We start from the raw sequence: 72,089 nt of genomic DNA on the forward strand, positions 1-72,089 counted from the left end.
GCCGTAATCTAGTTGCAGAATATTTGAAGGTGAGTGAATGACGATTCACTAATTTCCACCATGAAAAACGAAAAAGAAATTTAAGTTTTAAATATATTGAAAATTCCTAGATCTTTTGAGATTCATTGAACTTTTCAATGGCATGTTTAAATCTCGATATGCCCCTCTAGTTTGTGACTGGGATACCGAGGATCACAAAGCGGGTATGAATAACCATGCAGACTTACATGGTGCCCCCACATGCTACAGTCACCTATTCGATGTGCCGGTTAACCACACACGCTACACTGAACTATGACAAACATTGAGTCACCCTTTGCTACCTTTGCTTAGAACCATTTAGTGTGCCGGTTAACCACACACGCTCCACTAACGTCTTCGCAAGGGCACAAGTGGAGTTGCACCAATTCACTTTTGCCTAAAGTAACTAAGATTGGGAATTTGTATAAGCATTTAGTTACTTTTGTACTTCATTATACTTATAATGGAAGGTTTTTGTCCTATCCTACCCGTTCAGCTAACGACCCTCCACTAGTCAAGAGTGCGGTGGGTAAGAGTGGATTCCCATTCAATTGCCATTTTATAGGCAATTTTCTTAAACACCCCTTATAGACCAGATTCGTGAATGAGGCCTGCTAACGGTAAGACTGACTTTTACTCATACATATATATAATATTAGACTTTTAAGGTTATATATAGTATAGGGTGTATTTTATACTTTTAAAATATCAGGTGGTCAAATTTAATAATTATACTTTTAATTTAATTAAATTGTAAACCAAAACTTTTTGGATTTATTAAATCTCCTTTAATTATACACCTTAATTAATTAATAAAACCATAAGGGTGTGATTTGAACCTTTTCAAAACAATACTAGGGTTTTAGAATTTAACATTTCTAAATTAAACTTTTAATGATCTTTTAAATTCCAAAACTTGAGGGCAAGTTTTGAAACATTTCAAAACATTAGGGTTTAACTTATTTAAATTTCAAAACCAAAAACTTTTAAGTTCTAATTTAAACTATAAAACCTACAGGGATTAATTTGAAACTTTTCCAAACTTTGTCAAGAATATTCTAGATCACATAATTCAAATAAGGCAATTAACTATTAATTGGTGGTTATCTAATTAGATCTAGTTCAATTCTTGCAAGATAATGATCAAATAATTCATATAATTTAACATTTATCAAATAAGGCAACAATTATCTAATTAGATGACCAAAATATTTTATTTTGACAAAGATAATCATAATGGATCAACAAAATTCAAATTTTATTAATTTTAAACAATTATGGCAATTATCCTAAGTCAAAATAGGAAAAAATCCCAAAAATCCGCCTGTCTGACAGCCAAACTCGATGGCCAAAAACTCGATCTTTCAACATGAATGAATGTACTAGGCATCAATACAATAGAAACCAATCAAGGCTCTGATACCACTAATGAGTTTTAGCCATAAGAACATCCTATGTGCTCATGCAACCCTAATGCTTGGATCTAGGTTTCTCTATTGTACATGCAATTCATCCAAGACTTTAAACCCTATATCTAGCATACTATTAATCATATTAACATAAGAATGGGGTTTAGATCTTACCTTGATTGTTATGTAGCAATAACAATCTCAAATCCTCCTTGTAATGGCTTTAGAAGGCTTAGAGTCACAATTGTCACTCCTCTAATGGCTCACAAACACCAAGAGCAAGAGGATGAAGAATAAGGAGAGAGGAGGCTGCCCAAAACGTCCAGAAACCCTAGTAGGACTCTTAGCCACGTTTTTTGAGGCTTAAGGGTACTATATATACATGTAGGCTATTAGGGTTTTCAGCTAGGAAACCCTAATTTGACTGCTTAAGTCCTAAGCAGCCCATGGACCCTTTTAGAATATCCCTTGGACGATTTCTAATGGGTTTCCCCATAGAATTCGTCCAACCTATTATTCCAAGGTGATCCATAGCCCAAATGCAATTATCTTATAATTACAATTACAGTCCCTTAAGTTTAGTTAATCTCTTTTAGTCACATAATTAATTATCAATTAATTCTTGACTAATATTAATTAAACAATATGATTTCTCCTTTAATATATTATTCTCATAATATATTAATAAATCATAATTAATCTTCTCTCTCCATAATTCATCCTATCAAGTTGCTTTGGTGAAGGCAACCCAAAAGGACCATGCACCATCGGGTCAAGTACATACCAAAAATAGTTCTGGACTTAGACACTAATCCAACAAATACCACATAGCACACATACTAAACATACAACGGGTCTTGCCCAATAACCATTGGGATCTGCCCGACATCAAACCCCGCTTGGAACAAATCTATCAATAGCATGAGAAGGGTCCCGCCTCATCATATTCATCAGGCCCTACTCGATATATATGCAATTACATACAAGACATACAAGAGTCACAAAGATAACTAGCAGACTATAACTCACTCATCAGGACCCGCCCGACATACACATATAACACATAAAACACATGCAAGAGTCAGAAAACAACTAGCATACAAATAAGCATAATCCATGGGCCGGAATTGGTGCCTTTGATCTGCCAAACACTGGGAGGATACTCACCTGAAACCGCTTAAGATCAGATAAACGCTCAAACTGTTTATCCGGATAATCCCCACGCTAAGCAATCAAATAAAACCCCAATTAATATTTGGGCCATAAACCATAATTAGGTATTTGATTCATTTGTCCAACTTCCGGGGTAAAAAGACCATTTTACCATTTTCTCACTTGGCCCAATAACCGAGGCCCAACCCAATGGCACCATATGCCTAATATGGCCCAATTCCTAAATGATACCCAAAGCCCGTTTTGTGTCCAAATCCAAGAAGGCCTAATGCCTAACAATAACCTAAAGTCAAAAGGACTAGTGGCCCAACAAGCCTTAAAACCCTAGTAGTCAAAATATGGCCCAAACCACAAAAGTCAACGAAAGTCAACATCTGCTGAGTACACCTAGCTTACTCAGATTTACGCCCGACATACGCCACCTTTGGCCAGTACATGTTGCGTACGAGCTGGGTACGCCCAATGTACTCTACAATAGCCCAACCTCACCATTAAGTGCTTAATTGGGTATGCCACTAAGTCTGCTTCTCATATCTTGATCCTAAATAATGTCTTAACACGTAAAGTTGGCAACTTTACTCCTTGGCATGTCTTAATGGGAACCAATACTTGGTTTTTTTTGTCAATAAAACCCATAATTAGAGCCCTAACTCATGCATGGTCCAATATAACACATCAAGTTTGCAGTTTTATCTATCCTAATAACTCTATAATGGATAAAGTTTCCAACTTTATCCATTAGAATGGTTCAACCAACGAAGATCTAGACTTTATGTCTTAAAAGGACCAAAAATGAATCTTTTCCAAATTTATCCATTAAGTCCATGTCTCAAGCTTTTAGACCTGAATCAATATGATGTTTAGATGGATAAAGTTTCCAACTTTATCCATAACAAGGTCACAAACTTTGAAGATCTAAACATTATGGACTAAAGTGACCAAAAGCTCTTAACACCCAAGAGTAGCTAGATCTATCAAATGTGTCATCAAGATTCAAACTTTATACCTCTAGAAGAAAGATCAAGGTGAACAAAGGCTGGATCTATAAGCTCCAATGCAACCAACACTTCTCCAATGAGCTCCTCCTTCTCCAAGATGCATGAATAACACTCCAAATCACTTAAAAACACCTTCCTTTTGCTTACAAGGATCAAACTAGGGTTAGGGATTCAAGGGAGGGTGTTAGAGATGTGGAGGATAAGAATAGAATGGGTTTGGGGAAGTTAAGGAGCTTAAATAAGGCTCAAACCACGAAAATAGGGTTTACGCACTGATTGCTACACCCAGCGTACTCCAGGTACACGCAACGTACTCCATGAATACCTTAATATGCCCATTGTACTCCATGTATGCCCAACCTACTCCATATATGCCTAGTATGCCCAACGTACTCTAGGTACGCCCATCGTACTAGACTAAGCCCCAAAACCTTCCTAACTTCAAACAATCATGTGTTCTTCGTTCCAACTCCGTATTTGACGATCTTTATATTCACAGAGAGGTAATAAGAAACTCTACAATCCTATCAACTCTCCTTTTCCTTTAAACTTTCCAAACATAAATCCAAAATTCATAAAAGTCCCTATCACTTTATGGTTACGCCTTTGGGCTCCAAAGCACTAATCGAACTCTCGAATCACCCACATACAAAGGGTCCTAAATCTTTCTCTCCTCCACGGCCCAAAGCCTTATCATAACTGATCTTTGGGTCATGGACCTGAATTGTGATACAATTTGAGACAGGGTGTTATAACTCTCCCCCACTTAAATTAGATTTCGTCCTTGAAATGATTCCTTACTACTTACTCTGCCATGCTAGTTGTAACGCCTGTGTTTCCGGGCTTGCCGTTTTTAGCAATATAATAGTCTAGGTTAACCTTTGTAACCCGTTTTGAAAGAATAAGATTTTATTATTTGAGTATTATGTGTTTTGTGCTTAATTGCTTAATTATGTGGTTTGATTAATTAAGAATAAAAATAAGCGTCAAAATTTAAGTGTAAAATAAACTTAATATCTTTGGTTAATGTTGTAGTAGTCGAAACGAGGTTTCCGAATATATATAGAACGCCCAAATCTGACTTCGTATGAGGAAGTTATGATTTATCGAAGTTCCGGCTTAGCGGTATACAGCCTGAAATACTCGAATTGAGATCGAGCGGTTTTTAGCCGAAGCAATCTAAATGAGAATCGAAGATCTCGTTGTTGGTATCGAAGCGATAAAAAGTTAGGCGAGAACGGACGCCAAACGAAGAAGTTATGAATTTATAACGAAAGTTTCTGTCGCGGCCTATTAAAAATAATTAATAAAAATAAAGTCAAAATTAGCCGACGGAGTCTAAACGAAAGTCGTAGAGCATGGTCTCACCTTCGCGTGGATATAAAGAACGTCGAAAACGGAGTTCGTATGAAGAAGTTATGAAATTCCGAAGTTTATTAATCATTTGGTAATTAAATTTAATTATAAATCGAAGGTATTATCCGAAGCTGAGTCACGCGTCTGATCCATGGACCGACTCGGCGAGTGGGTGTTCCCTACTCGGCGAGTATGGGCCAACTCGGCGAGTAGGTGTCCCCTACTCGGCGAGTCCATCAGATATTTTCACTATAAATAGGATGCGAGAGTTCAGGGTTAAATTGCTCATTTCTTCTCATCTTTGCGCCGAAGCTCTGCATTTTTACACCCCGAAGCCCCGGTATCATACTCTAGCCCCGAGGCAAGTCCCGAGATCCCGAAGATCCCGAGAAGCGCGGTTCCCGAGTCGAAGCTCTGCCCGCGAGAAGTTCGATTTTCGAAGAGATCTTCCAGATCTGCTGAGGAATACTACTTCTATAAGCCGTAGTGCTGTCGGATCGTCTTCTGATCAAGTGAGTGTGTAGTTATTTCTTCTAATACAATAATACGAAGTATTTTATATAAAAATACGTGCTATGTGTATATATTTGGTTGTGTTATGTGTGAATGAGTATTCACTCTCTTCTATCTTATAGATCTGCTTATTTCTTTATGAGATATGTGTTATGTGTGTGTGCCTCATCTGTTATGTGATATATGTGTTGATTAAAGCATGCTATACAGGTTTTCTTTAAACTACGTATGAAAATATATATTTTTATCTACTAATATGTTGGGTAGAACATGGGTAGATAGTTGGTGTGTAATAAACAGATGAGAGGCCTCGATGTTGTTGTTGTTGTTGATCTAGTTATTCAGCGGAGTATGGATAACGACCACGGACTCTTTCTAGACAGTCCAGTGGAACACTAGCAGGTTCATAACCTGTAGGTGTGTGAACGATGTGTTCACCGGTGTACTCTATCCCCCTCATGGTTGCCTTTAGGATATCTATTGTTGAGGAAACCCCTTCGCAGTGATGTCCGTCCCGATGAAAATCCTAGATTAGGTCCCTTGAGATAGTTGTTTTAGGGACGTAAAGTGAGGATAACGGGAATGGGTAATCGGGATAGTGATTGGTTGGTGAAATTAAATATAACTTATTTATTGTGGGTTGAAAACCCTATATGCTCACCAGGCTCCCAAGCCTGACCCACTCAGTTTTATTTGTATTACAGGAAGTGGCACAAGGGCGTAAGATGGATGGATCATCTTGTTGTTTTGTTTACAAGTCTGTATATGTATATATTTGTTGAATGACTTGTAATGTTTATCGTTTATGCTTTATGGTCTGTATCGGAACATGACATCCCGAGTTTGATTATATAATGAAATGCATCTCTTGATGAAATGCTTTGATAAATATTATTTTATCATGTTTTGTTTTGGGAACAAATTCCGCAACTCTTTCAAATCAAAAGGATTTACTCTGAAAATATTTAAAAGCATAAATGAAAATCGGTCTTTTCTGGCCGAGATTTTGGGGATGTCACAGTTGGTATCAGAGCATTAGTTTAAGCGAACTAGGAATTTGTAGGATTTCTAGACTTAAACTTAGAATGCTAAGTGGAATTTTGAGATGTGTGTCTGTTGGATTTTAGACACGAGCACTAGTTTATTTTAGGAAAGTTGCCTAAAATGCTTTTATGTGCTAAATGTTATATGTTGCCATATATGATATTATTTGTTCGGATCTACGGTTTGTTGCCAACCGGATCTGAAGGTTTATGTGTTTAGGATTCTAAGCGTATGTATACGATATTAGAACTAGCATGTAATCGTTTGGAGTAATAAGGTGAAATTATTCGGTGTGTAGATCAAAATGGTGAGAACAAGGAGTGGCGTTGGAAACGCAGATGAAAACAGGAATCAACCGCCAGTGATTGAGCAAATACCTGTTGTAGCAGCAGCACCAGAACCAATAACAATGGCTGCGGTGCAAGCCATGATTCGGGCTATGCTAGCCGAACAAAGGGAGGAGATGCGACAAATGTTGCATAATAATAGGGATGAACCTATCATACCTATTGAGGAACCGGAATTGATTCCCGAGCAATCGGAGGAAGGGAACAATAGTCGCATGGTGAGTCAAGTTGGGACTCAAGAGGAACGAAGGAACGATCCGGAAAGGAGAAACAACAAGGATGGGCGTATGTACAAGAATTTCTTGGGCGCCAAACCGCCAAGTCTTTCTGGGAGCCCAAAGCCTGTTGAGATAATGGATTGGATCTCCGAAATGGAGATGGTATTTGAAAGTTGCGACTGTAGCAACAAGCAGAAGACCGTCTTTGCAGTTAGACAACTGAAGACTGGGGTCTTGAGTTGGTGGAAGTTGTTGGCAGATACTATGCCACAAGGAGAAGCCCTGAAAATGTCATGGGAGGAGTTCTTGGAACAGTTAAGGGTGCAGTATTGTTCGGAGATAGATCTGATTGATCTGAACAATGAGTTCCAAAACTTGAAGAAAGGGAAGATGAGCATAGATGACTATGCTACTGCATTTACTGAGAAGATGAAGTTGTTTCCGTACCTAGTGCCAACGGAACTCTCCAAGATTGAGAGGTTTGCTAATGGACTGCCTGCTGACTTTGGTCCGACAGTCAAGATGGCAACCACTCTGAAAACCGCTGTACGTGCAGCTAAGAATGTGGAGGCCCAGCAGAAGGAAAAGGGTCTGGAAAGAATAGATGTTGGAGAAAAGAGGAAGTTCGATGGAACTTCAGGGTCCAACAAGAAAAACAAGTTCTCGAAGTCTGGTTCGAGGGGAGGTGGAGGTGAAGCGAAATGGTGCGACAAATGTAAGAAGAAGCATCATGGAAGATGTGAGGTGGCGAACACATGCTACAAGTGTGGAAAGCCAGGGCACTATGCCAATGAGTGTAACCTCACAAAGAAAGTTTGCTATGGTTGTGGTGAGGAGGGTCATATGTCGAGAGACTGCCCGAAAAAGAAGGAGGCAGCTAGACCTAACATTCCGCCAAAGCCAAAGGCGAGAGCATTCCAGATGACACTGGAAGCTGCTAAAGATGAAGCTGATGTCGCTTCAGGTACCTTTCTCGTTAACGAATTGCCTGCCCAAATTTTATTTGATTCTGGAGCCAACTACTCCTTTATATCGCATGAATTTGGTAGAAAGCTAGCTTTGCCTGTTGTTAGACTAGATAATGCTTTATTAGTCGAAGTTGCTAGTGGCAAGTTTGTACCTGTTAGCTATCGCATGAAAAACATCTTAATTGATCTGAATGGGAATAAGTTCCACGAGGAATTATTGCCTATCGAACTTAATGGTTTCGACATCGTATTGGGAATGGATTGGCTTAGCGCCAACGACGCCGAAATTTTATGCAAGAAGAAAATAGTCAAAGTAAACCCGCCTGGGAAAGATTCGTTTATGGTGTATGGAGATAAACGCAGAGTGAATTCTGGAATCATTTCATTGATGAAAGCCAGAAAATGTTTGACCAAGGGGTGTACATCGTTTTTAGCATTCGTGATTGATGCTAAGAAGGAAAAGAAGGTGATGCAGAATATTCCAGTGGTGTGTGATTATCCGGAAGTATTTCCCGAAGATCTTCCTGGATTACCACCTGATAGACAAGTGGAATTTCGTATTGACTTGTTGCCAGGAACAACGCCGATTGCGAAAGCACCTTATCGATTAGCACCGACGGAGATGAAGGAGCTAATGATGCAACTTCAGGAGTTATTGGACAACGGTTTCATTAGACCTAGTTCATCGCCCTGGGGAGCTCCGGTGTTATTTGTAAAGAAGAAAGATGGAAGTATGAGAATGTGCATCGATTACAGAGAGCTGAACAAGGCAACAATAAAGAATAGATATCCGTTGCCGAGGATTGATGACCTGTTTGATCAATTGCAAGGTTCGAGCTATTTCTCGAAGATCGATCTTAGGTCAGGATATCATCAGCTAAAAGTAAGAGAGCAAGATATCGAGAAGACTGCATTCAGAACTAGATATGGACACTACGAGTTCTTGGTTATGTCGTTTGGGCTAACCAATGCTCCAGCAGCGTTCATGGATTTGATGAATAGGGTTTGTAACCCGTTCCTTGATAAATCCGTGATAGTTTTCATAGACGACATTCTGATTTACTCGAAAAGCCAGGAGGAGCATGGCAGACACTTGCGAGAAGTGTTAGAAGTCTTGAAGAAGGAGAAGCTGTATGCTAAGTTCTCCAAATGTGATTTTTGGATTCGTGAAGTCCAATTCTTGGGTCACGTGGTCAACCAAGAAGGGATAATGGTTGATCCAGCGAAGATCGAAGCTGTGACGAAGTGGGAACAACCGAAAAGTCCCACGGAGATTCGAAGCTTTTTAGGATTAGCCGGATATTACCGAAGGTTTATCCAAGGCTTTTCTTCGATCGCTAGTCCATTGTCAGCTTTGACCCACAAAGGAGCTACTTATGCTTGGGGTGAGAAGCATCAGGAAGCATTTGAGAAGCTAAAGGAGAAGCTATGCGAGGCACCGATACTTTCTCTACCCGATGGAGTTGAAGACTTCGCTGTCTATAGCGATGCGTCTGGTGTTGGTTTGGGTTGTGTTTTGACCCAAAGAGAAAAGGTGATAGCATATGCGTCTCGACAGCTGAAAGAGCATGAAAAGAACTACCCGACTCATGATTTGGAGTTGGCAGCGGTAGTTTTCGCTCTGAAAATATGGAGGCATTACCTCTATGGCACGAAGTGCAAACTTTACACTGATCATAAGAGTCTCCAATATCTCTTTAATCAGAAAGAATTGAATATGAGGCAACGACGCTGGCTAGAATTACTTAAAGACTATGACTGCGAGATACTTTACCACCCCGGTAAAGCTAATGTTGTTGCTGATGCTCTCAGTCGGAAAGTCAATCCCGAAAGGAAAAGGCCAAGAGCGTTGAGAATTGAAGTTGTCTCAACTATTTTGGAAAGTATAAAGAAAGCTCAGAGCGAAGCTTCTGAGAAGAATGACAGAAAGGAGGAACGTTTGGGCAAAACGTTGGTGTTCGGTGTAAACAGTCATGGACTGAAGGTGTTCCAAGATCGGATTTGGATACCTAAGACAGGAGGAGTCAGAGATCTTCTGATGGAAGAAGCTCACAAGACCATGTACTCGATTCATCCAGGTAGCACTAAAATGTATAGGGACCTGAAACCCTACTACTGGTGGCCGACGATGAAGCTTGATGTTGCAAAGTATGTGGCCGAGTGTGTGACTTGTGCGAGAGTCAAGACACAACATCAGAAACCGTACGGGAGTTTAGAACCTTTGCCTGTGCCTATGGGTAAGTGGGAAGACATTGCTATGGATTTTGTCACTAAACTGCCCAGAACAAAGAATGGTCACGACATGATTTGGGTGGTCGTTGATCGATTCACTAAGAGTGCGCATTTCATAGCGGCCAGGGAGAAATGGTCTATGGATAAGCTTGCGAATTCTTACGTGAAGGAAATTGTGAGGCTTCACGGTGTTCCGTTAACGATTGTGTCGGATCGTGATAGCCGTTTCACATCGAGGTTTTGGAAAAGTCTACAAGAGGAATTGGGTACCAAGTTGTGTTTAAGTACAGCTTACCATCCGCAGACTGATGGTCAGAGCGAACGAACGATACAAACACTTGAAGATATGCTGAGAGCATGTACTCTGGAATTCCTAGGTAATTGGGATGAACATTTACCGTTGGTAGAATTTTCCTATAATAATAGTTTCCACTCGAGCATTAAGATGGCACCTTACCAAGCTTTGTATGGGCAGAAGTGTCGTACGCCGTCTTGTTGGCTTGAGGCTGGGGAAAAGCAGTTTATGGGACCGGAGTTGGTTCATCAAACTGCTGAAAAGTTGAAAATAATTAGGGAAAGAATGTTAGCGGCTCAGGATCGTCAAAAGAGCTATGCTGACAAGAAGCGGAGACCGATAACTTTTGAAGTTGGAGATTCGGTTTTGCTTAAAGTCTCGCCGTGGAAGGGACTTATAAGATTTGGTAAAAGGGGAAAGTTAAGTCCAAGGTTTATTGGACCGTTTAAAGTTCTTCAGAGGATTGGGAACCAAGCTTACAAGCTCGAACTACCAGAAGAACTGAATGGAATTCATAACACTTTTCATGTGTGTTATTTGAGGAAGTTCACGGGAGAAGTTCCCGACATAATTCCAATTTCTGAATTGAGAATTGATGAGAACAAAAGGTTGATTGAAGAACCAGAGGCAATTGTTGACCGAAAGACTAAGAAATTGCGACGCAAGATGGTTGGGTTAGTGCTTGTCCGATGGAAACACACGAATGGGCCGAATCTCACCTGGGAGACGGAGAGTGACATGATGGGTCGCTATCCGCATTTGTTTGTTGATGTGTGATTCCGGGGACGGAATCATTCTAAGGTGGAGAGAATTGTAACGCCTGTGTTTCCGGGCTTGCCGTTTTTAGCAATATAATAGTCTAGGTTAACCTTTGTAACCCGTTTTGAAATAATAAGATTTTATTATTTGAGTATTATGTGTTTTGTGCTTAATTGCTTAATTATGTGGTTTGATTAATTAAGAATAAAAATAAGCGTCAAAATTTAAGTGTAAAATAAACTTAATATCTTTGGTTAATGTTGTAGTAGTCGAAACGAGGTTTCCGAATATATATAGAACGCCCAAATCTGACTTCGTATGAGGAAGTTATGATTTATCGAAGTTCCGGCTTAGCGGTATACAGCCTGAAATACTCGAATTGAGATCGAGCGGTTTTTAGCCGAAGCAATCTAAATGAGAATCGAAGATCTCGTTGTTGGTATCGAAGCGATAAAAAGTTAGGCGAGAACGGACGGCAAACGAAGAAGTTATGAATTTATAACGAAAGTTTCTGTCGCGGCCTATTAAAAATAATTAATAAAAATAAAGTCAAAATTAGCCGACGGAGTCTAAACGAAAGTCGTAGAGCATGGTCTCACCTTCGCGTGGAGATAAAGAACGTCGAAAACGGAGTTCGTATGAAGAAGTTATGAATTTCCGAAGTTTATTAATCATTTGGTAATTAAATTTAATTATAAATCGAATGTATTATCCGAAGCTGAGTCACGCGTCTGATCCATGGACCGACTCGGCGAGTGGGTGTTCCCTACTCGGCGAGTATGGGCCAACTCGGCGAGTAGGTGTCCCCTACTCGGCGAGTCCATCAGATATTTTCACTATAAATAGGATGCGAGAGTTCAGGGTTAAATTGCTCATTTCTTCTCATCTTTGCGCCGAAGCTCTGCATTTTTACACCCCGAAGCCCCGGTATCATACTCTAGCCCCGAGGCAAGTCCCGAGATCCCGAAGATCCCGAGAAGCGCGGTTCCCGAGTCGAAGCTCTGCCCGCGAGAAGTTCGATTTTCGAAGAGATCTTCCAGATCTGCTGAGGAATACTACTTCTATAAGCCGTAGTGCTGTCGGATCGTCTTCTGATCAAGTGAGTGTGTAGTTATTTCTTCTAATACAATAATACGAAGTATTTTATATAAAAATACGTGCTATGTGTATATATTTGGTTGTGTTATGTGTGAATGAGTATTCACTCTCTTCTATCTTATAGATCTGCTTATTTCTTTATGAGATATGTGTTATGTGTGTGTGCCTCATCTGTTATGTGATATATGTGTTGATTAAAGCATGCTATACAGGTTTTCTTTAAACTACGTATGAAAATATATATTTTTATCTACTAATATGTTGGGTAGAACATGGGTAGATAGTTGGTGTGTAATAAACAGATGAGAGGCCTCGATGTTGTTGTTGTTGTTGATCTAGTTATTCAGCGGAGTATGGATAACGACCACGGACTCTTTCTAGACAGTCCAGTGGAACACTAGCAGGTTCATAACCTGTAGGTGTGTGAACGATGTGTTCACCGGTGTACTCTATCCCCCTCATGGTTGCCTTTAGGATATCTATTGTTGAGGAAACCCCTTCGCAGTGATGTCCGTCCCGATGAAAATCCTAGATTAGGTCGCTTGAGATAGTTGTTTTAGGGACGTAAAGTGAGGATAACGGGAATGGGTAATCGGGATAGTGATTGGTTGGTGAAATTAAATATAACTTATTTATTGTGGGTTGAAAACCCTATATGCTCACCAGGCTCCCAAGCCTGACCCACTCAGTTTTATTTGTATTACAGGAAGTGGCACAAGGGCGTAAGATGGATGGATCATCTTGTTGTTTTGTTTACAAGTCTGTATATGTATATATTTGTTGAATGACTTGTAATGTTTATCGTTTATGCTTTATGGTCTGTATCGGAACATGACATCCCGAGTTGGTTATATAATGAAATGCATCTCTTGATGAAATGCTTTGATAAATATTATTTTATCATGTTTTGTTTTGGGAACAAATTCCGCAACTCTTTCAAATCAAAAGGATTTACTCTGAAAATATTTAAAAGCATAAATGAAAATCGGTCTTTTCTGGCCGAGATTTTGGGGATGTCACACTAGTCGATGTTACCCGAACTTCCTGAATTCTGATTATGACTGAGGAATCTCTACCGACGAGCACCTCCCATTTCTGCCATCTAAACCCTACCCTATCAGAAATCACTTAATCCTCAAAAAGAATGAACCTTAACACTTTGCCCTCAGCCAAGGAAAGAAACCCAACTGCTCTGCTTGAGAACTGAAACAACCTTACTCTTGTTAACCAGAAGATCTAATATCATAGCGATAACTACTCGAAGCAGGAAACTTCCTAAAAACATGAACCCATCAATTTAAAATTTCACCAAATCCCTAATTCGGAGGTTGCGTCTAACAACCTTAAATACATACTTGACTTCTTGAAAAGTCATCACCAACCTGCTGATCCCACGATCATAAGGATGATCAATCCAAAAATTCTCACGTTGCACCCAAATCCTATATTAGCTCAGGTGTACCCCAACCCGAAAAATCGCTTGAGACATTTACAATGAACTTCATGAATTGATATTCCATAACCGATGCGCAACATTGGTAACCAAACTTCTGATAGACAACTCGAAAGCAGACAGATTTCATAATGCAAACATTCTGCAAACGACTACTAATTCACAACTAATATTCCCAACACCCTTTAATTGCTCACATGATCCAAACCAGCTAGTCGCTGAGTCTCCCGACTCCCAAAATACATTAACACCCAAAAATGCCAAGAAAGCTAACGATCTGATACCTAAGAGTCTCAAATAAAAGACTATAGTGTCTTACCCATATGAAGCATAATTCCACTGGTTCATGATACATCGTGCCACCTGCTATCCACTAAACGATAAACTCACGACACTAAACCGATCTTGCCGTCATCACACCCATAGCCTTAAGATTCATGACCAACACCACATGGGCCTAAAGATACCCAACCATCAGTCCAGTGACTTGCAGCAACCCAGTCAAACATCCCTCTCAATGCTAACTGCACAAAACATGGGCTAGACCCTTCTATCATGCACAATTCCTTTCACAGCACATACAGATATCAATGTAAAACTAGATGAAAACATGGTCACACACAACCAGATAATGAGATAGATGGTCACACACTTGTTCCGAATTGAAGGCTATAACCCAAATGATAATCATGCTAATAATACTAAACAAGTGGTCTCATGATATATTACTCACACCACTTGCACCCCTCATTACTATAACCAAAGCACTACCACAATGTACACCCCCAAAAGGAGACACACAACCAACCCTAGATCTACTGCACTCTTTCATCATCGACCTTACCCAAAGGGTGAAGTACAAATAGATGCAACGAAAATGACGAACCGCAACTATTAAAAGAAATATCCTCATAAACAACCGATATAAGATCCCCCACCTCAGTTGAATATGAACAGATCCCACCTATATGCAATAACTCAAGAAAACTTCCAAGGTGATCTAGAAATGGAAAACAACATTCCTCTAATATCTGAACTTCCAATAACCTAGGACAACTGCCAAACATGAGCCTTCTATGAATCAAAATTCCACACTACAATTGAGGGTAAACATACCTGAAAACCAAAGAAAATATAAAAAAAATATGGAATTTGAAGAATCTCCGCTTTTGACGATGGACGAAATGACCAACGATCGACAAAGCATTGACAACTAACCCAATAGACCAATACACTACTGAACAAAACCCATGTGAAACTAACATACCAAACTCTAAAGCTGATTTACCGATCAAAAACTGTCCACCCTAGAACATGGATAGCAATCTATATATCGAGTTGAAAAAATTCCTCAACACTCAATGCTCAATTTGAGAATCCCAAACGCCTCTTGATCTATTCACTGACATTCCAAAAGGAAGCAATGGCAACAACAAGATCCTTATCCAATGTCTTCATTCCATGAAGATGAATCTAGAATTCATGAACACATACATCTGATGGCAACTTGCAATGAAACTTCGTCCTGACCAAATCATGAATCAAAGTTTTGCATACCAAAACAACAAATCCCTATGACCCATTCTTCTAAGATCATAAACTTGAACATATTGATTATCCTTCAAGCAAAATAGCTAGTTCTTCCCTACTTAGGGTTCAAACTACCATCAGATGATGTTGTAGACAAACCAAATCTCAAACCAATATAACCAGATGCATACCATCCCAAAACTTTAGAATATAACACAACATAAGTTGGTCTTCCAGATAAAGACCAAGTGAACTTAAAGTTATTCCGAATCTCATATGGAAACCATAAAAACCCTCCAAACATAAATGCCTCTAACATCATAATCCCATGCAGATGCACAAATAATAATTCTGTCCATTCCAGACACCGAATGAGATACCACACACCCTGCCTATAATTACCCAGCAAAGAATTCATCATGAGTATTACTTATAAATATAAGAAGCATCATTCTCTTAGTCAGGATACATCAGAGACAACAATATTTGCTCTTACCGATTCACTACCATTGGTTTCTGAAAAAATCAACTAGCACCTGAACTAACCTAATTGAAGAAAGTAGACCACTGATCTCATCTCAAGGCAACCATACCATAAAAAAATCCTTTCGTCTATTCCTACGCTGCCATACCCGTTGAGAAAGAAAGCCACAATATTCTTGACTCATGTCGGGACTACATCCTTACTCTGAAAATCACATGTCTACTCTATCTCTTCTTCGAATGCGGAATGTTAGAAGTATATATCCCTTATTAATGATAGTGACATCCCAATCCGTCTACCAATCACTCAGCCCCTGGTTGCAATACTCGAACTGATCATCACAATCACTACCTCCTTAAGTCCCACGACTCAGGAGTTACTACATTGAGAAAGGCCCTCCAGACCACGGAATCAACTAAATCACACTGGTATATATCATTAAAACCCAACCAGAACTGGGCACTAAGGCCCAAACAAACACCAGACCCATCCTCAGTCTGAACGACCATCACCGATAAACTGATAAAGAGGAAACATATTGCAACCTATCACGATGTGAAACCATGCCATTTTTTTCTTAACAGGTTCCTTAGCATCCCGTAAATTTTCTTCGAGTCGAGTATGAATCCTGTGCCTCCAGTAGTACGACCCAATACTACCTTCCACATCTATCCATACTTTCCTCAAGAATCATCTCAGATCCTCTAAGTAATTACTCATGTCCACATCCGTCCTATCCATTTTGATACACGCGTTCTCAAACGAATACCCATTGCTAAACAGTGGAAGCCAACTTACTATAGCACATCCTAGGCTCTCCTAGGTTCCCGACCTCACCCTGCCAACGACTACTGAAGAACTCCCAATAATGTCTGTTAACTAATTTATGTATACAATCACATGCAATAAAGCTTAGATAATCCTTTGGGTAAATGACTCATCCCTACAATGATTACACTCAAACAAGATATGTGCAGTAGGGTTAAATCCATCACTATGAGATTATTTAACCTATGCCACATGTGAATAAACATATTCATTTAATAGTTAACTCACATCAACAAGGGTCGCATACAACACAAAGCAACCATCATTCATGCAGTAACACTCCAAGTCACAGCCAAAGAGAGGACATCTCAAGCTCACTTCCTACCATGCAAGATTCCAAATCTAGTATAACATCCAATTCCTCGTAGGCTACAAGGCATCACATAATAGGAAAATCCATCCAATCATCTAAAATCCATACTACCATGCAATTCTAAAAGCTCAACCTAACATGTAATCCTCATAAGATATAACATAACAAACATGTATGGGTATTTTGGGAATCACTTTCTTAAACTCCACTGATTACACGAACCACAACCCTTTTCTTTTATTAGAAAATGATTTGATAAAATTTTCTTTTATGAAAAGTATACCAAACCCTTAGTTTGAGTTGAGACACACCCAAGAGTATGCCCGAATCCCTCAAACCAAGGCTCTGATACAAACTTGAAACATCCCGAAAATTATAAGATAACAATTTCATTTTTAGTTTAATAAAAAACACCAATTATCATTTTCCAAACACTCAAAAGTATATCAAAGAAAAAATAGTTATCATAGTACAATCGCGAAATCATAAAGTTGCGAAAACAAGGGGGGATGCATTGCAATCAAGCCGGACCATTCCCTTTTGAAGCGGAAGTACCTGAAACCATAACCATAAAACTGTAAGCACAATGCTTAGTGAGTTCCCCAAAATACCACATAGCACACATACTAAACATACAATGGGTCATGCCCAGCAACCATCAGGATCTGCCCGACATCAAACCCCGCTTGGAACAAATCTATCAATAGCATGAGAAGGGTCCCGCCTCATCATATTCATCAGACCATACTCGATATACATGCAATTACATACAAGAGTCACAAAGATAACTAGCATACTATAACTCACTCATCAGGACCCGCCCGACATACATATAACACATAAAACACATGCAAGAGTCAGACAAACAACTAGCATACTAATAAGAATAATCCATGGGCCGGAATTGGTGCCTTCGATCTGCCAAACACTGGGAGGATACTCACCTCAAACTGCTTAAGATCAGATAAACGCTCAAACTGTTTATCCGGATAATCCCCACACTAAGGCTCTGATACCAACTTGATTTGGGACACGAAAAGTCTACTAAACCCTCATTTTTAGTTGAGACACACCCAATAGTATGCCCGAATCCCTCAAACCAAGGCTCTCATACCAACTTGAAACGTCCCAAAAATTATAAGGTACAAATTTCATTTTTAGTTTAATCAAAAACACCAATTACCCTTTTCGAAACATTCAAAAGTAAATCAGATAAAAAATAGTTACAAGAGTACAATCCCAAAATCATAAGCATAACCATAAAACCGTAAGCATAAATCTTAGTGGATTTTCCAAAATACCACCGATATTGCCATATTTATACATACTTTTAGGAAATATTTGAATACATTTTGACTAATATCTTGGTTATTTGCATAGATAAATGATACTTATAAGATTAAATTACATTTTACAGCCAAAAGAAGACATCATGAAGAATAAGGACTAAAAGTGACAAGAACCAGAACTTTGAAGGTTAAAAGCTAAAGAGATGAAAAATTCAGCAAAAAGGTGTACTCACGACATGAGAAGCAAAGGTTCATGACGTGAGCATGCTAATTCTAGAAGATAAACATCCGGAAGCAAAAGAATTCGTGTTGGATACAGATAAATTCGAGCTCACGACATGAGGAGGGTAAAATGAGAAGCTATAAATATCCTTGATCCTCAAGATTTTGGGAGGTTGGCTGGTGAGAGAAGAGTTACCAGAAGACGATTTTCAGAGTTATAAAGGCTAGAAACTTGGTAATACACCAAGGAGGAAGAAGAAGAACATACTTTACTTTTTGATTTGGTACATTACTATGATTTTGATTATAAAGACTATCTGTTTGTTTGGGACTATGAGTAGCTAAATCTAGCTTATACTGTTAGGTAGATGAAGCTGGAACTCATGAACTAGTAATTGGACTATGGATTCTTTTAGTTGGTTATTTGCTTGTGTTGATTGTTTATACCTAGCATGTTAGAACTTGATACTTAGGATTGCCTAAACTCATACTTTGTGGAGTTAGTGAATATTGAATTGTATGAACTTGACACCAAGCAATTTAGTGACCATTGAATTGTTAGAGCTAGGATCTAACAAATCTAGTTATGTAATCAAAGAATTAGCTTTGGATGTGCTAGAGAACATATATTGTGATCATAATATTGTGTTTACTTAATCAATCTTACATAGCTCGAATCCATTTAATAATTGATTATGTGTTAAAATTATGTGTGACTATGCATAGATCTACATGAATTAATTCAACATTAGTAAATTTGGACTTGAATTGCTAATAAAATATTAATTGGTAACGAACGAGAATTATCCTTAATTAATAACTAAATAATGAAGGAAAGTGGATTTAACTAACATGAGTGCTTTTCATAAGTGATTGAATTAGTTGTTAATAATATAAGTTTATCTAAACTTGCAAAATTAGATATTAACCAATTAACTTTGCTAAAAGTTTTGGTTAATTTAATAGTGAGTAGATTAATTAATTAAAACTGTTCCTTGTGTTCGATACCCGACTTTTGTGCTATACTATTTGCGAAGGGGTTCACTGCCCTGTGTTGAATAGCTAGTAGATTAGGCGGTAAAATTTAGGTGTAGTTGTTTTAGACGCATCAAGTTTTTGGCGCCGTTGCCGGGGAACGACTTATTTGATTTTTTTTGATTTATTTGCTTTAGGTTAATTGATCCTTTTTGTGGGGTAAAACCTGCAAAAATATAATTTTCTACCTAGTTTTTGTTTCAGTTTTAAAGTCACGATGTGAGTTCCGTAGTTTTTCATTTTTCTTCGTTTTTCTTTTCTATTTAGTTTTCTATGCAACACGAGGTGGTGATCTTTACCACGTCATGGTGGCCAGTCAGTAGGTATTTTTTTTCTGTTTTTTTTTTGTTTATTTGCAGTAGTACAAGACCAGAGGCTCAAACACACCTTTGGTACCACCGTTTGAAGATCCAGAGTCGGCCATTCACAAAAAGACGGATAAAAATGTAGGAGAAGCGAACCCATCGAAGAAGTCAGCTTTCAAGGACATTAAATCGGTTTTTGGAAAGAAGAAAGGAAAGAAAATGGGGGTGTCTAGTAGTCAAAGGAAGGAAGAGAGTAAAATAGAAAGCTTTGAACAACATCCAAATCCAAAAGATACCGAATACGAGACTGAACCCGAGTTTAAAGAAAGCGATTACGAGGCTGAGCCAATGTCACACCCCAAAACAAAGAACGGCGGAAACGTTCTGGGGCGGAGGACATCATTTAATGTATCACAACAATGCAAAGTAGTAAACAAGCAACAACATCATCCATTGCATTAATAGTATAATTTTAATTACATGTGAGTTCTTTCATAGTATAATTCTACAAAATGAATATTCAAAATAAAAGACAAGTATTGACCGCTTCGTCTTCACAAAACCTGGTAGTCTTACCTGTCTATTTGTGACCTGAGAATACAAGTTATTTTGAAAGCGAGTATCAACAATAATGCTGGTGAGTTCATAAGTATTTATGTGACTTTGATTTGTAAAACTGTAAAGAAGGAACTGTAAATATTTGAAGGAAAGTTTGTACCAATGAACCTGTTTGTAAGTAGTTGTAAACGTTTGAAAACCCTATAAAATCTCATATTTTCTACTAGTATAAAAAGTAGCTTTCTACCAAGACCCGACTATTTTGAATGTTTGCTTTTAGCAATCCAATATTTGCCCATAAGTGGGTGGCTGTTTAAAAGTCCCAAAAATGAACTTCAATGGTGTTTTTCATGCTTAAAATAGTAGATTTGTGTATGTATAAAATCGCTAAGGTATTTGATAACCCCGTAAATCAACGTGTTTTTAATACTCCATATGAGTTTTATAACCATGCTAATGACCCAGACTGCCTATATCAACGTTCTTCAGGCGTTGGAATGTTATGAAATTTGTCACCCCAGACCTGCCGGTCTAACTGTAGCTAACAGTTTAGGTGCGGGATTGTCAATCCCGTATAGATCTATACACAAGTATCACGCTCTCCCTACAAGAGATTATGGTATATAATACAGGACTTTAATTGCATACTCGAAAGTACGTGAAGCTGAAATGTCTCACAATTCTTAGTATTAAGTAGATTTACGTATGAAAGTCCATTTTGTTTTTGTATATGAAAGTATTTCCCTGATATAGTACTTGTAGTATGTAAAATTTCATGAATATCTAGTAAACTATCTTATGTAATCGTATTTCTTGTAATTGTATGTCTTGAAATTGCATGCCTTGTAATTGTATGTAATCGTATCTCTTCATATAGTATGTAATGTATTAGTATAGACTCATTAATAAACTAACTCTTGTGTGATTCCTTGTACTTGGAGTGATAAGTAGTATCTCCTAACTATACCTATTATAGTTACTAGTATTGTACGTGTATAACCGAAGTATGCCTTTGCTACTCAAAGGTACTGAACCAACTAATGGAAACTTTTATGTCTATATATGTCTACATGATATATATAACTAATATTTAGACGACATTCGGACGAATAACCGATGCCCTAAGGCCACATCCTAACGAGGAAAAGGAAATAAAGCGAGCTAGCCGTCCTAGGTCCTTTAAACATTACTTATATAACTATACATATATAGGCATGCATTTGACAATATAAAAATATAAAAGAAGTTTTGTAAAACCTTTGAAAAGTTTAATAAATAAGAAATGATGACTTGATGTCAGTTTATAAAATGATTTGAAAGCAGTTTGTTTGATAAGAACAATTTTAAGTATAAGAAGAGCTTTGTTTGAAACATGATTCTAACAGCGTTTGAAAGGAAACATAAATTATGTAAGACAGTTTAATAAAGAGTTTTTAACATGTAAAAATGTTTGTCGTAAACTATACCTATTATAGTTTTTCCAAAAGTTTGTTTCGTTTGTATAGTAAACCCTAGTGAAATGCTCATTTGTTATGTAAAGTATAAATAAAGTGTTTGATTCGTATATATATAACAACATATTTAATTTCAAAAGACAAGATGTTATCGTGATATATTTTGCGTACGAAAGTTTCCATATAGTAGTTATGAATCACATATGATTTACTTGATAAAAAAAGAGTATATAGTGAAGCTTTAGGTTATACACGATAATAACCGTGTGTTTACTTGTATTCCCCCCCCCCCCCCTAAAAGTGTATAAAAAGCATTGACAACACATTTGAAAGGTGTAGTTTATAGGGGTATGAACTCACCTGGAAAGTGTGACGATTCGAAGAAAACGAGCTTTTTCTCGGGTGGCGCTTCGACCGCAAAGTGGCGAGATTCTCGGGAATCTCGGGGCTTCGGACCTTGCGTCGTGTACTAGGGGTGTACCGGGACTTTCGGATGGTTTAGAGGGGCTTTAGAGGGGTTCCAAGGTGAAAGAAATGGGTAAGGAAGAAAATAAATCCGGACAGCCTCGTATGATATTTATAGGGTGCTGAAAGAGGGATTACGCTGGGCGTAATTTCGGAGTACGCTGGGCGTACTCGTTACGTTGGGCATACTTCGGTTACGCTGGGCGTACGTGACGTCAGCGCTTACCGCATCCTCGTACGGAGCATTGGATGGGACCCGGAGCGACGTGGATGAACCGAGGCCTAGCACCCGAGTACGATGGGCGTAAATCGTCTTAGTGTGTGTGCCTTGAACTTGTAAAATCCATAACTTTCGCATACGGGCTCCGTTTTTGATGTTTTTTATATCCACGCGAAGGTGAGAAAATACTCTACAACTTTCATTTAGACTTCGTCGGCTAATTTTGACTTTATTTTTAATTATATTTTATTTAATAGGTAGGGACACGAGAATTCCGTTAAAAATCTATAACTTCTTTATCCGACGTCCGTTTTTGTTTGTCTTTTTACCATTGAGCTACTATTGTCGAGACCTTCAACTCTCGTTTAAGTTGTGTCGGCTAAAAATCGCTCGATCTTTATTTCGAGTTTTTAGCTGTCTATCGCTGTTACGAAACTTATAAAATTTGTAACTTCTTCATACGAAGTCCGTTTTGGGCGTTCTTTTTATGCATGATCACGGTTTAACGTAATCTACGACTTTCGTTTAGATACCTAAGGCTAAAAATTATTGTATCGAAACTTTGTGTTTTACATCTATCAGCGTTGCCGGTTTTTGCCGCGAATCTTAGATTGGTCATAACTTCTTCGTTATAACTCAGATTTTAGTGTTCTTTATATGTACGAAAAACCTTGATACGATTCCTACCACTTTATTTAACCCAAATAAGATTTTAGGAAAGTTAAATTTTGTCCTAAATTTGACTGGTGTTACATTATATTGTCTCGAAATGTCGGGTTGTCACATCATCCCCCCGTTAGAGGGAATTTCGTCCCGAAATTAAATTTTAAGTAGAATTGATACCACACTATAGATAGAAGTTTCATTTGATCCTCGCGTTCCCAAGTGAATTCAGGTCCTCGCATGGCCTTCCGGCGAACCTTTCACTATCGGGGAACGACTTTGTTTCTTTTGTTTGCCTTCACTGGGGTGATAACTCTTCCTGGTCAGATGTGTGTTTCATGTTCTCGTGTCTGTGAATATAATACTCCTTGGAGGTGTTGACTCTGCTCCTCCTTACTTTTGGAGTAGGTAAGGATGTCATTGATGAAACAATCCGTCTTTCCTTTTCACGAACTAGAACGATGCTTCCCATGGTGAGAAGCTTGGCCTAATGAATCCCTTCTTGAAAATTTTGTTAAGCTGACTGAAAAGGCTATGCATCTCAACTGGAGCTAGACGATAAGGCGATTTGGCTACCGGGGTAGTTCTTGGAAGTAAGTCGATTCTGAAACTCAACTTGGCGCTGTGGTGGAAAAGTTGCGTACTTCTGCAATGTTTTGAATGTCTTTCACTTCTTGTCTCGTATCGACGATGTGTGTAAGGAATGTATGCCATTCCTTTCGCAAGCACTTCTGAGCTTGCATACGCGAAATAATGAGAAGGTTCGTACTTGATTCGTTGCAGCAAATAACTAGAGTTTCGTTGTTTAAGGAGGTTAGGACGAGCTGCTCTATCAAAGCACATGATGTCGGTTCAACATAGACTTAACCAAATCATAATGTTTATGACGTCAAAATTCTTAGGGTGGGTTAGATGTCGTGAAGATCTAAAAGAAAGTATGATTACTCATGAATTAAGGAAGAAAATATAGGTACTTCTAAGTTTATTCTCAAGGAAGCACGATTACTCGTAGTCTTGGGCAGTCTCCGTCCTGAAGTTCATAATAGAACTCATACCTGGTTCGTCAATCGTAGTCACGGGTATACGAGTCGTATATAATTAAGATTGAAAAGGTAGTCGAATACATGATTCTTCTCTAAGTTCACATCCAAACAAGGAAAAGAAGTTAAAGCAGAATCACCAATTCTAGACCTATAAAACCTTGATTATATACCATCCTCGTGTATACACTCTTCAGCGATAGATCAACCGTAAGGGTCCTTGGTTTGAACTTGACGTACTGTACGGGTGGTACCTTGGGGAGGCTTGTTGAGGTTTCTTCGGAGAAAACATGAGGTACTCTACGCCTGAGTACTTCGGAGTTCAGAAATGATGGCTTTGCTAGAAAGACGTTTACAGAGAATGAGATGTACGCACGAACTGGTATGTGAGGATCGAATGGACTCAAGTTGTATGATAATATCAGACTCACTTGGATATAAAGACATTAGACTTGATCACAAAGGCGTTACAGACAAAACCCAACAGTGCATCTTTTAACAGAGTTATAGTACTTTAGATTTACTACAGGAATACTGCTGCGAACAAGGTATACTATAAAAGACAAGTATACGCATCAGGTGGGTCCCTTAACTGAAGGGATCTCGAGTTGCACTAGTTTTTAACCATGTTTAAAAGCATACTTAATACTGACGATCGAAAGTGAACCCATATTTTAGTAGGGTCCTTCGTTGCCTTTTTCCATTCTGAGGTCAAACTCCTCCTGTTCCACCATCATTCTTCTCTGATGGGAAGTCTCTCTTGAAGCGTCCCATTAAACCACATAGATGACATATCTGAGAAATTTCGACATTGGTGGTTGAAGTAATGTGTTGGACCCGAGTCCTGCATCAGTGGGTAGTATGTCCGTTCTTGTTTCAGTTATAGCAGTGCAACAGACGACAACTACCTAGGTGATGGAAGCTGCACTTATTGCACTTTGGTAGATTTCCGGCATACTGTCTGGCTGGGTTAGGGATAACTGGGATACTAGCAGTGTTGGTGGTAGGAGTTGCAGATGTCATGGCTGCGAAGGCTGCCACCGGTGATGGTTTCTTGTTTGTCCCTCGAGGTGATTTGCCTTTAACTCTATCCCATAATTTTCGTTTATTGATCTTTGGTTTGGGGTTCGGAGTGTCGTGGTAGTTTGTTACTCGTGGGTGTACTTGGTTGTTACTTGGATTGGAATTATTGAAAACCATCCCGCTAATATTTGTGTTGTTAGCGTTAAGGTGAGTCAGAATAGCTATCACGGCAGCTGAGACTGCAACTTGAAAGGTAGCTGCATCAATCTGAAGAGTTGGTGTTTGGCTGATGGGTTGATTACTTTTCTTTGGCGACATGATTGTGTAACACGAAAGAAAAGAAGTTCGTGAGATATTATGGTTGAACCTTGATGTATATCGATCGTTCATGCAAAGAGTAGAAGTATGTTCTCAAGGGTTTGACCAACATCCCTAGGATGCAGTCCTGGTACAGAGTAAAAGTAAGTTTGTAGAATGGTCTCAAGACGCTTGAAGTTCAAACCAGGGTACCATCGGTTGGTAAATAACATGATTCAACCTTTTAAAGAGAATTGGGAATGATCCCTGAGCTAAATTACCCTAGTTCAATAACTTGACTAGAATGAGTTTCAGATAGATAACAAACAAAAGTATGATGAAAGTATTTGAACAAAGAGTGACATCGAAGTTAGCCGACTTTCAATATCGATATTCATGACGTAATAAGTTTGGGAAAATTGATCTTGAAGAAGGTCTTACATCATATCCGGAGTAGAAAGGTTTTGGCCGCATAAAGGCCTAACTTATAGTACAAGATAGTTACATAGAAAAATGCTATATAGGACATATACAGGAAAACGATTCGTTTAAACAAGGAAGGAAAATAACACATTTCTTACTGGTGGCGGTCATCCCTCTGGTGAACTCTCAGTTCAGCCAATTGACGTTCCATTATCAAGCAGGTGTCTTTCGTACACTCTCTGGCGTACTCGTAGCTCCATGACTTCGGCTCGTGTTTCAGCTAATGCTTGCAGCAGGGTCTCATGGTCTCTCTCAGATCTCTCACGAGTGTTTTCAAGATGATTGGTGCGGATGGTATGCATTCTTGCATTGGAATTTAACTTCTTCGATACAATGGAGAGTCGTCCTGCCTTGAATTTCGTTTCGGGCAACTTTACGAATCAGGATTGGTAGAACTCTGTCTGCTGGGCTCCCCTTAACTTGTTCGGTCTCCTTTAAACGACATAGGTTGATCTTGCTCTTCGCTCCATGCTTCCAGGCATTCTACCCAAGGAGGCGTCCGACTATGAAGAGCTGGATGAGGGTTAGGGTTTGAATTGGGAGCTACCAGGGGTAGGTTCTCATCCTCGAGATCGGAGGTATCATCATCCGAAAGGTCTTCAGCATGGTGATCATTCAAAAGGGATTGGATGATCATTCTCTGGTTCATCTCTAAACCATCCAGCATTGCCTTTGTTCGGGAAGTACGGGTCGTCGTGGGAATGGGGTCCAACTATGTTATCTATGTGATAATTGGGGTATGAGAATCTAACACATAAGTAGTTTATAGTAATACACAAAATACTCCTATAGTATTTTAGGTTTATGTTCTATTGTTCTCATTGTGGTATTGTGGGTAAGTTTTTAGACTTGTTGCAACTCATAACCAGACTTAGGCACATGCTAGTCAACCCTCGGATAATATAGTTGATCAAGCTATATCATCCCAGTTTTGACTATATGTCTCTAAGTCTACTTGTGCTGCCCAACAATCGTAATACTTTTGTTCTGTCCTAGTGACACTGATTTTAGTATGAATGCAGGCATGTATACTTAATTAAGTATTTTATTAATTAAAAGTATAGACCCTTTATCAGAGTATTTTAATCCCTGTTGTATTTATAGTTTGTATATCTTTTATGGGTTCATATACTCAATTCACTATAAACAATGCTCTTATACCAATCTGTCACACCCCAAAACCAAGAACGGCGGAAACGTTATGGGGCGGAGGACGTCATGTAATGTATCACAACAATGCAAAGTAGTAAACAAGCAACAACATCATCCATTGCATTAATAGTATGATTTTAATTACATGTGAGTTCTTTCATAGTATAATTCTACAAAATGAATATTCAAAATAAAAGACGAGTCTTGACCGCTCCGTCTTCACAAAACTTGGTAGTCGTACCTGTCTATTTATGACCTGAGAATACAAGTTATTTTGAAAGCGAGTATGAGCAATAATGCTGGTGAGTTCATAAGTATTTATGTGTCGTCTGCAAATGTCGCTTTATAATTTGTACTAAAACGCGTGTTTCTTATTGTGCTATTAATTTCTAGGGTTTTTTTGAAGAACATCTGAACACTCAGTCACACATTATGTGCTCTTTATAATCGATTCGCCGCCGACAACCTCAGGCTCACTTCTTCCCCTTCTTCGACGATCTTAAGTAAATAGAGAACATTTCAGAGTTTATCATCAGAATAGGAAAGTAGGGAGAAAGAGGGGAACAGAAAAGTACAAAATCCACTCTCTTCTCGCCCGTCTTGTCTCTCTATTTTATTCTCTTATATCTCCTTTCAATCCATGTCTTTGTCTCCGCATTCCTCATCCACATCCACCGCCTCCGACCCTCACTGCCAAAGCCGACAAAGAAGATGAAGAAATGCATTTCCTAACTTCTATCCATTTGGGTGTGAGTTGAGAAAGGCATAAACTAGGGCAAATGAAATGCATTGGGTTCTAATGAGATGCAGGGATACATTGAGAAGGTAGTCACATTGGGGTATTACTACCGTGAACCAGATCAATTTGCCACAACATCCCAAAATTCTCATGTGAGAGAATCGATGAACTAGGGTTTCTCGTTCACAAAATCTCACCTCACGCTCTTATAGTTCTCTGTTTTTTGTGACTCGTTTCAAGGAGGTTCTTTTGCTAGTAATGATGACGTCTTTCAGTTGATGTGTATTAATGCTTATTTGAAGAGTAGAAGTGTACACTTCTACTCTTCAATTTCATCATCAATTACTATTCTATTTCTACACTTCTACTCTTCAATTTCAAGTTTTTTTGTTAGTTGTAACTGATTCTTGCTTTAGAAATTTTGAAGTACGCTCAAGGTTTGTCTAATTTGACTTTTTTATATCTTGTATAAAGAGATTTGTGAAAGTTTATCTATCCAGTAATGGGAAAGAAAAGAAATAGATGAGGTCGGAGTCAAGATTCTGTATACAGAGATTTGTGAAAGTTTACCTATCCAGTAAAAGAAGAGATTCAAGATTCTGTAAGTTGGCTTCTCCATTGAAGTGAAGTTTTATTGTTGCTTCTCTTGGAGCTCTTAATAAATAGGCTTTGTTTTTTTGGGGACGCGTAGAGAAAACATTACTGTCCTTTACATCAAGACACAGTAAAGACCCTGGCCTCTATTATCACACCAACTTTATGCTCATCAGCACTTTGATCAAAATTCAGGGTTGCTGTTCTTTTGTTTGGTTTACCTGGGTGTGGGAAGAGGACTGTTGTGAAGCATGTTGCTTCTCAACTTGGGCTGCATGTGGTTGAGTATAGTTGTCATGATTTACTTAGATCTTCAGAAAGGAAGGGTTCTTCCATGTTGGTTGAAGCTTTCAGTGCAGCTCGTAGGTCTTTACAACCATTATGATGTGAAATGATCTACTTTCTTGTTATGTGTTTCATAGTAATAATTAATTCCTGATAATATGTGTATGACTGCGTTTGTGTTATTGCAGATATGCACCAACTATTCTTCTACTGCACCATTTTGATGCTTTCAGCAATTTGAGCTCTAATGATGGTTCACAAAATGATCAAGTTGGTATGAATTCTGAAGTTGCATCTGTCATTAGGGAATTCACCGATCCATTTAGACAAGATGTTAATTATGAAGATGAAGAAGAAGAAGCAGAGGTTGATGTTTTGAGATGATGATTTCTGCCATAAAAATATGTCAATTATCCATTGTTTGCTTACTATTTTACTCTCATTATGCAGCGTATGAACACGATTAAAACCCATCCTATGCTGCTAGTTGCAGCTGCTGATAACTCTGAAGAGTTGCCACCTACAATTAGATGTTGTTTCAGCCATGAAATGAAAATGGGAGGTTTGACCGAAGACCAGAGAGTGGAAATGCTATCCCAGTCACTTCACCTTATCCCTGAATTGGTTCCAGATGTAAGTAAGAATAAGAATAAGAATATTTTACTATATACATATATTTATCTTAAAATCTAATGAATAATGTATGCTCCTTGTAGACTTGTATAGAGGATGTTGTAAAAGGTATGGTTGGACAGACATCTGGTTTCATGCCAAGGGATATTAGGGCTTTAGTTGCTGATGCTAGCTCAAGTTTGATTCCTATTAATGGCAGTAGCTTGGAGAAGTTGGGTGACAACAAAGAATTCATGTTCAAAGCTTTGGAGCGGTCAATGAAAAGGAATGCATCGGCTTTGGGGACTCCCAAGGTGTGTAAAATAAAAAATGGTTGGTGGCATTACATCTATTCTACAGGGTACCGAGTTTGAGTTGTTTGTGTGTGTGTGTAGGTCCTTAATGTTAAGTGGGAGGATGTTGGTGGGATGGAAGATGTGAAAAAATCTATTCTTGATACAGTTCCGGTACATACTACATAGGAATGGAATCTTGAATTCCAGTTGGTTGTTGTAAGCTTTGGCATAAGTTGTGACATATTGGTAATGCATTTATAGCTCCCCCTTCTGCATAAAGATTTGGTTTCATCTGGGCTACCTAAGTGCTCTGGTGTTGTTCTCTACGGTCCTCCTGATACAGGGAAAGTATGTTAATGTTTTTATCATCTTATAATCATTTATTTTGTGATTGATAGCCTCCAGGGCAACTTTCATGAATGGGAACGCGGCAGCGGGGAACAATCCCGGCTGACAAAGGAAATCCTTTCCAATTGCGAGAGCATTGAATGGCAGGTATGTATATGAAATACAAGACAAATTAAGAAAGATGAAATCTGTTTAATTTGAGTTCTGAAAATGAATTTGTGTGATAGGGAAGGTGGATGACCTGGAAAAGAATATTTTTGTAGCTGCTAGAGACCCTTCTTTGTATGGTATAAAACAAGTGGAGCTTGAAAAGCGAAGGAAGTGGACCACTACTGCTCCGATTCAGGTACAATAGAAATCTTTTAATTTATTACTTTGGTAAATATGGATATGAGTCTTATTTTCTATGTGTGGTATGTAACCACTAACCAATCAGATGGGAAATACTAAGAAAGTAGTGACTGTGACTGGAAGCAATTCAAACTTTGGTGGGATGCGCCAAGAATTAATGCGGATGCCAAAGTCTCATCAGCAGCAGAATAAGGACATGACCAGAACCGGATCATATGCTGTTGTAGATAATGATGATTTTATTTCTTTAGAATCAGACACACAGATGCTTCTCATCAGGTAAGCTTTTGCTTTTATAATTTCTTTAGATATATCATTTTAAAGAGTGTCTTGTCTTGTTTACTAGCCCCAAATGAATTGTTTTTTATACTCATATTTTATTGATAGATATACCTAAAAAAGCAGGTCCAATGGGTTGATCTAGCATACCTTTACCAGTTGTTTATAACCTCTTAAATTGTTTTTTTAACCAAAAAAACGAGCATGGATGATGATGTATTTTTATTATAGCATCCTACTTTCGTTCCTTTGTGTTAGAAATTTTTATTTTAAAATTTTTACCACAATCTCATCCAAATGGAAAACATTTAGGTCCTAATAAGAAGTTGAATGTACAATGCTAAAGATGAATAAGAAAAAAAAAGCTCAAAGTAGATTGTGTTAATGATAATAAAAATTGAAATATATAAATCTGTATTTATGGATAATATGTAATTGGTGTATGTATGGTACAACAAACAACAAGATGAAGAGTTAGATGAACCAAGTGCAAGTGTAGAAACGATCGGATATGTTGGGCTCACCATACATGACGAACTCCTTTCACAGGTGCACATCTGCTTTATGCATGGACATCATGATCTTATTCTTCTTCACACTTCACAATTGACATAGATAGATAGATAGATATTTTATTTGATCACCAAATATAAGCTTAGTTGTTTATTTCCCATTTTAGGAGAAAGTTATAGAGGATTTGGGTTCAGAAATGGAAAGTACATATAATCGTCTTGATTTTGTTTTGGTTAGTCTTCTCTCATTTCAAGATGTGTTTGATACTACATAATAGGTGATAGATGGGACAAGACTGGACCTCACCTAATAAATAATAATTAACAGAAGTTAGCTTACTTGTACTACTTTCACGTTCATTGAGACCAGACAAAAAAGTTTGCAATCTTTTCTTTTGTCCAACCCAAAAATTGAGCCCATTATGTTTGGATAACCAGAATCATATATGTCTCTCCACTCATCCATTATAATAATACCTAAGAAGCAGAACCAAACCTTTCTTTCTCAATCTCAGATAGGTTTTTCCTATTTTTTTAACTGCTTACTGTCATATGCTTTACTTTTTTCATTTAACATGTGCAGTGGTTAATTTGTTTGTGTTTGATATAGTTTGATTGTCATTATATATAACAAGTGAGTTGTCCTGTTTGAATCTGAAGTTTATTATTGATACGAAATAGGGATTTCATCATTCATATACCGGACTCAATATTATTAAGAAAGTGAAAAATGCAGGACCTTTTTTTCTTAGGTTCTGTCTTTAGACTCTGAAGTGTTTGATTTGTTGCGTAGGTGGAGGGTCATAATCTTTTTATCATAACACAATGTCAATTGATTGAGAGTTTTTATAACAAGGTCTTATCTTTTTGTTAAGCATAGTTTATGAGTCATGAAAGCACCATCAAGAATTCGAGCACCACGAGAGGTCTACATAGCAATATTGCATAGACACAGGTTGGACTAATGAGATAGAAATTGCAATTTTTTGTCACTCCCAACCAAAAAGGTAGAACAAGTTGGGAAATTTTCTCTCTCTGTGTAAATGACATGAATGCCCTTCTCATTATCTCATGGAAAATAGACCTAAAGAGCTTGTCCAGTCCCATCCCTTGTAACAATGCAGACTAGGTGTTTGCTGTCTTTCTCTGTGTGTGTGTGTGTGTTCTTGTAACAAGGATGTTTATATGTAAGAAAGCCTTGTTTTCTACTTTGTGGTAAGTTGTGTTACTTGTGTGTGCATTATTAGGTCAATGAAATACACACTTATATAATATAGCTTTACTAGATTAAGGGGTTGTTTCTATTTCTTTTGACTGACCGAGCTTAATCTAGACACATGGTTGTTCTTTATTTGACTTAATCTATACAGCATGACATAACAGATTAAACCAAAAAACCTGGTTTAATCTATTTTGATACACACTCTTTACCTATTTGTTTTTCTACTTTTTTCTTCACGTTAAAATTGATGAATATTATTTGTTAGATTGCAAGGGTAAAATGGTGATTGAAATGTTGTATAACATATCTCATTATATGAGTGGTGATTCTTAATCTTGGTTGCATATGACGTTCATAGTTGCATTCTGTCAGGCGGTTAGTAGGAAGATGAATACAGGCTGCAATATTGTTTTCGATTGAAATTTCAAAGTAGGATCTGTCAGTCTCAGTCTCAGTCTTTGATGAGAGCCAAGCCATGGACATGGATGGAGAAAGATATAGAGGTATGTGTGTACATAATTTCTTCCCATCTCTCCTTTCCTTTGTTAAAAGATTTTGTTTATTTCTCTCATATTTTTGGAACCTATTGTATTAAATAATGCCCCTTTAGTAGTAGCAGTAGTAATAGTAGTAGGGGTATAGTTGTCATTGTTGTTGGCCAAACCAAACCAAATCAAAGCCTAAGCCTGAGGTGGGGTGGGGGAATTATGTAAATACTGCTAGTCGTTTTAGTGTGTAAATGCATGCAGAACAATGTTGTGTTACATTACATGATATCTTTGTTGTTGTAACCTGTTTACAATTGGCTTTCTTCCACATGATGAAATAGTAACAGTTAGGAGAGGGTTTTTATTTTTATTTTTGAAAATTTGATCATCAACAAGAACAAGGCTGTCTTGTAAGTGTTATTTCATCAAATTGCATAAAATAGCAACGTACTTGAAATATGGAGCTTGAAACTTAAAAAAGCTTACATGTTTTGATTGGTTGATTGATTCTTTTTTAGGCATATTCTGCATGAAGTGGTTATCAGGATATATCATACTTGATAAGGTTTGTTCAAAGTTTTATAGGATTAAAGTACACTAAAAAATGTCAATGGCTAACTTTTTGGGATTTTTCAGTTAAAATTGTGCATAAGCATTTCTTATGTTGCAGTCGCTGCTCATGCAGATCAGACTAGCAGGAGGAAATTAGCACTTTTCCAGGTTCCTTTGTTACTAGGCATTGGGGAAGAAGATACAGCCCTGACTAAGGCAACTGAAAGTGGCGATACTGATCATGTTTATCTTGTTCTCTTTCATATATGGCAGAAGGTATTTATTGTTTTCTTATTTGATTAATTATAAAATAATGGTAAAATTAAGTTCTCAAATTATTGGCTTGTATAAAGACCAACATTGGAATTATTTGGAATGATAGAAGCTAGACCTATTGCGCGCGATCTATTTATACGAGACTCAAGATATCATATTTTGGCATGGCTAGAAGCTTTGGAGGAAACGAGACTCAAGCAAAAGTAAACACACAGAGAGTTGTTGGCACATAGTAAGCTAGGTGATGCAATTGTATATAAATGAGTTCATTTTTTTTTACAACATTTACTCAATTTTGGAATAATTATTTATATTTGACATATTAGTGAAATGAATTGTCTTTGTTATTTATGATATTTTATTTTGTATTATGAGATTTTTAATGTATTATTTTAATTTGAAAATTAGTAAATCTATAAATAATATTTTTTTAAAACATTTAAAATTATGATACGCAAAAATGTGTGTCATCTTCATTTATGACATGGCCTTTCTTGACAGAGGCTTTCTTGATACGCATTGCGTGTCATTAACACGCGTGTCGTAAGGTTACGACACGCGAATGCGTGTCGTCTTCCTTTATGACAAGGCCTTCCTTGATACACATTGCATGTTGTAAACACGCGTCGTAATTACGCGTCGTAAATGAGCGTCGTAAATGCGCGTCGTCTATAGATGACGCGCAAAAGTGAAGAACTGGTATCCATTAATGATGAAGAAGTTACTTCTAACTTAAGAATTTCAACTGTGTATGAGAAGATGGTACCTATAGAGCTAAAGAATGAAGAGAAAGAAAAATCTCAACTTGTGGAAAATAAGGGAACTAAACGAAAGCTTGAAGAAAAATGAGGTGAAAGTTAAAAAAGAAAACTCTAAAAGGGCATATATTCGACGCGTCCAAGCGTATAAAAGAAGGTGGAAATAGCAAAAGGTGTGAACGGTGATGGATACTCCGACGAGATCAATGTGAGGTGGCACGAAGTCCGACTCATGACTCCAACAAAAAGAAACGCTTCTCGGGAGGCATCCCGAGCTTGGTTTGTGATTTCTTTTTGTTTTTGCATTTAGTTAGTTTTGAATTTTTAGTTGATTTTAGGATAATTAATCATCTAATCATCTAATTTATGTTAAAAATCAAGTCTGGGGTCCTTTAAAGTTGATTGGTGAAATAATTAGAGTTTTTATAGTAAAATGTAGATTTTATATGAAAAACCTCGACACCACCTCGTGGCCTAAAAGCCCACCTCGTGGTAATTTTAATTGGCTCGAATATTTGAAGCCCAGGCAAGACTCGCAGCGTGAGGCATGAAGCTCACAACGTAAACTTTAGATTTCATGGGACCACAAATTAAAGAAACCCGAAACCCATTCTGACTACCACTTTTCAATACTCACGAAGTGAACTCGCATCCTTGGTCCAGCACACTTGATTTCGGTTTTGTCTCCCTACACTGACAAGAAAAGACGACCAATGACTTTTGAAGTTGGGGATTCCGTTTAGCTTATAGTCTCACCGTGGAAGGGACTTATAAGATTCGGGAAACGAGGAAAGCTAAGTCCAAGGTTTGTTGGACCGTTCAATGTTCTTCAGAAGATTGGGAACCAAGCATACAAGCTTGAATTACCCGAAGAACTAGATGGTATTCTTAACACCTTCCATGTGTGTTATTTGAGGAAATTCACAGGAGAAGTTCCCGACATAATTCCAATATCAGAATTAAGAATGGATGAGAACAAGAGGCTGATTGAAGAGCCTGAGGCAATCGTTGACCGTAAGACGAAGAAGTTATGGCGCAAGATGGTCGACTTAGTGCTAGTCCGATGGAAACATTCGAATGGCCAAATCTCACTTGGGAAACAGAGGATGACATGATGAGTCGCTATCCACATCTGTTTGCTGATGCATGATTCCGGGACGAAATCATCCTAAGGGGGAGATAACTGTAACGCCCGGGTTTCAGGGATAAGAATTTTTAGACAATGTAATAGTCTAGGTCAACTATTATAAATCTTTTTGAAGTAATAAAGATCAAATATTTGAATTCTATGTGAATTATGTGTATTTGTGTGCTTATTACTTAATTATAAAGATATAATTAATAAAGGATAAAAATAAGCATCAAAATTAGAGTGTGAGATAAGCTTGATATCTTTACATAAAGTTGTATTGGTCGAAACAAGGATTTCGGGGATATAAAGAACGCCAAAATCCGAGTTATAACGAAGAAGCTATGACTCGTTGAAGTTTCGCGACGGAACCGACACGATACCGGGAAGCATAAATAGTGAATTTACGATAGAGCGAGATTTAGCCTCAGCGATCTAAACGAGAGTCGTAGAATACGTTAAACCGAGAGCGTCCATAAAAAGAACGCCCAAATCTGACTTCGTATGAGGAAGTTATGATTTTTCGAAGTTTCGGATTAAGAGTGTACAACCCAAAATTCGAATGATAGATCGAGCGGTTTTTAGCCGACACGACGTAAACGAGAATCGAAGATCTCGATAATTGTATAGTAACGAGAAAAAGATGGGTGAAAACGGACGTCGGATGAAGAAGTTATAAAAATTTGACGGACCAATCCTGTCCCGGCCTGTTAATAATGTAACTTAAAATAAAGTCAAAATTAGCCGATCCAAACGAAAGATGTAGAGTACGTTCCCGCCTTCGCGTGGATATAAAGAACGTCAAAAACGGAGCTCGTATGCGAAAGATACGAATTTTTAAAGTTGGTAGTCAAAATTGCGAAGTCTGATAAGAACTTGACGACGTGGCAGCATCTGGGCCATTCGATGTTGGTTCAGGAGTTGCTTCGGATCACGCCACGTTGCCCTCACATACGCCCCGCGTCGGAAGAAGTTACGCCCCACGTAGCTCCGGTCTGATCCATTCGACGGTGCGAGACAACTGGCTTCGGCTGGCATTCTTATCCGAAGATATGTGCCGCATAGCCAAGGATTACGCCCAGCGTAGTCCGAGGCCTCGCAGACTATAAAAGGGGGCGAGGGTCTCCAGATTTTTCACACAGTTTCTCATTCTCTCTCTAAAATCTTTCTCTCTCTAAGGCTCCAAACCACTCTTAAACCCTAGATAAAACCCCTAGCACCCTAAGGAAGCCCTAAGGCTCCCGGAGTCCCGGGAAAAAGGGTCTTTCGGTTTTGGAAACGCTGCTCCGAGCAAAGCCCGATTTTCTTTAAAATCCACTGTAAGTGAGCTACGCTTACACAATTTTTAATATAGCTTTCAAATAATTGTAGTAATGTTATTAGGTCCTTAAAATAATTATTTGGGCTATTATTATGAGTTATATTGAGTGTTATTTAACGCTTATATAATAGTAATAATAGTCAGACTATTAATTTGTCGCGGTTATCGTTAGACTAAACCCTAGTGGTATTGATACTTGGTTTTATCGAAGGAAAATTGTTTTGAGAGTATCGAAGCGCTGTCCGAGTGATGAGTCATCACCTTTCAGGTGAGTGCATAGTTACTTTCAGCTTACACATAGATATGAAGTATTTTATATAAATTACGTGCTATGTGTGCATATTATCTGAATACTTGCTGTCTATACTGAATGAATGTTTTTATACATGTTTTCAATGATTTGAACTGTATATGTATTTTATATATCTAAGAAAATGTTGGGGTAAAACATGGGTAGATGTAATAGGTGATGTGTGATAAAATGATGAGAGACCTCGATGTTGATGTTGTTGATTCTGTCATCTAGCGGAGTATGGATGACAACCACAGACTCTCTAGACAGTCTAGTGGAGCACTAGAAGGCTCGCAACCTGTAGGTGTTTATGAAGGATGTGTTCACCGGTGTACTCCATTCCCCACATGGTTGCCTTAGGACATTTATTGTTGAGGAATCCCCTTAGCAGTAGTGTCCATCCCGATGATGATCCTTAGGCTAGGTCCCTTATGATAGGTGTTTAGGGACGTAAAGTGAGGATAACGGGAACGGGTAATCGGGTTATTGTTGATTGATGAAATTAATAAACTTATTTATTGTGGGTTGAAAACCCTATGTGCTCACCAGGCTCCAAAGCCTGACCCACTCAGTTTCTTGTATTACAGGTAGTGGCGCATGAGCATAGATGTGATGTTTTGGATGAGGGATTACAGATATATGCCTGTAGATATGAAATAATGTAGTAAGGCTTATATTGTACTGTTTATGCTTTTGATCTGTAACGAACATGACATCCCACGTCTTTTAATGAAATACATTTCTTTGGAAATGCTTTTGATAAATCTTTATCATATTTTGTTTTGGGACAAATTCTGCAACACTTTTATTTAAAATGTTACTCTGAGTTTTAAACAAAGCATAAACAAAATCGGTCTTTTCTGGCCGTGAAAATGGGGATCTCACAGTTGGTATCAGAGCATTAGTTTAAGTGAACTAGGAATTTGTAGGATTTCTGTACTTAAAGTTAGAATGCTAAGCGATGATTGTGAGGTGTGAGCACTAGCTTATTTTAGGAACTGTGCCTAAAATACTTTTATGTGCTAAATGCTTTGTGCCTGACATGATATTATTTGTTCGAATCTATGGTCTGTTGCCGACCGGATCTGGAAACCTTATGTGCTTAGGATTCTAAACGTACGACTACGATATTAGAACTAGAAGGTAAACATTTCGGAGAGATATGGATGAATTAAACGTCTATCCAACATAAAGATCTAAATTCACCTTTTTCGGTGTATAGATCAAGATGGCAAGGACCCGTAGCAGAAACGTAAACACAAATGGATATAGGAACCAGCCCCCTCAACCTCTAGTGATACAACAAATACCTATTGTCGAAGAAGTGGCACCTGAGCCAATAACGATGGCCGGAGTGCAAGCGATGATCCAGGTGATGTTGGATCCCCAAATGGAGGAAACAAGGCGTTTACTTCAACAGAACCGAGAAGAACTTACGGTACCAATCGAACAGGCCAAGCTGAATGATGGGCAGTCAGAAGGAGGAAACTATAGTGGGACTATTGGTCAAGCCAACCCACCGATAGTTAGGCAAAACCAACAGGATGGAGGAAATGACGGAGGTGGATGCAAATACAAGGATTTCATGGCATCCAAACCACCGAGTCTATCTGGAAGCCTGACGCCGGTGGAATTCATGAACTGGATCTCTAAGATGGAGACGATGTTTGAGAGTTGTGAGTGTAGCAACATGCAGAAGACCGCTCTCGCGTTTCCTCTGTTGAAATATGGAGTACTAAGCTGGTGGAAGCTACTAGCTGATTCAATGCCCAAAGGTGAAGCAAACAAGTTGTTGTGGGAGGATTTTCTGGTGTAGTTGAAGATGCAATACTGCTCTGAGCAGGATCTTCTAGAGATCAAACAACGAGTTCCAGAATCTAAAGAAGGGAAGAATAAGTGTTACTGAATACGCTGCAAGATTTACTGAGAAAATGAAGCTTGTTCCTCACCTCATCCCAACTGAACTCTCCAAGGTTAAAAAATTTTCCGTTGGATTACTAGCGGACTTCGGTCCAAAGGTCAAGCAAACTACCACTCTTAAAGCTTCCATCTGGGCTGCTAAGAATGTGGAGACCCAGATACAAGAGAAGGGTCTGGAGAGAGCGGAGGTGGGAGAGAAAAGGAAAATTGACGGATCCTCGAGGTCCGGTAAGAAGAGTAAATTCTCGAAGTCTGGTTCGAGAGGAGGAGGAGCCGAAGCAAAATGGTGCAACAAATGCAAGAAGAAGCACCAAGGGAAATGTGACGGAGGAGTCACTTGTTTCAAATGTGGAAAGCCTGGGCACTCTGCCAACGAATGCACGTTCACTATGAAGGTCTGTTATGAGTGCAACGAGGAGGGGCACATTTCGAGGGACTGCCCGAAGAAGAAGGAGGCAGGAAGGCCCAACATACCACCAGAGCCGAAGGCAAGAGCCTTCCAGATGACACTCGAGGCTGCAAAAGAGGCAGCAGACGTCGCTTCAGGTACCTTTCTTGTAAATGGTTTGCCTCCAAATATACTATTTGATTCCGGAGCCAACTACTCCTTTGTGTCACATAAATTTGGTGGGAAATTAGCAATGCCTGTAGAAAAACATGATAATGCCCTGATTGTAGAAGTTGCCAGTGGCAAATTCGTACCTGTTAGTGATCGTATTAGGAACATCGTCATCAACCTAAATGGAAACGAATTCCACGAGGAGCTATTACCCATAGAGTTAAAGGGTTTCGACATCGTTTTGGGTATGGATTGGCTTAGCGCCAACAATGCTGAGATTCAATGCCGAAAGAAGATAGTAAGGGTAAACCCACTTGGAAAGGAATCATTTATGGTGTACGGGGACAAACGCAGAGTGAATTCTTGAATCATCTCCCTGATGAAAGCCAGGAAATGGTTGTCCAAAGGATGTGCATCATACTTGGCATTCGTAATCGATGCTAAGAAGGAAACGAAAGAGGTGCAGAATATACCGGTTGTGTGTGATTTTCCGGAAGTCTTTCCCGAAGATCTTCCTAGATTACCACTTGATAGAAAAGTGGAGTTTCGAATAGACTTGTTACCAGGTACAACACCAATAGAAAAGGCACCTTACCGATTAGCACCGACAGAGATGAAGGAGCTTATGACAAAACTTCAGGAGTTGTTAGACAACGGTTTCATCCGACCTAGTTGATCACCCTAGGGAGCTCCGGTGTTATTCGTGAAGAAAAAGGACGGAAGCATGAGAATGTGTATAGACTACCGAGAGCTGAACAAGGCGACGGTGAAGAACAAGTATCCATTATCGAGGATTGATAACCTATTCGATCAGCTGCAAGGTTCGAGCTACTTCTCAAAGATCGATCTTAGGTCAGGATATCATCAGCTGAAGGTAAGAGAGCAAGATATTGAGAACACTGAATTCAGAACGAGATATGGACACTACGAGTTCTTGGTTATGTCGTTTGGACTAACCAATGCTCCAACAACATTCATGGATTTGATGAATAGGGTTTGTAAACCATTCCTCGATAAATCTATGATAGTGTTCATCGACGACATTTTGATCTACTCGAAAAGCCAAGAGGAGCTTGGTAAGCATCTACGGGAAGTATTAGAAGTGCTGAAGAAGGAGAAACATTACGCTAAGTTCTCAAAATGAGACTTTTGGATACGAGAAGTCCAGTTCTTGGGTCACGTGGTTAACCAAGAAGGGATAATGGTTGACCCCGCAAAGATCGAGGCTGTGATGAAGTGGGAACGTCCGAAACGTCCCATGGAGATTCGGAGCTTTCTAGGATTAGCTGGATATTACCGACGATTTATCCAAGGCTTTTCTTCGATAGCCTCTCCATTAACAAATTTGACCCACAAAGGAGCTACATATACGTGAAGTGAGAAACACGATGAGGCATTCTAGAAGCTAAATAAGAAGTTATGTGAAGCACCGATACTTTCTCTACCCGATGGAGTTGAAGACTTCACGGTATATAGTGACGCATCTAGAGTTGGGTTGGGTTGTGTTCTGACCCAAAGAGAAAAGGTGATAGCATACGCATCTTGACAATTGAAAGAGCACGAAAAGAACTACCCTGCACACGATTTGGAGTTGGCAGCGGTAGTTTTCGCTCTAAAGATATGGAGGCATTACATCTATGGCAAGAAGTGCAAGCTTTTCACTGATCATAAGAGTCTCCAATATCTCTTTAATCAGAAAGAATTGAACATGAGGCAACGACTCTGGCTAGAACTACTCAAGGACTATGACTGTGAGATACTTTACCACCCCGGTAAAGCAAATGTTGTTGCTGATGCTCTCAGTCGGAAAGTCAACCTTGAAAGGAAAAGGCCAAGAGCGTTGAGAATTGAAGTCGTCTCAAAGATTGTGGAAAGTATCAGGAAAGCTCAGGAAGAAGCTTTAGAGAAGAATGACCGAAAGGAAGAACGTTTGGGCAAAACGTTAGTGTTCGGTACAAACAGTCGAGGGCTGAAGGTATTCCAAGATTGGATTTTGGTAGCTAAGACGGGAGGAATAAGAGACCTTCTGATGGAAGAAGCACACAAGACCATGTACTCGATTCATCTCGGTAGCACTAAAATGTATAGGGACCTAAAACCCTACTACTAGTGGCCGATGATGAAGCTCGATGTTGCGAAGTATGTGGCCGAGTGTGTGACATGTGCGAGAGTTTAGAACCCTTACCTGTACCCATGAGTAAATAGGAAGACATCACCATGGATTTTGTGACTAAACTGCCTAGGACGAAGAACGGACACAGCATGATTTGGGTCGTCGTGGATCATTTCACTAAGAGTACACACTTCATAGCGGCCAACGAAAAGTTGTCTATGGATAAGCTCGCAAATGCTTACGTAAAGGAAATTGTAAGACGTCACAGAGTTCCTCTAACAATTATATCAGATCGTGATAGTCATTTCACGTTAAGGTTTTGGAGAAGTCTACAAGAGGAGTTGCGTACAAAGTTATGTTTGAGTACTGCTTACCATCCGCAGACTGATGGTCAGAGCGAAAGAATGATTCAGACACTGGAAGATATGCTGAGAGCATGTACCCTCGAGATTCCAAGGGAACTGGGACGAGCACTTACCTCTGGTAGAATTCTCCTACAACAACAGTTTCCACTCGAGCATCAAGATGGCACCTTATCAAGCCTTGTATGGACAGAAGTGTCGTATGCCGTCTTGTTGGCTTAAAGTTGGATAGAAGCAGTTTATGGGCCCCAAGATAGTCCATGAGACTGCTGAGAAGTTGAAAGTGATTAGGGAAAGGATGTTAGCAACTCAAGATCGTCAAAAGAGCTACGCTGACAAGAAAAGGTGACCAATGACTTTTGAAGTTGGGGATTCCGTTTTGCTTAAAGTCTCACCGTGGAAGGGACTTATAAGATTTGGGAAACGAGAAAAGCTAAGTCCAAGGTTTATTGGACCATTCAAAGTTCTTCAGAAGATTGGAAACCAAGCTTACAAGATCGAATTACCCGAAGAACTAGATGGTATTCATAACACCTTCCATGTGTGTTATTTGAGGAAATTCACGGGAGAAGTTCCCGATATAATTCCAATCTCAGAATTAAGAATGGATGAGAACAAGAGGCTGATTGAAGAGCCTGAGGCAATCGTTGACCGTAAGACGAAGAAGTTACGGTGCAAGATGGTCGACTTAGTGCTAGTCCTATGGAAACATTCGAATGGACCGAATCTCACTTGGGAAACAGAGGATGACATGATGAGTCGCTATCCACATCTGTTTGCTGATGCATGATTCCGGGACAGAATCATCCTAAGGGGGAGATAACTGTAACGCCCGGGTTTCAGGGCTAAGATTTTTTAGACAATGTAATAGTCTAGGTCAACTATTATAAATCTTTTTGAAGTAATAAAGATCAAATATTTGAATTCTATGTGAATTATGTGTATTTGTGTGCTTATTACTTAATTATAAAGATATAATTAATAAAGGATAAAAATAAGCGTCAAAATTAAAGTGTGAGATAAACCTAATATCTTTACATAAAGTTGTATTGGTCGAAACAAGGATTCTGGCGATATAAAGAACGCCAAAATCCGAGTTATAACGAAGAAGCTATGACCCGTTGAAGTTTCGCGACGGAACCGACACGATACCAGGAAGCGTAAATAGTGAATTTACGATAGATCGAGATTTAGCCTTAGCGATCTAAACGAAAGTCGTAGAATATGTTAAACCAAGAGCGTGCATAAAAAGAACGCGCAAATCTGACTTTGTATGAGGAAGTTATGATTTTTCGAAGTTTCGGATTAAGAGTGTACAACCCGAAATTCGAATGACAGATCGAGCGGTTTTTAGCCGACACGACGTAAACGAGAATCGAAGATCTCGTTAAGACTAGTGTAACGAGAAAAAGATGGGTGAAAACGGACGTCGGATGAAGAAGTTATGCGAATTTAACGGACCAATTCTGTCCCGGCCTGTTAATAATGTAACTTTTAAAATAAAGTCAAAATTAGCTGATGGAGTCCAAACGAACGTTGTAGAGTAAGTTCCCACCTTCGCGTGGATATAAAGAACTTCAAAAACGGAGTTCGTATGCGAAAGATACAAATTTTAAAGTTTGTAGTCAAAATTTCGAAGTCTGATAAGAACTTGACGACGTGGCAACATCTGGGCCATCCGATGTTGGTTCAGGAGTCGCTTCGGATCACGCCACATTGCCCTTGCGTACGCCCTACGTCCAAAGAAGTTACGCCCCGCGTAGCTCCGGTCTGATCCATCGGACGGTGCGAGACAGCTGGCTTCGGCTGGCATTCTTATCCGAAGATATGCGCCACATAGCTAAGGATTACGCCCAGCGTAGTCCAAGGCCTCGTAGGCTATAAAAGGGGGCGAGGGTCTCCAGATTTTTCACACATTTTCTCATTCTCTCTCTAAAATCTTTCTCTCTCTAAGGCTCCAAACCACTCCTAAACCCTAGATAAAACCCCTAGCACCCTAAGGAAGCCCCGAAGCACCTGGAGTCCCGAGAAAAAGGGTCTTTCGGTTTTGGAAACGCTGCTCCGAGCAAAGCCCGGTTTTCTTTAAAATCCGCTGTAAGTGAGCTACGCTTACACAATTTTTAATATAGCTTCCAAACAATTATAGTAATGTTATTAGGTCCTTAAAATAATGATTTGGGCTATTATTATGAGTTATATTGAGTGTTATTTAACGCTTATATAATAGTAATAATAGGCAGACTATTAATTTGTCGCGGTTATCGTTAGACTAAACCCTAGTGGTATTGATACTAGGTTTTATCGAAGGAAAATTGTTTTGAGAGTATCGAAGCGCTGTCCGAGTGCTGAGTCACCACCTTTTAGGTGAGCTCATAGTTACTTTCAGCTTACACATAGATATGAAGTATTTTATATAAATTACGTGCTATGTGTGCATATTATCTGAATACTTGTTGTCTATACTGAATGAATGTTTTTATACATGTTTTCAATGATTTGAACTGTATATGTATTTTATATCTACGAAAATGTTGGGGTAAAAGATGGGTAGATGTAATAGGTGATGTGTAATAAAATGATGAGAGGCCTCGATGTTGATGTTGTTGATTCTGTCATCTAGCGGAGTATGGATGACAACCACAGACTCTTCTAGACAGTCTAGTGGAACACTCGCAGGCTCACAACCTGTAGGTGTTTATGAAGGATGTGTTCACCGGTGTACTCCATTCCCCACATGGTTGCCTTAGGACATTTATTGTTGAGGAATCCCCTTAGCAGTAGGGTCCATCCCGATGATGATCCTTAGGCTAGGTCCCTTATGATAGGTGTTTAGGGACGTAAAGTGAGGATAATGGGAACGGGTAATCGGGTTATTGTTGATTGATGAAATTAATAAACTTATTTATTGTGGGTTGAAAACCCTATGTGCTCACCAGGCTCCCAAGCCTGACCCACTCAGTTTCTTGTATTACAGGTAGCGGCGCATGAGCATAGATGTGATGTTTTGGATGAGGGATTACAGATATATGCCTGTAGATATGAAATAATGTAGTAAGGCTTATATTGTACTGTTTATGCTTTTGATCTGTAACGAACATGACATCCCAAGTCTTTTAATGAAATACATTTCTTTGGAAATGCTTTTGATAAATCTTTATCATATTTTGCTTTGGGACAAATTCTGCAACACTTTTATTTAAAATGTTACTCTGAGTTTTAAACAAAGCATAAAAAAAATCGGTCTTTTCTGGCCGTGAAAATGGGGATGTCACATCAACAAGCTAGTTCTTGGTGATCATGTGCGAGAACTGCCACTTCTAAAGTTTGACAGGGAACATTTGTGTGCTGCATGCGAAATGGGAAAGCAAATCCAGAAGAGTCATCCCACATGTATTAACACGAAGATCGTCGAACCTCTTCAGCTTCTGCTTAGCGATCTACGTGGTCCATTGGCCATAGAAAGTATCGGTGGTAGTAAGTACATTCTTGTAATAGTTGATGATTTTTCATTTTTCACCTGGGTTTTCTTTCTTAAATAGAAATCAGAGGCGACTCCAAAGCTCAAGAACTTTATTAAGCAAGTGGAGCTTCAAATGCGAAAGGTGGTTAGAAATGTCCGAAGTGACAATGGGCTGGAATTCATAAACCAAGAGTTTAAAGAATTTCTTACTGAAAAGGGAGTGTCTCACAACTTCTCTGCTCCTATACTCCATAACAAAATGGTGTAGTTGAAAGGCGAAACCGTTCGTTGTGTGAAGCGGCCCGAACCATGCTTAGCTTCGCTTCTCTACCTCTGTATTTCTCAGCTGATGTAATTGCAGCTGCCTGCTATACCTATAATCAAACCCTCCTCAATAAGCGATTTTCCATCACACCATATGAAATTCTGAATAATCCCAAGCCTAAGGTTAAGTTTTTTCATGTTTTCAGTTCCAAGTGTTTTATCTTTAATTCTAAAGAGAACCGAAGCAAGTTCGATGTGAAGGCAGACGAAGGGATCTTTCTTGGCTATTCTCTTACCTGCAAGGCATATAGGGTTCTGAATAAAAGTTCAAAGAAGATTGAAGAAACCTACTATGTCACTTTTGATGACAATTACGTGAAGAAACTTCAATTAAGCGAAAGTCCAATGGAGGAAATATTTCCACAAACAGGCCACGTTACAACTGCTATATCAAACCTGTTTCAAGCATACATATTACTCTTTGATGAACTGGAGAAAGCCATTCTCTCTGAAGAAAAATCAGCAGATAATAAGGTCGACAATCTAAAGAAGATAATCAACGAAGCTGCAAAAGCTATGGAAAGCGAACCTTAAGGTCCAAGAGAACCTCAAGGACCAAGCAAAACCCCAAATGACCGCACCACATTCGATGGGAGAGCTCATCTACGCCGAAACAACCTGATTTTCCATTCCAAGGGAGAACCCATCTCCAACAAAGAACCATGCAAGTCCAATCGAGGGGGAGAATTCTGAACCGAATGTTGAAATTGTTTCGTCATTCGAGGGGGAGAACAATAATATAAACGATGAAGATACTCAGTCAGAATTTGAAGAAGAGATAAATGTTGAATTGGATCCTGCTTACGATCCAAATTACCCTCCACTTGTAAAATGGACACGTGATCATCCGAAAACTCAAGTAATTGGCGAATCATCCGAGGGGGTTCTTACATGCTCTCAATTGAAATCGAAGCAAACTGCTTTATTCTCTGAATTGGAATATTGTATGTTTAATTCCTTTATTTCCAAGATTGAGCCAAAAACAGTCCATTATGCACCTGATCACTCTGACTGGGTACATGCGATGCAAGACGAGCTAAATCAGTTCAAGCGAAACAGAGTCTAGAGACTGATTTCTACACTAACGGATGCATCTGTGCTTGGTTTGAAATGGGTATTCTGAAACAAGATGCATAAAGAAGGGAACGTGATACACAACAAGGCAAGGCTAGTAGTTAAGGGATATTTTCAGGAAGAAGGGATAGACTATGAAGAAACGTTCGCTTTTATATCAAGGTTATAATCATTTCAGATCTTTCTAGAATACGTTGCTCACAAGAATTTAGAAGTCTTTCAAATGTACGTCAAGTGTGCGTTTTTGAATGTGGAACTAGAAGAGACAGTGTACGTTGAGCAACCACCTAGATTTGTGAACGAGAAGTATCCTAACCATTGCTACATTCTGGACAAGGTGGTTTACGATCTGAAGCAAGCCCCAAGAGCCTGGTATGAAACACTAACTTGTTTTCTAAAAATGTCTAAATTCAAACAAGGTTCAGTTGACCCAAACTTCTTTTGCAAGAAAGAGGGTGAACACCTAATGATTGTTCAAATTTACGTCGATGACATCATCTTTGGTTCTACGAATCCTAGCTTAACAGCTGAATTCCGGAAGTTGATGGAGACTAAGTTTGAAATGAGCTCAATGGGTCCAATTAAGTATTTCCTTGGACTCAACATAAGAGAGGGACCCGAAGGCATCTTAATTAATCAGGAAGCTTACACGAAGACTCTACTGGCTAAGTTGGGTATGATGGGAGACTCTAAAGTAAAGGTTCTAATAGCATTCAGAACGAAGCTGACACCATCTCTGGAGAAACCAGCTGCTGATATGACACTCTATCGTCAAATGATAGGGTCTCTAATGTATCTAACTGCTAGTAGACCAGATATTATGTTTTCACTCTACTATTGTGCCAGGTTTCAAGCTAATCCACGCGAACCTCATATGGTGGCTGTGAAAAATATCTTCATATATTTGAAGCGAACCTCATCTCTCGGTCTTTGGTACCCGGAGAAATCTGGCTTCATTGTTCAAGCATTCTCTGATGCCGATCTTAGGGTGTGGGTTAGAACAAAAGAGCATAACTGGCGGGTGTCAATTCCTTGATGGAAAACTCATTAGCTGGAAATCCAAGAAGCAAACATGCATGTCTCTTTCTACGGCCGAAGCTAAATATATTGTTGTTGCATCTTGCACTTCATAGGTCATATGGATACAAAGTCAACTTAGAGACTATGGCCTAAACATGAAGAAGATTTCCCTCTATTGTGACTCAGAAAGTGCTATTCGGATATGTCACAACCCAATGCAACACTCCAAAATGAAACATATAGCAGTAAGATAGCACTTCATCAAGGATCACATTGAAGATGGTAAGGTGGAGATTCACTTAGTTCGATCCGCTGACCAATTAGCTGACATTTTCACTAAAGCCTTACCTGAATCAAGCTTTAATAAAATACTCGGTCCTTTTCGCTTCATCTCTCCAAAGGTGATGTTTCGATTGTATACTTTTTGTACACTATGTATTTCTTTTCTTAATTAATTTTATGTGTTTCATTTTTTTTCTTAAAATTCAAAAACATTTTCTTTTCTGTTTTTGTTTCTTTTCAGAAATTCATAAAATCCAAAAATATTTTATTTTCTATTATTTTTCAGAAAAATCAAAATAATCAAAAATATTTTATTTTGCCTTTAGTTTTATTCCATTTTTTCTTACAAATAACATCAAAACATCATAAATATCACACTGAAAGGACTCATGGATGACTTCCAATGATGGAGCTGGGGCAAATATAACTCTCTTTATCTTTGTACTAGCTAAGTGTGCTGGAATAGCGTCTAAGGCTGCAACTATATTAGGCAAGTATTTGACCCGATTGTGCATGGTCCTTTTGGGTTGCCTTCACCATAGCAACTTGACAGGATGATTTATAATGAGAGAAGAAATATTATAAATATATTATGAGAATAATATATGGAATAATAATATTGGTATTTAATTAATATAAGTCATAAATTAATTAGGAATTAATTTGGTGACCCAAAGAGATTAATTAAATAAAAGGGCATAAACTATCAATTGTATGATAGTTGTACTTTGGGCTATAATCCCTCATGGATAAGGGGTGGACGGTTTTGGGGTTTAGAAGGACCTAGAAATTGTCCAAGGCTTATCAATAAGGAGATTGGATTGCTTAGGGCCTAAGTTATCCAATTAGGGTTTTAAGGGTGAAACCCTAGGAGCCTCACTAGTATAAATAGACCCATGGGGTCAAGGAAATCGACACTCTTTCCTTTGAAGAAACCCTGGCCGACTTCCTCCCCTCTCCCGTCTCTCTCTAATCATCCTCTTGCTAAGTTGGTGTTTGTAAGCCATTATAGGAGTGACATTTGTGACTCTAAGCTCCAAGGACAAGAAGATTCAAGCAAGCAATTCAAGGTAATCTTTCAGATCTGATTTTATGTGTTATTATATGAATGTTTTCATTAGATCTAGAATCAAAGTCTTGGATACATTTCATGTTCAATTAGAGAAACCTAGATCCAAGCATTAGGGTTTGTATGTGCACAGAGGAATGTTCTTATGACTCAAACCCATCAGTGGTATCAGAGCCTTGATTGGTTTCTATTGAATTGATGCATTGGTTGCTTGATTGTTGATTGCTAAATTCGTTTTTGTCCTTCTGCCTGATGAACTTGGCGAGTAGCACTGTGTACTCAGCGAGTAGGCCTCAACTCGGCGAGTACATTGTGGTACTCGGCGAGTTCGATCGTCAGAAGGAGCTAGTTTCGGGATTTCTTGCTGTTTATCTTATGGAAACTTGCCTTTATCTTAACGGGTCAATATAAATCCGATTTTAACATATATTTGAGTATATCCTTGACCTAATTAAAGATATTTACCAATAAATTGAATAATAATTTCCTTATGTGATAATTGATTGATTATTTTAATTAAATTGGTAAATTGTTTTGCAAGAAACAATTAAATAAATCAAATATGGATAATTATGTGATTAAATGTTAGTTTAGATTATTTGTTATTTGATCCCTTATGTTTTGAAAAGTTTAAAACTTGTCCTCAAGTTTTGAAATTTATGTTTTGTGATTAAAAGTTTAATTTAGACAATTTAAATTTCAAACCCTAGAATTTTACAAGTTTAAAATTCAACCCTATACTAATATAATATTACAAGATTAATATATATATATATATATATATATATATATATATATATATATATATATATATATATGTATAATTAAAATGCTAGTCTTACCGTTAGTAGGCCTCATTCACGAAGTCGGTCTATAAGGTGGGTATAAGGTTGCTGCCTATAAAATGGCGCTTAATGGGTGTACACTCACACCCACCGCTTGCTTGATCGGTGGAGGGTCGTTAGCCGAACGGGTATTATAGGGAAACTCTATCTCCTCATTAAAAGTATAATATTAAATACAAAGTAACTACATGTTTTTCAAATTCCCAATCCTAGTTACTTTAGGAAAAGTGAATTGATGCAATCCCATGATATTACACTTTGCACCCTTGATAAGAAGTTAGTGGAGCGTGTGTGGTTTATCGGCACACTAATTGGTTCTAAGCATAGGCGGCAAAGGGTGATTCATTGTTTATCATAGTTCGATGGAGCGTGTGTGGTTTACCGACACATCGAATAGGTGATTGTTACAATGAAGGCACCGTGTAGATTTGCATGGTTATTCACACCCACTTTGTGATCCTCTGTATCCTAGTCACAAACGAGAGGGGCATATCGAGATTTAAACATGCCATTGAAAAGTTCAATGAATCTCATCGAAACCTAGGAATTCTTAATACACTTAGAACTTAAAGTTAGGTTTTCATGGTGGAGAATTAGTGAATCGTCATTCACTTACCTTCAAATTGTTTGCATGTTGGATTACGGCATCCCTTTTCTAATATGTAAATAATGTTGTTGGATCCTAGCCCAAAATTTTCTTATTGGGTGATAATTAGGGATTTTAATTTCTAATAAATCTTTTTCCTTTCTATTTTTAGATGTCGAACGCGAACAACGTTGCTGCTAGCTCGTTCACATTGATGAGCCTTTGCCAAAAGGTGACTTTCGATGGAACAAACTTTAGCGAATGGATAAGATACATTCGCATGATTGCTCGCTACGAGGACAAGGAGTATGTCCTTGATGAGAAGCTCGAGAAGATCAACCCAGAAATCGCTACTCCGGCCGAAATGACTGCTTTTGAGACTCATGAACGTGATGTGAAGAAGGTTCATTGCATCATGATAGCCACAATGAACGCAGAATTCCAAAAGTCCTATGAGGACATGTATCCGTACGAAATGCACCAAGACTTGTTGGAGAGATACCATCAAAACGCGAGGCAAGAGCATTATGAGATCTTCACTAACATGATCTCCGCTAAAATGGGACATGGAGAATCTTTAACCGTACACTTGCAAAAGATGCAAAGGTATGTCGATCGTCTTCGCAAGTTGAATGTCGACTTTGGGGAAGATTTGGCTATCGAGATGGTGCTTCACTCCTTGCCTCAGTGTTACAACCAATTTAGGATGACCTACCACATGAACAAGGAAGAGGTCACCCTAAGTAAGCTCCAAGGTCTCCTTAGGGTTGCTGACAGCAACCTCAAGGACAAGTCTGTTGCACCAACTCCCAATCCACCCGCTGCTCCTGTTTTGGCCATTGGGCAGGGAAGAGGCAAGAAGAGGAAGGCTCCATCTAAGAGCCACCACAAGGGAAAGTCCCGAGATGGTTCCTCTTCTAGTGGGACCAAAGTTGATCCTGCCAAGCCCAACCCTAACCCAAAGGAGGCATAGTGCCACCATTGCCACAAAATAGGGCATTGGAAAAGAAGCTGCCCAGAATACCTGCAAGCCAGTAGGGAAGGAGAGATCAAGCCGTCTTTCGCAGGTATATACACAATTAAATCTAATGATTCATCTCATGCTATTTCTTGGGTCCTCAATATCGGGTGTGGTTACCACATTTGTTCTGAATTGCAGGGACTAAGAAGAAATAGGGATGTGGAGCGTGGAAGAATAAATCTAATCATGGGGAATAGAAGATCGTCGCCTGTGACCAAGATTGGAGTGTATTCTTTAGTGCTTAGTAATGGATTATGTTTAGATTTGAATAATTGTTGCTACTCACCAGAAATGGCAAGAAACATCATTTCGTTTCATGGTTTGTTTAGACAAGGATTTAGATTTTCTTTTAATAATGAGAATGGTTCAATTTATGCTTATCTAAATGGTGTCTTATATTTTGAAGCAATGCCATGTAATGGAATTTATGAAACTGTTATGATTGTAGATAACCTAGGAAATGATGTTTTATGCATGGATTCTTCCAATAGTATGGATAGAGCACCCTTGTGCCACTGTCGTCTTGGACATGTCAACAAGAAGCGCATAGCCCAACTCCAAAAGGATGGAGTGTTGGAGTCATTCGACCTTAGGGAAGATGACACATGCGAATGTTGTTTATTTGGTAAAATGACCAAGTCACCCTTCACTAGCACATGTGAAAGGGGTGAGGGTTTATTGGACCTCATACATACCGATGTATGTAGACCCTTAGATCAACCACAAAGGATGGGAACCGCTTCTATGTGACTTTTACCGATGACTATAGTAGATATGGGTATATTTACTTAATCAAGCAAAAGTCAGAAACGTTTGAAAAGTTCAAAGAGTTCAAAAATGAAGTGGAGAATCAATTGGGCAGGAAAATCAAGGTGCTTCGATCCGATTGAGGAGGAGAGTACCTAAGTCTTGAATTCCACGACTATCTCAAAGAATGTGGAATAGTTTCACAATTGACGCCACCTAGGACACCGCAGTTGAATGGTGTGGCAGAAAGGCGTAATCGAACCTTTTTAGACATGGTTTGTTCTGTGATGAGTCGTGCTTCTCTACCTATCTGATTCTGGGGGTATGCCTTAGAGACTGCCGCCTATATCCTTAACCGAGTCCCTACCAAGAAGGTTGCCAAAACACCTCACGAGATGTGGACAGGGAATGCTCCCTCGTTAGAACATATCAAGGTTTGGGGTTGCGAGGCTTTCGTAAGACGAGATACTCACGACAAGCTCGAACCTCGTAGTGAGCGATGTATTTTCATCGGCTACCCGCATAAATCCTTTGAATATCTCTTCTATAGACCAAAGGACAATGTTGTCTTCGTTGCGAGGAGAGCAGTTTTTCGAGAGCGAGAACTCATAAGCCAAGGAGACAATGGGAGGCAAATCGAGCTTGAAGAGATTCAATAATCGATTGATGAAGGAACCTCTACCGCTGGCGCTCAACCCGAGGAGGAAACTCCGGTTGAACCAATTAACGAGTCCTTACCTCTTAGACGTTCCGAAAGAGTTAGAGTTCAACCCCAGTTTTATGGTTTTCATATTACTACCGAAGGGGAAACATATATTAGTGATGGTACACTAATAAATCTAGATGAACCTAATAGCTATAAGGAAGCCATGGGCGGCCCGGAGTCTGCGAGATGGAAAGAGGCAATGGACAGCGAGATCCAATCCATGTATGACAACCAAGTTTGGAATTTGGTTGATAATGTGCCCGGACGTAAGACCGTTGGGTGCAAATGGATCTTCAAGAAGAAGACTGACGTGGATGGAAACGTTCACACATATAAGGCGCGATTGGTTGCGAAGGGCTTTACTCAAACTCCCGGAGTTGACTATGATGAGACCTTCTCACCAGTTGCGAAGATAAAGTCTATTAGAGTGATGCTAGCTATTGCCGCATTTCATGATTATGAGATTTGGAAAATGGATGTCAAGACCGCTTTCCTTAATGGGAAGTTGGCCGAGGATGTTTAAATGGCTCAGCAAGAGGGTTTTGTTGATCCGAAGCATCCAAATAGAGTGTGTAAGCTTGAGAAGTCCATTTATGGACTTAAGCAAGCGTCTCGCAGATGGAATCTTTGCTTCGATGAGAAAGTCAAAGATTTTGGATTTGTACGAAGCGAAGATGAATCGTGTGTATATGTCAAAGCCAGTGGGAGTATAATAAGCTTCCTCGTTCTGTATGTCGATGACATACTGCTCATAGGAAACGACATCCTAACACTACAGGAGGTTAATTCCTGGCTCGGGAAGTGCTTCGCTATGAAGGACATCGGAGAGGCTTCCTATATTTTGGGAATAAGGATAGTGAGAGAACGAAGTAAGAGACTGATAGGACTTAGTCAAAACACTTACTTATATAAAGTACTAAAACGTTTTATTATGGAGAATTCGAAGAAGGGAGAATTACCGATACAAAGTAATGCCAAGTTGAGTAAGACTCAAAGTCCGAGTACCGAAGCCGAAATAGCAGAAATGAGCCGAGTACCATACGCTTCCGCAGTTGGCTCAATCATGTATGCTATGACTTGTACTCGCCCTGATGTAGCCTTGGCTTTGAGCATGGTTAGTAGATATCAAGGGAACCCTAGCAGAGCCCATTGGAATGCGGTCAAGAATATCCTTAAGTACCTTCGGAGGACCAAGGAATGGTTTTTAGTCCTCAGGGGGAGTGATGACTTGAAGGTGCGAGGGTATAGTGATGCCAGCTTTCAAACCGACAAGGACAACTACCGTTCACAGTTGGGCTGGGTCTTTACCCTTAATGGAGGAGCAGTAACTTGGAAGAGTTCCAAGCAGGAAACCGTAGCTGATTCAACGTGCGAATAAGAGTACATTGCAGCGAGCGAAGCATCAAAGGAGGCAATATGGTTGAAGAACTTCATTGGTGATCTTGGAGTTGTGCCTGCCATAACGAAGCCTATGGAAATTTTCTGTGATAATAAAGGAGCGGTTGCCTTGACCAAGGAACCAAGGGATCATGGTAGATCTCTTCATATCGACATAAAGTATCACTTTATTAGACATCGTGTAGAAGAAGGACAACTCGTGGTTAAGAGGATATCATAAGAAGATAACCCAGAAGATCCGCTTACGAAAGGACTGAGTAGGGTTAAGCATTTGCTGCATGCTAGGAGTATTGGACTGAGAGATGATATTAGATTAGATTAGATAGTTTTAAGAAACTTGTAATAGATAAATGTAATTAACATTTGATGATTAAATAAAGGAGTATTATTTATAAGTAAAGCTACTGTCTTATGTTAATTGTTTAACTATTGTTTCACTTTGCATGTTTTGACTTCCAGAATAATTGAGCTCATTTAGAATAATCGAATTATTCAAACAGTCCACAATCGTTCATATGTTGGAAGTAGGTATGAATGAAGATTGTCATGAATTGGTATGTAGATTGTCTAAATGGTATTAGACATAGCAAAAGTTTGCTGCAACGTTCATGAGTGCTTATGAACTAGTTTTGAGCATTGGAACAAACCCGCGCTTGCTGGAATCACCTTATGGAATGTGATATAAAGGGTGATCGCAAGACGATAATATCATATGGTCTTAAAACCTAGATATATGGTTTGTTATTTGTTAATTGGTTGTACATTGATAATGCGAAACCGCATCAGTAAATTGATGTTATAAAACGAATTGTTGTGTATAATTAATTAATGAATAAGTAAATGCATATAAGTCGAAGTTTATCTGTTACTTTTATCCTAAGAGGGTAAAAGTGATATCTCGGCCACTCGATGATTTGATTTGACTTATGTGCCGGGATCGGTCAGAACTAAATTGATGTGTTCGATTAAGTTCGATGTCAAATAAATCTGAGATCGAGAAACCAACTGCTGGACAAATTGTTTCCATAGAATTGTCTGCATGATATCTAAACAGAGGACTGTATGATCCCTTATCTAAAGGACAAGATTGATAAGATCAGAGTTTGACAGCGTCTAAGGCTAGACTTATTGTGTATATAGTTACTAGACTTATCCAAGTGGGAGACTGGTGGAATAGTGTCTAAGGCTACAACTATATTAGGCAAGTATTTGACCTGATTGTGCATGGTCCTTTTGGGTTGCCTTCATCATAGCAACTTGACAGGATGATTCATAATGAGAGAAGAAATATTATTAATGTATTATGAGAATAATATAAGGAATAATAATATTGGTATTTCATTAATATAAGTCATAAATTAATTAGGAATTAATTTGGTGACTTAAAGAGATTAATTAAACAAAAGGGCATAAACTGTCAATTGTATGATAGTTGTACTTTGGGCTATAATCCCTCATGGATAAGGGGTGGACGGTTTTGGGGTTTAGAAGGACCTAGAAATCGTCCAAGGCTTATCAATAAGGAGATTGGATTGCTTAGGGCCTAAGTTATCCAATTAGGGTTTTACGGGTGAAACCTTAGGAGCCTCACTATTATAAATAGACCCATGGGGTCAAGGAAATCGGCAGTCTTGCCTTTGAAGAAACCCTGGCCGACTTCCTGCCCTCTCCCCTCTCTCTCTAATCATCCTCTTGCTAAGTTGGTGTTTGTAAGCCATTAGAGGAGTGACATTTGTGACTCTAAGCTCCAAGGACAAGAAGATTCAAGCAAGCAATTCAAGGTAATCTTTCAGATCCGATTTCATGTGTTATTATCTGAATGTTTTCATTAGATCTACAATCAAAGTCTTGGATACATTGCATGTTCCATTAGAGAAACCTAGATCCAAGCATTAGGGTTTGTATGTGCACATAGGAATGTTCTTATGGTTCAAACCCATCTAAGTGTCCCTAGAAGCATGTACTGTATGTCGTCCAAAGCCTCAAAGACTTCAAGTGAAGCCTTACTGATGCGATATATACAAATCGATTCTTCCCAACCAGGCTAATAAAATCACTTAAGTCACGAGCCACCTGACTCTTCTCATATTGAGTTAAGAATTAACTGCTTGGTCACTTTCTCACAATAGAGGTACTTTCGGTTCTTTAACCATCTATACACCTTTCTCCATTATATTTCATTTCATTCTTATAACCCTGTAGACTCTCAACATTTACAACTGAGGTTTACGGTTACACAATATCTACGTTAATGATCTTACTTTTGTTTCACCACGTGTTAAGTGAAACACAAAATCCAACACCTATAATCAATTGACGGTGAACAATCAAACGTTCTAGTTTTCACCCAAATATTACCGAAACCACTTTTGTGGGAAGTACCAAGAAATCTCTATTATTTTTTGAGTGATCTTTATGAAATTGTACCTAAAAAGATCTAGTTTCTTTTTGTTTTTGAGATTTCTACAATATCACCAAGTCACTGAAAAATGATCCAACCTACTTGTTTTACAGGTTACATTGGTGTCACAAGTACTTCATCCCACTTTCGATCTTATATCAAGCTCTGTTGTGTGATTAAAGTGAAAGCCACCCTCCTAACATTATAAAATATTCCTTTCAATGCTTCTTAATAAGCATTTGATCGTACTTTAATGGGAAACCACACATACACTTCTAAGTCTCTCTTGACTTTGAAGGAAAAGATTCGTGCCCGAGATCTACTGTTTCGTGTCTTAATTGGAATCACTTAAATCCCACAAATATTTTGCTTATTTCTTTTTCTTTGGCACACTCTTGCACGAAGATTTTTATGATCTTCCACAAGTATTTGTCGTGATACTAATGGCTATTTCTCAGATATACAGTTCAGTTCATTAGGATGTGATGGTTCAGTATGTTGGTAGCGAAGGCTATTTCATATGAAGCGAAAAGGTAACTCAACACTTCAACGGGAACTTGAATCATTTCATAATTAAAGAGAAGATGAAAGGATAAGACTTTGAAAGGCGCATGAATTTGAACTGTTTCCTTTTCTCACGCCGCCTGACACGCTCGACCCACTTTTCAGGTTAACAGCTGTAAAATCGCACTTTTTTTGGGCGTCACATCAGAGGATCATACAATCATCACTCCAAATTTTTCTCTCTCATGGTAATTGTATAAAAAGATTTTTCACCCTACTTTTACACTCTTACCATTTAAAAATCCTCTCGAGCATTATACGGATATTTCTCTCTACTGTTCATCTTCTTCTCTTCAAGATTCATCAATGGCAAACTCCTCTTCAGTTCACGAACAAAGCGCCCAGTCCTCTCTTCTCACTATCAAACCAAATAAAAACCTGATCATTGATCTCTCTCCTTTCTAGTATGATCCTTACAAGCTCCAACTGGTTTAATGCCTCAAATATTCACCACTTGTGGTTGCCCTAACCAAGGTGGAATATGTCCCGATGTCACTACTTTTTCAAGTCTACTGTATGACTGTATTGATGGGTTTTGAGCATTCTAACACTCATATGGTGTACATGCAATCCTATAAACCTTGGATCTATGTTTTCTCTATTATACATGCAAATATTAAATATTCCAATGTTTTATCCTAAGTAGCATATTATGAAGCAACTATACTACAAAAGTCTAGTTAGAAGACATACCTTTTGATGTGGCTTGAAGTGTTGAACATTAAGAGCTTAACCCCAATAGTGTGGAAGCCTCAAGTGGAATCACAAATCACCAAAAACTCCTTGGAAAACTTGAGAGAATAGTAAGCACACTAGAAATTGGCCCACTCTTGTTTTCTCACACACTAGTACCATTTCATGTGCCAAAGACCTCTTTATATAGTATGGAGGATTATGGATTTCATCCATGTAAACCCTAATACCCATGCCCTTTCATTTCCATAGGATCCATGGGTTAAAAACTCCATGGACTATCCAAGCAAGCTTAGCCCAACCTAAATGAACTTGGCCCATGCTATATATATATATATATATATATATATATATATATATATATATATATATATATATATATATATATATATAAGAGTCCACATTTAATTAGTTCCTTTTTTATCACTAAATTAATTCTTGATCAATACTAATTAAATAATATGATTCCATATTAATATATTAGAACTTATAATATATTAATATAAATCATAAAGCATACTATTCTCAGAAGACTATCCATATAAATTGTTCCGAAGAAGTGCAACCAAAATGGACCATGCCAAATCGGGTCAAGTACATGCCAATTATAGTTGTGGACTTAGACACTAATCCAACAGTCTCCCACTTGGATAAGTCTAAAACTATTATTGCGTATGACTCCAAAACCCGACTAGCAATCGTAGCTCTTAAAGCCGCTGTCGAACTCTGACCTTAGTCAATGACTTGTCCCTTAGATAAGGGATCACATATTCCTCCATTCTAGATATCATATGGACTGAGGCATGGATTATAATCATTCTCTCTATCGATTTGTTGTTTCCCGATTTCCGATTTATGACGACCGACTAATTGAACAAATCAAATCAGTCCAGGCTTCGCCAAGCACTTTGAGGTGTCATCACTAAATCATCAAGGGGCCCACAGATATCACTTTTATCCTTTTAAGGGTAAAAGGAATGGATAAAGTTCGACTCATATGCTTGATCTACTACTTGTTGAATCATACACAAAAGCACGTTTTATAACATTGAGTTACCAATTCATTTTCGTACAATCAATGTATAGCCAACTCATAGGCAACAACTCATATCTCTAGGTTTAAAGAATATAATATATTATTGTCTCATGATCACTCATGATAAAATCCATGAAGTAAGTCAAATGAGCGTAGGTTGAATCCAATACTCAGAACTTATGAGCACTCATGAATGTTGTAGCAACTCTTGCTATGTCCACTACCGTGGACATCTACAAACCAACTTCATGACAGTCTTGCCTTAATACCTATTTCCGACATATTATTGACTGTGGACGGTTTGAACAACTTAGTCATTCAGGAAGAACAACCTAGTTGTTCTGGAAGTCAAAACATGCAAAGTGAAACAAAAGAATAATCGAATCCAATATGGTCTCGGAACTTATGAATATATATAGAACACCTTTTATTTATCACCATATTGATTACACATTATTCATTGCATACTGTTTCAAATTATCAACTTTATACTTGAATTAAAACAATAGTTGTCCCATGCTCCAAGCATGTACACTGTGTTTTTCCAAACACTAGTCATGCCATACACCAAGTATGCACACTATATATTTCCAAACATTAGTTATGCCATACACCAAGTATGCACACTAAGTTTGTCTTTGATCTTTACTTTGTGAAATAGATCGATTGAAAAAAATTCCAATGATTCTTATTTCACATTCCCAAATCCTTATCGTAAATGTAAGAATTCCAAATTCTTACCATTTACCAAAATCTGTTAAATTTTAAACTTCTATGCACTGATCCTCTGTAATGATTATGCACAAAGTCACAAGAACTTGTCAACAGACATTACAGAGTATTCCGGTGGAGATAAACTCCATGAAAACGAAGTCTCATATTCAAAGTACATTGCTTTGAACATCCTTCTTGCATGAAGTTTTTTTCTAATCTTACACAAATTGAATAACTTCCACCTATGGAATCATTTCCATATTCTCACTTTGACTATCACTTCTGAACAAGAGTTGCCTCTTTTCAGAATATGACAATATGGTCCTCTCCAAAAATTTACACCGTACTTCCAATTGTCCCTGAGCAACCAATCTTTGGTAAACCTTAGATTGTCCTCGACAGTTGCTTAATCAAATTAGTCATATATAGTTCTAGTACTTTTTCCCTCTTAATGCTCAAGGCATTTGGAAAATTTTAGAACAAATTAATATTATAGCACATGCCATCGATCCTATATCTGAAGCATATGGGACATGATTCATGATGTCTCACATAAGGACATGATACTATACCAGTCTTTTGCTATAATATTTCTATTTCTATTTGCCATGTTCTCATAATTCAGATTATGAAAAGGGATGCCGTAATCATAATCAAATTTTAGAACGCAAATAATATTCCCATATATAGAATTTCCTTATGTTGAACCGTTCCAACATAACATTCATATATATACTTGACTAAATTTGATTAAAATCTCACGATCTAAGCTTTTAGATTTGAAATGAAGTATAATTTCCTCTCCCTTAACTATAGCAAAACAACTTTTCCAAATTGAAACTTTTGTTTTCTATAATTAACATTGCTAACTTGCAACACTTATTATAATTATCATGCTCCCACTTGTGTGATAATTATTAGCACAACACTTATGCTCCCACTAGCTTTGACGTGTACTCAGAAATTAGCTGGAGTTCTAGAAATAAATACTTTATTGACTTTCTTACCAAAGTTCAGATTTCTGATACGAGATGCTTTGATAAAAATTTTATCAAAATCATACACCTTTCCTTAGATAGCACACACGTGTGTCTAAAAAATTTTAGAACTATGAAAAGGGATGTCGTAATCATAGTCTTGATTCTTAGACCTTTTCCATTTCTCACAAGTCCATGTTAGTGTGCTAGTTAACCAAACACGCTCCACTAACGAATTTGAGAATGCAAATATCACAATTGCTATCTACTTAAAATCTACTTAGTGAAAGCGTTTCCTCACCATCATTTTCATGAATCAAAGAGAAACCTTATGACACTTAGATTTTATGGTGTATGTGTTCCTATCCATGTGAATTTGTCAAAACCATAATCAAAAGACAAGGTTAGTGACAAATCCAAACTCATATGGATTCAACTTGTGCAGTATTAACTACTTGCCACCTGGCAGCACAAGGGCCTGCCATTGCTTCCAAGTTGTTATGAAACCAATTGAGAAATCTATGAACTTATATTCAAAGCCAACTTTAACCGGAATGGGCACAAAAATAGGAATATGTCAACACGATAGGTTATAAACCTCACGTCGCGTGCTAGTGATAAACTACAAGTTTTTATTCTTGATTAGAGTCTTTCAAGATCTTTTAGATTCACACTGTCCTCTTGACATATAAGACTCTCTTTCCAAGACCCATTCCTTCACAAACAAATATTCAAGAGATAGTGCGGATTCTTATCAAGAGAAACACTTCACACAACTGGCCTTAGTTGATCTCTGTTTTATCCAAAACATCACAACTTACTAATTTCAAACGTAAAAGAGTATGACACATTTACTCTTACATTTGACAAGTGTTAATAAACCTTCTTTAAGATGTGTCACTAAAATTACAATCTTGGAGTATGACTCTAAGACTTGTTTTGGAACGAAGTATGACTCATCTTCTTGATTTAATCATTTCAACAATTTACGAGTCCTCTTCTTAGCCATAACAATGCACTAAGATGTCCTTAGATGATGAATTGTGATATGGTCTCAAAATCATTAAGATGATCACAAAACATGATACTAAAGTACTCTCCCATCTTTTCAGATTTGAGAAACTTTTATCTTTCTGCCTAATTTGATTCTTCTCATTCGTTCTACCATACATTGTAACTTTTCCAATGTTTTAGAATTATACTTAAACTTGTAAGTATAACCATATTCACTAAACTTTAGTAAATCATGACGAATAGTCTTATCGATCTTTTATGGTGGACCTGACCAGTGAACAACCAAGTGTACCCGATCCCTTTGTCCTTCACTTGACCCACATATACATGTGAACAAGGAATTAGTCTTAATTTTCCAAAAATGAAAATTCTCATTCATCATACTATACAACTTGGATGATCCAAGTTTTGGTCCAATTGAAAACATGGGTGATGAGAATCTTTCCTTCTTTGGTAAATTTAGACACTGCCACAAACGAAAGAATCAAATTCATATTTCCATTATTGCTAAAAACATCTAAACATCAATTTTTCATAAGTGCCATTGCAAGGAGATATAATAAAATAAAATAAAAAATTTATTTATTTATAACATGCTGAAAACATTTCCTTACAATGCAACTTTAAATGGAAACTATGCTATTACATATTTCCTAGCAATCTATCATAACTCCTAAGTAGTAGCTCAAGAATCCGATCTTCGAACCATGTGATTGAAATCCATCATCGCGATCAGATTCAACATACTCTTCCTTTAAGCTTCCTTCCCTTTGCTTGATTATGCCAAAAATCAAAATGTAACCGAGTCAGATTTTGTATTAAGAATCATCAATAAGGAACTTAACAGAGTTAGATAGTGGACTTACCTGATGCAGATTCAAACTTTTTGACTTGACCTTTCTCTAAGATCTTCTAGCTAGACAGGGCAGCTTTGCAATCAATGCGCCTTCCTTTGTCCATCGAAACATATGGTCCCTTTGGTAATGGTACATGTGACTATCTCAGACTTAGTCTTTCTCTTTACCATTTGGTCAACCGAGTTGACTATGGCAGATCCCTTTCCATTAGGAAGAGAAAGCTTTTCTGGATATCCAATGTTACCATTGTCGATTTCCATGGTATTTTGGGAAGTTGATCTTCTAATCAAATTTTCTTTAGTAGTGGTCCAAATCATTGCTGATTCAGTAGCACCAAACAAATAGATAAGATTATTAAGGGTCATGTCATAGTCTGTTACATAGTAGTCCTTAAAGAACTCACTATGTGACTTGGGAAGTGATTAGTCAACATCCAACTTCCTCAAGACTTTGACACCCAACTCTATCGGCTTGTCAATATGTGACTTCATCTCCAAGTTATGAGAACACATAGACCTTGCTTGCCAATAGGGCTTGAGTGGACCTTGAACTTGTGGGTTAGGGAGAATAATTGGAGGAGGTGGAGGAAGAGAAGTATGATTTCCATGAGATTTGGGAAGATCATAGTTGTCTGAACCAGACAACTACAATGGGAGAAAATCAACTTAGTTGATTTAAGGTCCTTAGTATAACATCCAATATGAAATATTAAAGCTAGGACCCAATACAATATTTTATAACTTGGAATATGGATGCGGTAATCCAAGCTATAGAAGATTTGAAGGTAGGCAAATGACGATTCACCAATTTCCACCATGAAAAACGAAATAATTTATTAGGCTTTAATTGGATTTGAAACTCCTAGATCTTTTGAGATTCGTTAAACTTTTCAATGGCATGTTTCAATCTCGATTATGCCCTCTCAAGTTTTGTAACTGGGATGCCGAGGATCACAAAACAAGGTGCGAATAACCATGCAATTATACTTGGTACACTTAATATTTATCACTTAATCGATGTGCTGTTTAACCACACGCACTCCACCGATCCTATGATAAACATTAAGTTACCCTTTTCTTACCTTGTTAAATTCAGTTTAGTGTGTCGGTGAACCACACGCGCTCCACTAACGACTTAAGTAAAGTGAAAAGTGTAATTTCATGGGTTAGCGCCAAATTCACATTTTCTTAAAGTAACTAAGATTGGAAATTTATAAAACGTTTAGTTACTTTATATTTATCATTATATTTATAATGACAATTATAGTCCTTGTCCTACCCGTTCGACTAACGATCCTCCTGTTGGATTAGTGTTTAAGTCCATAACTATTTTGGTATGTACTTGACCCGATGGTGCATGGTCCATTTGGGTTGCCTTCACCAAAGCAACTTGATAGGATGAATTATGGAGAGACAGATGATTAATTATGATTTATTAATATATAAAGAGAATAATATATTAAAGGAGAAATCATATTGTTTAATTAATATTAGTCAAGAATTAATAAGAATTAATTTTGTGGCTAAAAGACATTAATTAAACTTAAGGGACTAGAACTATCAATTGTGTGATAGTTAAATATTGGGCTAATGGACTCCATATTAGACGGGTGGACGAATTCTATGGGGAAACCCATTAGAAATCGTCCAAGGCCTCTAAGGAGGGAGTCCATGGGTTGCTTAGGGCCTAGGCAGTCAAATTAGAGTTTCCTTGTTAGATAACCCTAATAGCCTCACTATTTAAGGATCCCTAGAGCACCAAAAACTTGGTGAAGTGATTCCTTATGGTTTCTACACGTTCTTGGGTGCCTCCTCTCTTATCATTCTTCATCCTTTTTCTCTTGGTCTTTGTGAGCCATTAGAGGAGTGACACTTGTGACTCTAAGCTTTCTAAAGCCATTACAAGGAGGATTTGAGATTGTAATTGCTACGTAACAATCAAGGTAAGATCTAAAAACCCTTTCACATGTTAATATGATTAATTGTATGCTAGAACTAGGGTTTAAATCTTGGATGAATTGCATGTACAATAGAGAAACCTAGATCCAAGCATTAGGGTTTGCATGAGCACATAGGATGTTCTTATGGCTAAAACCCATCAGTGGTATCAGAGCCTAGATTGGTTTCTATTCTATTGATGCCTTGGTTATTTATTCAATCTTCAAAATCGATTTTTTGGCCCCCTGATTGATGAACTCGGCGAGTTCCAATGTGGACTTGATGAGTTGCTCCAACTCGGCGAGTCCATAGAGGAACTCGGCGAGTTTGAGCGTCAGAAAGAGGGAATTTCAGGATTTCTTGCTGTTTTGCTTGAGGATACTTGCCTTAATTGTTTTGGATCTTTAATATTCGAATTTTATCTTATATTTGAGAGTATCCTTGATTAAACAAAAGATAATATCAATTGATTAGATAATAACTTCCTTATATGATTAAAGATTGATTATTTGTATTAATTGGGTAACTTATCTTGCAAGAAATTGAAATTAGGTCAAATATAGATAATAACAAAATTAATTGTTTAATTTCTATTATTTGTTATTTGATCCTTGTGTTGTGGAAATGTTTCATTTGAGCCCATGTAAGTTTTATGGTTTAAATTTGAACTTAAAGGTTTTGTTTTGAAATTTAAATAGTTGAAACCCTAATGATTTGAAATGTTTCAAAACTTGCCCTCAAGTTTTGGAATTTGAAAGTTGATTAAAAGTTTAATTTAGAAATGTTAAATTCTAAAGCCCTAATATTGTTTTGAAAAGATCAAATCACACCCTTATGGTTTTATTAATTAATTAAAGTGTATAATAAGAGAGATTTAATAAATTCATAAAAGTTTTGGTTTACATTTAATTAAATTAAAAGTATAATTTATTAAATTTGAACACCTAGTATTTTAAAAGTGTAAAATACACCCTATACTATATATAACATTAAAAGTCTAGTATTATGTATGTATGAGTAAACAGTGAGTCTTACCGTTAGTAGGCCTCATTCACAAAGCTAGTCTATAAGGGTTGTTTAAGGAAATTGCCTATAAAATGGCGATTGAATGGGTATCCACTCTTACCCACCGCACTCTTGACTAGTGGAGGGTCGTTAGCCGAACGAGTAGGATAGGATAGAAACCTTCCATTATAAGTATAATGAAGTACAAAAGTAACTAAATGCTTTTTCATAAAATTCCCAAACTTAGTTACTTTAGGCAAAAGTGAATTGATGCAATTCCATGAAATTACACTTTGTGCCCTTGCGAAGACGTTAGTGGAGCGTGTGTGGTTAACCGGCACACTAAATGCTTCTAAGCAAAGGTAGCAAAGGGTGACTCAATGTTTGTCATAGTTCGGTGGAGCGTGTGTGGTTAACCGACACATCGAATAGGTGACTGTAACATGTGGGGGAACCATGTAAGTTTGCATGGTTATTCACACCCGCTTTGTGATCCTCGGTATCCTAGTCACAAACTAGAGGGGCATATCGAGATTTAAACATGCCATTGAAATGTTCAATGAATCTCAAAAGATCTAGGAATTTTCAATAGATTTAAAACTTAAATTTCTATTTCGTTTTTCATGGTGGAAATTAGTGAATCGTCATTCACTTACCTTCAAATGTTCTGCAATTTGGGTTACGACATCCCTCTCCCAAGTTGTAGAGTATTGTGTTGGGTCCTAGACTTAATATCTCATTTGGGTGATTTATTAAGGACTCAATCAATCAACTAACTTGAATTTTTCTCCCGTTTTATAGATGTCAAATTATGACAACTATGGTCTTCCTAAATCCCGTGGAACAAGCTTTTCACATGAAGATGATATTCCACGATTCAATCGAGGAACACGAGATCATGCTTCACTTCCTCCACCTTCTCCCATTGTTCTCCCTACCCCACAAGCTCAAAAGATTGAAAAGTTCAAACTCACTCAAGCCCTTTTGGCAAGTAAACATGAAGAAGGAAAGTCAGTGTGTGCACACGTCCTAGAGATGAAGTCACACATTGATAGGTTAAGAATGTTGGGATCTGTTGTCTGTGAGGAGCTGGCTGTTGACTGGGTTCTTCAGTCACTTCCTAACTCATATAGTGAGTTCGTAAGAGAGTACTATATGATGAACCCACGACGTAACCCTCATCGATCTCACCTATATGCTTATTGCTGCTGAATCAACAATGATTTGGCGCACTGGAAAATCAAAGTTGATTGGTGGATCTGCCTTCCAGACCTCTATGGATATAGGCAATGACAACGAAAAGCATGCCATGATCGAAAAGTTTGATCATAAGAGAAAGGCAAAGTTAGGAGTAGTTCTGTGTGCTGTTCCAAGAGAGTCAATTTGCTTTAATTGCCAAGAGAAGGGGCATTGGAGATGATGTTGCTCTATTTACCTAAGAGATCTAAGAGATGGGAGAGTCAAAACGTATGACTCTACTTTAGGTAAAATCCATTAACTAACCCTTTTAAGTTCCTATTCTAGATTCTTAATACATGATGTAATAAGATTACGTTTCGATGTTTTGTAGGATCGAAGAATAGAGAGGAAGCTTAAGGGAAGAAGTGAGCGGAATTTAATCGTGAAAGAAATGGCTTAGAATCTTAAGCTACTACTTGGAGTTAGAATAGATTGCTTAGGAATATGTAACAGCATAGTTTTTCAGTTGAATTGCATTGTAAGGACAAATTTTTCCGCAGTAAAATAAATTTTGATTTTTTATATTATTTATTTATCCTTGAAGTGGCGTGTATGAAAAAATGATGTTTGTAAGTTTCTATTATTAGCAATAATGGATTTGATTCTTAATTATGTTATTTGTGGAAAGGTCAAGAATTTACCAAATAAGGAATGTTTCTCATCGCCCAAGTTTCAATTGGACAGAAACTTGGAATCATACAACTTGGTTGCATGATGAATGAGAAATTTCATATTTGGAAATTAGACTAATTCGGTTACAAAGTGTCAAGTGAAGGACTAGGAGATCGAGTACACAAAGTTGTGTGTTGATCAAGTCCACCACAAGAGTGACAAAGATATTCGTCATGATTTACTAAAGGTTTAGTAAATATGATTATACTTATAAGATTAAGTGTAAATCTGAGCTGATTGAAAGAGTTTAAATCAATAACAGAATGAATAAGAAGAATCAAGTAGGCAGAAAGATAAAAGTTTCTCTATTCTAAGAAGAAGGGAGAGTACCTTTTTATTATGTTTTATGATATGTCTTAATGATTAAGAACCATATCTCAATTGATCCTCTAAGTGAGTCTTAGTACAATTGTATGTCTCAGAAAAGGAATCAAGAATTAAAGAAATGGTTAAATCAAGAAGTCAATCATACTTCGGTCCAAAAGCAAGTCTTAGAGTTAAGATTATGACATTGAGTGACAAGTCTAAAGAAGGTTTATAACATTCATCAAATGTGGAATTTGGAAAAGGATTTTCTTATTCTTGCACATTTGAAATTGGTAAGTCGTGATGTCTTGGATAAGACAAAGACCAACTAGGACCAATTATGTGAAGTGCTTTGTCTTGATAAAAGCTACACTAACTCTTGAATATTTGTTTGTCGAAAAATGTTTATTGACAAAAGAATCTTATATGTCAAGGAGTCAGTGAGAGTCTTAATGGTCTTGAAAAGTTTCAAGAACTAATCAAGAATAAACCTTATCGATCATCACTAGCACACGACTTGAGGTTTACAACCCATCGTGTTGACAGTATCTTGTTTCTGTGCCGTTCCAATTGAGTTAATTATGCATGTGAGTTCTATGACTTCTCATTTGAACGCATAAAAGGCAAGCACTTTGATCAATGAAAAGTACATTGATAGGAAAGGGTGAGTTGTTTAACTACTTGGAAGACATGGTGGGCAGTCGTGTTACCATAAGGCAAGAAATCAAGATTGAGAAAGTTTGGTCCATATGAGTTTGGATTTGTCGCAAACTTTGGTTTTGACAAATTCACATGGATAGGAACACATACACCATAAAATCTAAGTGTCATAATATTCCATCCTTCATGAAAATGACTGTGAGGAAATGCTTTCACTAAGAGAGATTTTAAGAAGATAGTGATTGTGAAAATTATATTCTCGAATTCAATTATGGTAACGGTATCCCTTTCCATAATTCGAATTATGAGATTCGGCAATTAGTCTGAATTGTTTAGACACACATATGAGCTATCCAAGGCAAAGGTGTATAAGTTTAAGAAGCTTTGATAAAGGAATATCAAAGCATTATGTATTAGAAATATGAACTTCAGAAATTCAATAAGTATTTTTCTGGAAGTTCAGTTGTTTTCTAAAACATGTCAAAGCTAGTGGGAGCATAAGTGTTATGCTTATATGTCACACCCCAAAACCAAGAACGGCGGAAACGTTCTAGGGAGGAGGACGTCATGTACAGTATCACAACAATGAAAAATAGTAAACAAGCAACAACATCATCCATTGCATTAATAATATAATTATTATACAAGTGTGTTCTGTTAAATTTTGATAAACACTAAAGCATGAATCAAAATGAAAGATGAGTCTCGAACAAGCTCCATCTTCTCTAAACCTTGCATCGGTACCTGTCTATGATGACTTGAGGATACAAGAAATTTTGAAAGCGAGTATCAGCTTTGAAGCTGGTGAGATCATAAGTATTTTAGTGTCTTAATTTGTATGTAAGAATTTGTATGTATTGAAAATGTATGTAAATCGTAAGTATTGAAAATGTATGTAAAACAATTGAAAACGTTTGAAAAACTCTAGAAATCCCTATGATTCCTACTATTATAACACGGAGTCTTCTAGCAAGACTTAACTGATCTATATGTAGTCTTCTACCAAGACCTAACTGCTCTGAATGTTCGTTTCTTGTGAAAGTGTGTAATTTTCCAAGTGTAACTATCATTAACAAAATATAATTTTTACATTTAATTTTTAAGTGAAAAGATCATTAAATATATGTAAGGGAAAATTAATGTAGTACTGTAGTGTTGTATTATAGGAACTACTACTGTACTAACTACCTTAAACCGGATTTATATTAAGGTATCATGTGATTAATTGCACCATACTATTGACTGGTAACAACGACATAAGTATGGTCGTAAAAATGTATGACGTTTGGCACCCGTAGACCTGCAGGTCCGGCTATAGCTAGCAGCAAGGTGTAGGATAGTCAATCAAGTATAGATCTATACGCAAACTCACGTTCTCCCTCCAAGAGACTCTGGCTACAACTCGGGCCATGACATTTAAGGCATGCTCCGATACAGTGGATCACAATTTTGTTAACGTATTCATGTATATGTACTTATGTAAGCGTAATCATGTAAAAGTATATGAACGTATGCCTTTGCTACCCAAAGGTATTGAACTGACTGAAAGGAACTATTATGTCCATATATGTATACATGTTATATAACTAATGTTTAAACGACCTTCAGATGGTACCCGATATCCCACCAGACCATATCCAAATCGAGGAAAAGAAAATAGGGTGGATAGCCTTCCTAAGTCTTTTAAACATTACTTATGTAACTATATATATATATATATATAGGCATGCTTATAATGGAATCTCTATGTAAACGTAATCATGTAATTGTAAAGTAATGTACTGTGTGTACTAGCTGTAATGTATGTTCTCTCTATCTAGCAAGTATGGACTCATGAATGAACTGACTCATTGTATGATATCGTGTTCTAGTAATACTTCTAGTATCTTCCTAAACTACCCATATGGTAGCTTACTAGTAATATAACTGGTACGTGTGAACATGGATGTATACCCTTGCTACCCAAGGGCATTGGATGAAATGGAAGGACCTTTATGACTATATATGTACACATGATATATAATTAATATTTAAACGACCTTCGGACGCTACCCGATATCCCACCAGACCACATCCAAATCGAGGAACAGGAAATAGGGTGGATAGCTTTCCTAAGTCCTTTAAACATTTCTTATATAATTTATACATATATAGGCATGCAATTTAAAATATAAAACCATAAAACAAGTTTTGTAAAACCTTTGAACATAAATATTTTCTAAGAAAATATCGACTTGATGTCGATCTATAAAACGGTTTTCAAGGCATGGGTTTGATAAAACAGTTTAAGTATAAATAAACATTTGTTTGAAACACAATTGTAAATAAGTTTGGAATGTAACATACAGAGTAAAATGTACAGTTTAATAAGGAGTTTTAAACATATAAAGTGTTTATGAAAATCATTTGAAGGAAACTGTTTGGTAAAACGGCAAATGCGTAGCAAATCATTTGAATGCTGCTTATTAATCACATGTGATTGATATAATAAGTAGTATGATTCTACTTGTATACCCCCCCCCCCCCCATAAAACATTTAAAAACAGTTTTAAACATTGATTAAGGGGTATGAACTCACCTGTTGTGGGTGATACGGATGAATTGAAGAGGTAGGACCGCTAGGTGTCAAGTGAAGTCTTGAACACACTCTATGATCCTAGTTAACATATAATTTCACATATATGTAACAAATTAGTCTATGAACAACTAATAAACAAGTCAAGACACCCTAGGACATGCTAAACACCTTTATCAAGTGTTATTAGCCTCTAGGATTGCATCTAAGTGTTTGTAGGGGAAGCTATTGTGTGTAGGGCTCAAGGAAAACTCCATAAGGGAGTTCACGACCCTAAAGACACTACTAAATGAGTTTACGGTCGTAAACTCATGATTTTACGGCCGTGAACTCATACTTATGTGTCCGTTTGATGTTTGATGCTCTATAAGGCCCTAATAAGCATTTCTACTTAATGGCTTGGTGTATGGAAGAGTTTAGGGCATAATATAACTCCTTTTAGGAGTTTACGGCCCTGGGACCATATCCCTTGGAGATTACGGCCGTAATCTCCCTTGGGAGGATGTTTATGGTGTTTTCAAGTCCCTAAATTAACTAGGAACTAAACAAGGCTTTTGTACTAGGCTTTAGAAGAGTTTATGGCACCATTTGGCTCCATTTTAAGGAGTTCTCGGCCCTAGAACTTCTTGGGCCGTGAATACCTTACTATTGGTG

The 72,089-nt window shown here is 37.9% G+C and overlaps 1 protein-coding gene across 1 annotated transcript; it reads left to right on the forward strand.

Moving 5' to 3' along the window:
* Positions 1-19,858: 19,858 nt before the first annotated feature.
* Positions 19,859-31,536, forward strand: LOC145098978 (syntaxin-61-like). Its single transcript, XM_079036569.1, has 9 exons — positions 19,859-19,900; positions 19,948-20,240; positions 25,236-25,360; positions 28,563-28,593; positions 30,170-30,266; positions 30,352-30,465; positions 30,556-30,749; positions 31,208-31,298; positions 31,429-31,536. Exons 1-9 carry the CDS (start codon positions 19,859-19,861, stop codon positions 31,534-31,536), a joined length of 1,095 nt encoding a protein of 364 aa, XP_078892695.1.
* Positions 31,537-72,089: the final 40,553 nt, after the last annotated feature.

Source organism: Lactuca serriola, chromosome 4, assembly GCF_051521515.1.
Source record: "Lactuca serriola cultivar US96UC23 chromosome 4, Lser_US96UC23_V15, whole genome shotgun sequence".
NCBI lineage: Eukaryota > Viridiplantae > Streptophyta > Magnoliopsida > Asterales > Asteraceae > Lactuca > Lactuca serriola.

Coding starts and splice junctions, on each gene's coding strand:
- LOC145098978 (XM_079036569.1), top strand. CDS start 19,859: ATGCAACACGAGGTGGTGATCTTTACCACGTCATGGTGGCCA. Junction 20,241..25,235: donor GATTACGAGGCTGAGCCAAT/GTCACACCCCAA, acceptor GCACTTTGGTAG/ATTTCCGGCATACTGTCTGG. Junction 25,361..28,562: donor TTTCTTGTTTGTCCCTCGAG/GTGATTTGCCTT, acceptor TTACCTATCCAG/TAAAAGAAGAGATTCAAGAT.